The sequence below is a fragment of the Colossoma macropomum genome, unplaced genomic scaffold (genome assembly GCF_904425465.1).
Source record: "Colossoma macropomum unplaced genomic scaffold, Colossoma_macropomum, whole genome shotgun sequence".
Taxonomy (NCBI): domain Eukaryota; kingdom Metazoa; phylum Chordata; class Actinopteri; order Characiformes; family Serrasalmidae; genus Colossoma; species Colossoma macropomum.
The window spans coordinates 10,956,361-11,028,449 of record NW_023494798.1 but is presented as its reverse complement, the minus strand read 5'-3'; the positions used below and the strand labels follow the sequence as shown (position 1 = coordinate 11,028,449).

General features: G+C 38.7%; 2 protein-coding genes across 3 annotated transcripts; one reads left to right on the top strand and one right to left on the bottom strand.

Annotated features, from left to right (window-relative positions):
• Positions 1-46,340: 46,340 nt before the first annotated feature.
• On the top strand, positions 46,341-52,008 carry ttc36 (tetratricopeptide repeat domain 36). 2 transcript variants are annotated; one of them, XR_005008056.1, is made up of 4 exons: positions 46,341-46,563; positions 48,300-48,488; positions 50,895-51,217; positions 51,274-52,008. XR_005008056.1 is itself a non-coding variant. In XM_036584909.1 (3 exons), the coding sequence occupies exons 1-3, from the start codon at positions 46,458-46,460 to the stop codon at positions 51,161-51,163; spliced, it is 564 nt and encodes a 187-aa protein (XP_036440802.1). In that variant the 5' UTR covers positions 46,341-46,457; the 3' UTR covers positions 51,164-51,997. The 2 variants fall into 2 exon arrangements, 1 of the variants encoding a protein (XP_036440802.1); XM_036584909.1 differs by having other exon boundaries at positions 50,895-51,997.
• A 2,814-nt stretch (positions 52,009-54,822) lies between these two features.
• Positions 54,823-61,371, bottom strand: LOC118818552 (F-box only protein 40). The gene is made up of 4 exons (XM_036585798.1): positions 61,348-61,371; positions 60,442-60,467; positions 58,386-60,275; positions 54,823-55,041 (listed from the first exon to the last, which is right to left on the bottom strand). Exons 2-4 carry the CDS (start codon positions 60,442-60,444, stop codon positions 54,823-54,825), a joined length of 2,112 nt encoding a protein of 703 aa, XP_036441691.1. The 5' UTR covers positions 60,445-60,467; positions 61,348-61,371.
• Positions 61,372-72,089: the final 10,718 nt, after the last annotated feature.

Here is a 72,089-nt window from a genome sequence, read left to right as displayed (position 1 = left end):
CCTTAAATCTGCAACAAGGAACCAAATGTCTGTTTTTGCTGTTTTTCCTGGTTACTGTTGGTAAACTGACCTATCCAAATCAATCATTTAAACAAAGTAATTCAGAGTGGTTTAATATGAAAATGGCAGCAGAACATGCCAACTCTGATTTCTTTACAATGGTGGTGATGGGAACCAGAGGTCGCAATATCTGCAATGCAAATATAGCCAATTTTATGTGCTGTTCAAAATGATCAATGAAACTACATGTGTTTTCTGAGTTTTTACACAATACTTTGAACATAATCCATGCTGCTTATCCTCCTGGGTTGCGGGGGGTGTTGAAGCCCATCCCAGTGGTCATCAGGCAGTAGGAAAAACTCTGGACAGCTCACAAGACACAGTACTTTGCAAAGGTCATTTATTTAATTTTCATTCAAAATGACTTAAGTACAAAAGTGAATGGAAAATCTAAGAAAAAATAGAAGTTTCCAAAACTGGAGTTCAAAGAACTTTTAAAAGACGTAGAGAAAATGGGATCCTAACAGCTGTGCAAGACCTGGTAGACAACCAAAGCTGTCCTTATCAGATAAAACAGCATTTAAAGCTTTCATCTTTGGTAGAAAACCAAGCTCCAATCTCGCACTTCTCAGATCTGAAAAAAATCCACAGACGTTTACGTCCATCTTTCCACTGTGAGAAGATAACCCAGTGCTGTAGTTCTGAAAGGATGTGTAGCTGTCAAGAAGCCTTTACTGAGAAAAGAAAATATACCACGAAAGCCGCTGGGGTTCTCAGAACAACAGACTGGCCACCCCAGTGTCCAGATTTCAACATCATTGGCCTCATTCCATTTGTTATTTTTACCTCTACCTCTGGTTTTTGAGTATCACCTTGCCTCTTGGAACTGAGTTACAATGGGTAATAGTTGAAATCTTCCCCTACAAAATGACACAACCCTTCAAGAACCTGACACATCTTCAGTAGTCGTCGATGGCTTTTATGTAAACAAGACATGAAGAGTTTTGCCAGACAGTTCCACAGTGCCAGTAGGCATTCTTTGGAGGTTTTCTGCAGCAAATCGGACAAATGTTGAGAATGTTAGTGTCTGGGAATGCTAGTGGATTGGTTCGTGGTACGTAAGGCAGACTGCAAAAGCCTAGCTACACAACATGGTAGCTAGCGTGTATATTGTTAGTGACACTGGATTTTGTTTGATGAACTTGTTTGTGATACGTAATGTGTTTATTGATTTGTGAGTTGATTTCTCATAAGCCTCTGTTTAGTTGGCCATATAGCCCAAACACTTTGCCCTGACCCTCTATCCTAACAAGAATCAGAACACACTAGCCCTAGGTGTGAATGCACAAAACGGAGAGGTAGAGCTAATTGGGCAAGGAGTGTAGTGGTATTGGGCCATTAAATGTGTTTGGGATTACTTGTATTGTGAGAAGCAGAAAATGCAACCAACTTCTTAGAACTGTGGAGGTGTGGAATAATATCCCTGCAGATCTTTGAAAACTTGAAAGCAAGTCCCCTGAAAAGGATAGAAATGGAAGGAAAAGGGTGGACACACTAAATGCTGAAAATATACACATTATATCTAGTTGTTGATGCTTCTGTGTAATTTTTTGTTTTATTGCTTTTTCCTGAAAACATTTTCTTTGGGGACTATTTTGCCATGCAGTGCATGTACCTCTCTGCCATGATTGGATTAAAAAATACATTTTTGGCTAGAATTATTAGAAAGCAATGTCTCGTGCATCAGGCAGAGTACTAATAAACATTTACTGTAATAGCTTTCTGTGAGGCAGCTTGACCCTTTGGATGTCTGGTTCCTATCACTGCCACTTTGAACAATTCTGACATAGCAAGTTTCTCTACAATGGAGTCTTGTGTATTAAAGCACTCAGACTGACTTTGTTTACCTCTTTTATTATGGAGAAATCAATGGAATGTGTATGTGGGTGGATCATTGATATGCCGATTGATCCATTTGTGTGATTTACTGAACAGCAAATCATTACATCTAACTTGTAGGTGTAGAAGGCATGAAAAACACACAATACCCATTCCTCAAGGAGTGCAAGTCAAGAATTTCTGCAGTAGAATACCTCTCAGTGTTATAGACAATATGCCAGTTGTGTACTGCTGCACTGGTGGAGTAGACTGCTATACAAAGTGAGCTATCACACACTCAACCGTACTTAATAATGCTACTTTTATTCTGAAATCAATATCTCACACAGAGTGCTTAGAGCATTGTTTGATTCAATTGAAAATCTTTGTGCTCATGCAGCAGGAAAGGAGAGGCTATAAAATGTCAAAACGCTGTAAAACCTAAATAATCAATTGTGTAAATGTGGAATTAAAGTCCCGCTGTCTTGCAGCAACAGCCTGGTACATGGTATTTGGGTATTTGCTGGGGAGAACAGATTGGAGTAGTGATGCAGATCATGCAAAGCCTATTCCTTTGGGATCCAGTGCAGTGCTGTCACTTTCTTTGTGCTGAAAGAATGGCCTGAATTCCCTTGTTTCCTTGGTATTATAAGTAATTCTTGGGTAATACAGCATTATTACAGGATACAGGGTTAATATCATATGATACCTTTTTTTATACCATTTGAAAATGCCACCTGTCCTTGGCCTTTGTGTGAACACTGACAATAGAAATAGTCCATAACTAGGAGAAAGAGCTCATTACACTGATGTCTGTTACAGTTAAAGTTATGGTTTTATGTGAAATGGAGTATTGGAGAGAAACGTTTCTACTCAGAATTCTTTATAATGTTCATCAATATGGTAATATAGTTGTAAATGTGTTGCTCTATTTTGCCTTACAATGCCATGCATGTACCTCTACATGGATTAATGGATTTTAGAAGTACATTATAGGCCACAACCGTATCTCAAAACTATGGTAAATCAATGCCTCAGACATTGGACAACATATTCATTCATTTTATCTATTAACTTTCTGTGATTTGGTTTTTAGAGGAATTAAACTTTTCAGATGTCTGGTTCCTATCACCACCACTGTAAAATAATCTGCTTCTATAATCCTCTTTATCTACTTTATTAGGTCCATTTACCACATAGGAGCATTTTGTAGTTCTACAATCACAGATTGTAGTCCATCTGTTTCTCTGCATTATTTTTAGCCCCTCTTTACCCTGCTTTTCAATGGTCAGGACCCCCACAGAGCTGGTATAATTTGGGTGGTGGATCATTCTCAGCACTACAGTGACACTGATGTGGATGGTGACAGTGTGATGTGCTGGTGCGAGATTTTAAACACTGTGTGTTTAAACACTTACTCTCCACTCTATAAGGCACAGATGTAAGGTCAGAGACGATAGCTCATCTGCTGCTGCACAGTTTGTGTTGGTCATCCTCTAGTCCTTCATCAGTGGTCACAGGACGCTGCCCACAGGATGCCGTTGGCTGGATAAATTTGGTTGGTGGACTATTCTCAGTCCAGCAGTGACACTGAGGTGTTTAAAAACTCCAGCAGCACTGCTGTGTCTGATCCACTCGCACCAGCGCAACACACACTAACACACCACCACCACCACATCAGTGTTACTGCAGTGCTGAGAATGATCCACCACCCAAATAGTACCTGCTCTGTGGTGCTCCTGTGGGGGCCCTGACCATTGAAGAACAGGATAAAAGGGAGCTAACAGATGCTGCAGAGAAATAAAAAAACAAAATACTCTTTGTAATTGCAAAACTACAAAGAGCACCTATATGGTTAGTGGAGCTGATAATGGACAATGGGTGCAGATACAGTGTAGGTGTACCTAATGAAGTGGTAGATGTATATATTATGTGTAGTAACCATTTCTTATACAGATTCTTTTTAATAAATCCACAAATTCCCCTTTAAAATCACCATTTCATTTGCTTGATTTAGCTTTTACAGCCCTTAGAATATATTCACAACAGTATATTTCACTCTCATATGCAGCACACGATGGGCAAACAGTGCATAGTGAGACAGAAATCTAGAGATGCTTTAGGAGAAGTAGACTCTTAAATAACCTCTTGACTGCACATGGTGGAGGTGGGGAAATGTGAAGCATGCGGCGCGAGTAATAAAGGTCAAGGTCATTAAGACAAGAGTTATGGTCTAGTGCTTAAACTCTGTCAAAGAGCAAAGACAACACCTACTTTTCCATATCATAGGCAAATGACTCACACAATTGCGCTGGTGGGCGAGAAATGGGCTCTATTATTATGGGTCAGAGGAGGCGAGGAGAAAAAAACACTCTTGTTTAGGCTAAAAAATTGCCTCAAACTCTGAGAGCTTTTCCATTTCCAGAATATGATGTCAAGGTAACTATATCTGCCTAAGTCCTGCCCACCTCCAGTGGCTAAATGATCCCATGGCTGAGTAAATAGCAAAATTCACAGTGCGTTCACCAAGGTGGTCGCTAGGCAATGGCTGAGGTGGAGCGTGTTGGATGATTTAGGATTCTCTGCATTGCCACCTCTGTATTTCAATCAGTAATGGAGTAATTTTTGGGATTTCATAATTACCCTCCAGGCCTATAAAACTGGCAAGGAGAAGAAATAAATTCCCCATTTCCATCATTTCCATTCTCATACAGGCCCACTCTTGCAGAATTTATGTTTGATAAGGAGAAATTTATAGCCTGAAAAAGGTCAAGGAACATGGTGAATATAGCTAAGCTAAGCAGGTAAAAAGCTTTTATTTTGGGGATGCACTAAGCTGTGGAATGAAGTCCTTCAAACTGCTAACAATTGGCACAAATGGAAAGCCTGTATTACAACTGTACCCATATATGTTTTTGCACCTTGTTTAGAATTCCTGTCCCGACCATTCCCCTGGCTCCCAGCCAGTAATGTGAATCAGGCAGCTGCGCGGCCATCGTGCCAATATGTGGATTAGACTAGACTCTTAGCGAAGCAGCTCTCCGCCAGAATGCTATGACATGCCAATAATTGTGGAGTGGACCATAACCTGATCTCCACAATTAGCCTCTTCAGATTTCAACAGAGAGCCGGGGGCTGGAGTGCAAAGTTGAAGGGTGTCATTCGGAGTCCTTGTGTTTTAAATGGGCCACCGCACGAAAGCCTTTGTTAGGGTTATACTGGCTCAGTACCAATGGCAGCATATGTAGTGCCATATGAATTGCCACAATTGCCTGTGAGTGTTACTCTGGGACTGTTCAGCTTTGCATTAAAATTCTTCATGTAGTGAAGTCGCACTGGTACAGCAGTTGAGATTTCAAACATCTATAACCCCGGATCTCAACGAGGGCCACAGTATCTGCAGCTTTTTTTTTCTGACCCCGCACATCAGCTGAGTTCATAAAAAAGTTGTGACACAACAAAGTTTCAGAAACAAGTGAACCTGGTAAAAGCTGTCTTGTGGTCTTGAGACATAACTGAATACAAAGACGTCACTCAGAAATAACATTTAACGCGATCCTTGGAGTCGATGGAGGTTTGTTCAATACCCTTAGTCAAAATCACTCAATTCAAAGCTTCTTCAAGGAACTGAAAGTGTTGCCTCTGAACATTTTCCTCTGTGGGAAGCAACTTGTAAGGAGGTAGTTAGTAAGTATTTAAACTCATGATGCAAAACAGAAAATCTGCTCATATGTATCGGTCACCTGCTCAGTACTTTTCTTTGCTGATCGCCAACATAATCCTGTAGTTCCTGACTGACTGTCCTAATAAGACCTAGCACAACTTTATTAATCTCAAATATAATCCCAGAGTTCAATATTAACTATCCTGCTAAGAAAATCCGAACATGGCTTTATTGATATCCAAAATAATCCCATAGTTCTATTCCAACTGTTTTACCAGACCTAAGCACAGCCTTATTAATGACCAAAATAATCCCACAGTTCAAGACCAACTGTCCTGATAACCAGACCTAAACACAACTTTATTAATCTTCCAAATAAGCCCATAATTCTATACCAACTGAACTGCTAATAGAGTTTTATTCACCTCCAAAATTATTCCATAATTTGACACTAATTGTTCTGCTAACCAGACCCAAACACAACCCTAATAATCTCCCTAAATGCTATATAGTTCTATACCAGCTGTCATGCTATTCAGACCTTATACAGCTTTATTAAACTCTAAAATAATCCCATAGTTCAATACAACTGTCCTGCTAACAAAACCTAAACGTAGCGTCATTATAATTCCAAGAAATCCCATAATTGTATACTAAATGTTCTGCTAACCAGACCCAGAACAGTTTAATTAATCTTAGTTCTATATGACCTGGGCTGTGAACCAGACCTAACAGTTTTTCAATCACCAAAATAATCCCATAGTTTTAATAATCTCAGAATAAACCCCATATTTCTATAACTTTACTGCCAACCAGACCTAAACACAGAGTTTTAAGCATGAAAATCAATGTAAACTCACGTTATCAACTGGATTAAGTAGGAGAAATTTACAGTGTCAAATTCATACGTTACATGTACAAAGTTAGCTAAGTGCTAGCTTAATATACTTGAGTGAGCCACTTGCTGAAAGAAATATGATTTCATTCTCAGATTTATTGATGGTTTACATGATTTTTAATTTAACATTTCCTCATTAAAACGTATCATCATCAGAGCTGCTGCTTTATATGGCGGGACATGCGCTGCATGTACCTCTCAGCACACAGGAAAGTAAAAATGTACCTGGAGGCAGATCATGCCCACCTCTGGCTCAAATTTGAACAGAGATATTTTGAGCACTAAACAAATACAAATAAAGATGGTAGTCTTGCGTTATACCCCTTCACTACAGTTCACTACACATCACCTCGAACAGAAGTTTCCAATCAAGTCCCCCGGGACCACCAGTCAGTCTAAATTTTTTATCTATTGCAGTTTCCAATAAGGCTTTGCCAGGTAATCAACATGCTGTGGCTCTTGATTACCTGGCTCAGGTGTGCTGGAGGCTGAGACAGAACGAAAATACTCACTGGCTAGACGTCCTTAAGGACTGACTTGGAAAGTTCTCGCCTAGAACATCTGAGGTAGATGATAATTAATAGTCTGATAAAATGGTCTTTTCATGGCACCGTATTACAGAAATATGAACAAGGTCTTTGCTTATATTGCTGTCTTTAGTGCCATCTGGATAATAGCGAATCTGTCACCCAGACATTACACAGTGAGTATGATGGTGTTGATTTAGCCTTGCTAATTTACTAATGCTATTTCCATGCACAAGTACATGAGTCAATATTTTGCATGCAAGCAGACGAATGAATAAGCATGCGACTGTTAATGAAAAATAACCGGAAAATATGTACAGCGGTAGTTGAGGACAAATATTTGTATATCTGAGCCTCTTTGATGACTGATGGAGCTGCTGATGCATTGGAATAATTTCTGGGTGAGATAAATTACTAAGCAATATAACACCTCGGTGATCTGCAACTCTGCATGGAAAATGTTGTTGGAAGTATGGTTTGCCCAAAAAAATGAAAACCCAAGGAAAAAAAAACATGGTTTTGTATTCTTCCCATCTGCAAACAGCAAAATTAGCATTAAAGTATTTGCTTTCACGTGAACCATGGATTTAGCTCAATAATTCAGCATCTTGAACAGAGGGAGTGGTAAACCCAAGACAAGCGAGGATGTCTCAATAGTGCTGTGCAACTCCCCAAAGCATAAACGCTGCCAGCAGCCTTCAGCGAACTGCTGATTCCGCCATCACCAAGACATCCTCTGGAAAGCGCCTGACAAGGCAGAGCCCAGGCAAATAAATGGCACCTGACACGCTGTTTAAAGACTTTTAAAAACTAACTGTTGTCTGACAAGGGAGGCGCTGGCCCCCACTTTCTCCGACAGCCCATTTAATCAAGCCCCAATCCCTCAGAGACATAATAAATGGTCCTGCCAAGTTTCATAAATGGAGGATCAATTGTAATTGATTTTATAGTCTGATACATTTATTAAAGTGACACCCATTTATACATTTGCTTACTTGTTTTTTGTAATCAGTCGGTTGTAGTGCTCCAGAGACAGAGGCCCACTGCTGACTAACCACGCGCCGGCTTAGCCGAATCAGCCCCAGAATTTCATTACAATAAAATAATTGCGCAGAACTGACAAGGCAGCGTTGACGTGCGCGGCACTGGCAGTTCATTTTTCATGTCGGCCCAGCGCGGAGACGTGCCTGCATAATTTGCTAACTGCATGATGTGTGTTATTGTGTGTTCAACAGACAGTTAAGAAATGGAATTTCCTTTAAGAGAAGAATAAATTAGTTCCGGCTTGTCAGCGTGTGTCACACACACTGATCCCCCTCGCAGATGAGGCCTGTCACTCATGGAGCGACGGGGGAAACCTGCGGTGATTATTCCATCTTAGCGCCCATGTCTTCTGTCTGTCCCCTCAAAACATGGCCCCTCGCAGCAGGACGGAGGGAGGGAACAAAACGCTTGAAATGGGATTTAGTTTGTTCCCCGTTTTGTGCTTTGACTAGACAAAGGTGGGTGGCCAACTAAACATGAGTAAAGGAATTTGGTAATGCTTTGTTTCAAAGCGTGTTGGGTATTTGGAGACCTCTCTGGTGGAAATATGTAACTGCGCAGAGGAACATTTGGTACCGTAGGTTGTGAGAATTCAGAAGAGACTTGGTGACGGATGTAAGTGAATTATGTACTGTTGTCCTCATTTTCATCAGTATAATGTTGATTTTGCATTTGAGACCTAAACATCAAGAAAATCCGAAAATCTCCCGTGAAATCCGACCAAATGCCTCTGACTTAAATTAAGCAGATACTATTTACAAATAGAGAGTGTAAAAAAACTTTGTGTTATAAAAATATAAACAGAATAATGTTAAAATATACATTGTGTAAAAAGCTTGATTTTACTTTTTACACTTACATAATTACTTTATACAATTTCTGATTCAGCACTATTAGTCTTTCTTACAGCAATTCTTCTTTTTTCCAAGCTGTACATGAGGCCATTCTTACCACCAACTCTACCTCTCTCTCTCTCTCTCTCTCTCTCTCTCTCTTTCTCTCTCTCTGTTGTGAGGTGGTCCACATTTGATTTGTTCTAAGTTGTTATTGCTATTGCTCACATTTGCGCTTGCTTGCATTTGTATATGTACATTTGAAAAAAAATATGTCTGCACAACTATTAGAAGTAATTTTTCATATTAATTGCAACAACCTATGCTGATCTGAAGAAGTAGCTAAATGTTTTGTTTTTATTTACTACAATAATAATGGGCACACTGTAAAAAGTGGCTCATCAGATCTACTTAAAAAATTATTTCATATGGTAACAAGTAAATTAACTAGTTTTATTTGACCTAAATAAATACTTTGAATGAATAATTCTTTCGACCAATGTAGTTTGTTAAGTTGAATAAAGCTAGTTAAGTTACTTGTTACCACACGAAGTTTGTTTTTAAGTAGATCTGATGAGCCACTTTTTACAGCGCAGTTCATATTCATTTTTCAGTGTATGAAAACTCTTCCATACAAGTGTTCAATTGATCTGCATTGGATAAAATAGGTACAAACTAATTTGAATACAATGAGCTTGCATGATCTCTATTTAAAATGCGGAATGCAATTAACTTACTGAAAATTTTGTGCCACTGATTAATCATGAAAACAACTCCACTTTAGAATATGGAACACATCTTGCAGTATTAGTGACATATTAAACTCTTTTTAGCCCTAAAGCAATAAACTCCGGAAGTCACATGATACTATCTAGAACCTATAGGAATTAGTCGCCAATCAAACTGCGTATGATGTGAATCTAGGTGATAGTTCATGCTAAATAATTTGCACTGCAGTTTCTAAATTATAAGTGGTTTTCACTTACGTCCTTAAAATCCCAGACTGTTTACATACGAAGGCTTATTATACAGTAACAACACAGACTTCAGTGCAAACAATGCAAATGTGTAATAAAACTGTGGGCCCTGGCCATGTAAGTGGTTCACAGATCTCTTAGTATGTATTAATACAGGTCATAATGAATAAAGCTTAACACATAATAAATAGCCTATTTATAAGTGTCTAGTTTGAGCTTTACTGAACAAAAAACAAGACCTTCATAAAACCACAGTAACTTAAAATAAAGTGTTAGCAAGGATTCCTACTTCAGTTCATTAATGCGCTCTTGAAAATAAAGGGCTCCTTGTATTGATGCCAAAGAACAGTGTTTTTCAAACTGTTGGTTGCAGTGTGGGGATAAGTGGATCATGAAGAAGCTGGATCAGAGTATAATGTTTGTTTTTGCACGAGACCAGAGCTATATAAAGTACAAACTGGCAGCTATTCTGTTTCTACACCACTGCTGTCTCCAAAGCATGTTATCAGTAGCCAGGTTTCCATCCAGGTGTTGACTCAAATTCAACACCTGGATGGAAAAAGTTGCTAAGTGAATACGCCTGACTTTCTATCAGCTCTTTGCATCATGTTCGTGAAAACATTTCTGAAAAATATGGAGCGAGTCTACAGAGAAATCTTTAATGTTGAGCAGCTTCTCGCTGCTGATTTAAAAAAATTCATCATTATGCTTTACATCATATGATTGTGGAGACAGAACACACTGGCAAACATAACAGCTTTGTAAATGTCCATTAATCTGTGGCAGGTACTGTAAAATGTTTGCTGTCTAATACCAGCTTTTTTTTCTTTGATAAGTAAAGGGTATGTTTGATTTATTCATAAGTTCACTGGAACTTGCTGCCTTCTGTCATGTTTTGTAGTTACTGGCAGGCAAAAATGGAAAAAATATGACCAGTCATATGACTTTTGTTTTAAATATGCACTTACATTATTCAGCAAATGTATTTCCATCATAAATTATCATGTTTCATTTATAACAACAAAAAATGCATGCGCCTCTTTTTCAGTCTGTTGTATATGTTAAAATATGCATAAAAATACATGGATGGAAACCTAGCAAATGTGGTCTTTTATACCTCCTGCACCAAGCATTGTTATGTGAGCACAAAGTTCAGTTATCGAGTGCTGAGTGAACAGTAACAGAAAGGATGGGCAGTTGCCATGTTTAAAGCTTCGAGTCTATTTTTTGCTGCTTGCCATAAGCTACATGCCATGCACACAACACTCACAACCGGACATTTCCCAGTGAAGCACTAGTATTCATTAAGCTGAAAGTAACTTAATCAGAGCCTCTGGCGTGCTCAAGCCCTGTCCCATTTTGTCCCAAAATTCATAATGCCTTTTTTGATAGGCTCTGAGTGCTTAATATGCCACTGTGCAAAACCAGTGTAAAACCCCTGGAGGGCAGGCATAGTATAGTAGCATCCATAAATTTACCAAAGGGCTTTAAAAACACAAGCCTGATCACACAGTGCAGCTGTTTCTGATGTCTGAACTGCTTTTTGCCTGAAGCTTTCATTTTATGTCATGCAAGAGCTTCAAAATACTCATTAGCTCAAATTTCACTGCATGCGAGACTGTACAGTACGTCACTATTATTTGTTATGAATGGCAATAAAGAGTTATCATTACAAAATTATTAAGGCAGTAGAGTATGCAGGCCTGTGTGCAGAAATTTTAGGGGCAGGGGCTGAAGGGGAAAAAAGGGCAGTATGGCTCCACAGAGGGTGTAGAATATTAACCCTGCCATACAAGAAGCTCTGTTTCCATTGATGGTTCTTAAAAGACTCATTTGTGTATGTGTGATTTTGTATAAGCAATTCTACATGCATACTACTGAAAATCTGTTCATGATTGGTAGCACATCTACAAAAATAATACTGACAGATTGAAGGTTTCTACATGTGTACAATTGAAATCTGTTCAAGCTTAATACCACATAATGTGAAATAATATAAACAATATGACATTTATATTTTACTGAGGGTCTGTTGTAGGCCTTGAAATACTTGTCTCCAGACCATAATCGAGCCAAAGACAAGGTTTGTATTATGGAAACTAATGGTACTCGTATATTTATGGTACGCTAACACTCTACAGATACTCTCATTGCTAGTGAACAGATGCACTGTTAGCAGCTTTCTAAGTATGTCTCAAGGGGGACCATCAAAATAAAGGTTTGCCATATTTTTAAAGTATAGAACCTCTGCATAATTGAAAGGTTATACCTTATGCACCAATTAAAGGTTTTTCAGGTTTTTCCTAGAACAATTAATCAAAGCAAAGATCCATTGAAGAACCACTATTTTTATGCGTAAATTAAATCAAAATAACAACTTCTTTCCAAATTTCACAGCAGAAATTTAAACAGGTTCTATTGAAGTAAATAGAGTTTTTGATTGACAAAATAACAGTTTAAATGAACAAAGCGAATATTTTTCAACATTCCAAATCTCAAAAACACTTCAAATCAACATCTGCTCTATTCCTTTTTTTTAAATAGAGATTTTAGGCTCGATTCTTCTCTTTTTAGGATCCTTTTGCTCTAAAATAAAATGTTAACACTCCAATTAAAGAGGTGTGAGTAACAGCAAAGCAATTGAGGTCCTGAACCAACAAAACAGAATAAATTACACCCCCAAAAAAAGCATTAGGAGCTAAATATGAAAGACTAAAATGCGACTGAGGAAAAACAGATTAGCACATAAGTGAATGTGATATCTTTGGAAAACATTCAGGCAATTACAAATCTATCGAAATTTTACTTCCATCTATGTAAGTACATGAGTTAAACGTAACTAATTAATGACTAGCGGCGTTAATGACTTGGATGTGGACACTGTGGCACTCACGTTAAGGTGGTTGAAGCTCATAAGGATAAAAGGAGAACTTTACCTCTTCAAGATCGTCAACAGCAATCGTTATTGGATTTCTCTCACTGAAGGTCTACAGACATTCAAGTCCTGAAGGCACCATATTTGCCCCGGGGAAGAGAACTTACGGCTGTCAGTTGAGAAGCAGATTGTTTTCCAGCTTTTCTGTACATCTGTAGGCTTATCTCAAGAACCTTTTGACCAGGGACGAATTCAATACTCTAAAAAATTCATTAAATAGCCCAGTTGAAGTTCAGATATTTCATCCTCCTCAGATACACTGTGGTTGAAATGAACATTTAGCTTTTAATGGTAACAACAGAGTCATCTGGGGATTTTCTATCTGCCTAAAATTATGCATACAGTGTAGAAATGGCACGTTTTATAGTTCAGGTTTGATTGCTCATGTATACACATGACAAAAGCAAAAGGCGGGTGATAAGCAACCAATCAGTGCTAAGTATTAGCATTAGCATGCATTAGCATTCATGCATAATAGCAGCACGTTTGAATATATGAATATACTGGCATATGTTTTACCACACCAAATCTATTCTGGCGCAACATTCACCCCGAATAATAGCCGGTCATTACAGCCTCAAGGGCTGCTTATGTGTGCCCTGCTCTATTTTTAGCTAGAAAAGACCCCACAGCCTTAACATATTTGATTTCCTGTGTGTGGAGATTGCTGGGGCCAATCAGAAGACATTGGAACGATGCAAACAAGAAGAGCCAATCATCATCTGAATGGAGGTGGAAAAACGGAGCTGTTTGAAATTACGCCGTGGAAGAAAGCGCCTTTAAAAACCAACTCCCACTTCAAGCCTGCGTAATTAATGAACTCCTCATCGTTGTAAGATTAATGGGGGCAAAGCTTCAGCGCGTTCTTGTGATTAATTGCTACTGTGATGAGGTCACTCCTCCCAACCTTTGGTTCGGAACGGCGCTCGTAATAAACAACTGTATTTACAAATTGAGTATCAATGGAGGGCGAGAGACCTAGAGGGACAGAGGGAGAGAGAGAGACGAAGACGCTAACGAGTCTACCGCACCTCCAGAGCCAGCCTGAGCTCGTGGAAATCTATTAGTGTGTTGATTTGGTGATAATGCTGCAAATGATCTGTGCTGTGTGATAACCCTGAATTCAGTCTCTTCTTATCTGCATCTGCTGCTATAACGCTGGTGGGGCAGCAGGTGCTAATGCATGTAAATCTGACAGAGCTGAGACGCTAACAGGTTTGAAAATCTGCTTTACTCCATGGCGGCTCGGGCTGAGGAGATAAAACACGTGTAATCTAAAGCAATCCAGGAATTGTAAATGCTCAGGTAATCTAAGCTCCTACTGATAATGCTGAAGTTTAGATTCAGGTTAAAGCCAGTCAATAGGCCGTAGAATTAGCATATAAACTGACTGTAGATATATGAAATGAGAATAGAGTGACTGCAGTTTAAATGAAGAGTCACTTATGAATGTATTCTCAATGCGTTCTCGGAGATCAAGGCCGCCTGTTATTATTAGTATTCGTCAGAACATTCCAGGTATATGTGCCTCAGAGGAAATGAGATTTACCCATCAAATACTGCCTTGTTTTTTGGTGCGATTTGGGAAAAGCATGTGATTTTTGCTTATAAAATGCTCTCACTTGAGACCTGCAGTGCTACATGTACAATATCTGTGATTTCTTCCTCTTATCTTTGGGCACCCTCACTTGGCGCATATGCATAATTGCACCAGTGAGCCAAAACAGCTGACTTTAATGCATGGGTGGTATTTGATCATTGTGATTATATGTGTGAACATAGTTGCATATCGGTTTGGTTTGATCTCCAATTCAGGTGGGGGACAAAGAAAACAAAGACTTTTCTGATCACCGGTCAGAAAGAAGGAATTCAGACGTGGAGCATTTCTATGCATACATTTGGTTAGATTTTCCCTTCGAACGGTCTTCCAGATCCCTCTTTGTGAAAAAAGGAATGACAGAAGTGGTCAAGTATGAAAACGCCCACACGGATGCAGCAGGACTGGGTGTTAAGAAGAGAGAGAGGCAGGTTATGGGCTGCTTGGATATGCATCTCTTTTGAATAACAAGCTTCCTACCATTGACGAAAGGGATGCAATGCCCGCAAATACCTCCGCATCTGCCTCCTTATGAAATGCTGTAGAGCGCGTCGGGCGAGATTGACATTTGAGGCCTAAACTAGAGCTGTGTGCTACTGGCCGATTAGCGCCCCTTCTTTCACTCCGAGGAACTTTACATTTTCCAAACGAGTTCTCCCGCCTGCACAGAATGATCTAGCTGCATGACATCAAGTGTTAAATAAGCTCTGGGCCCAGAGTTATTCATTCTACTTTGCGGCTTCAATGTACTGCCTGCTCCACCATGAAAATCTTATTTTCTACCCAGAGCAGGTAGAAAGGATAGCCTCTTTTGCATGTTTAACTTTCTAATACCTAGCTCCGAAGACATGCAGATCTTTTTCCGCAGTGTCCAGATCGACTTCCTCAAGGGAATCCTTGCATGCAGGCATTTCATTCTTTCTTTCTTTTTATTTCCTTGCAATGAATAGGTGATGATGAGGCGTGGGCTTTGTCTGGGCACAAACAGGTACGACGCAGCATATATTCTCCCACAGTGTTCCTGTGGAGTCTGCCTCATCAAACCTATAATCAGCAGTAACGAGGTGATCAGCTGTAAAGATGTGGCTTTAATTTTACTTAGCATGAGAGCAACTGACATGAAGCAATTCTATTCCTAATAGAAACAAAAGTAAAATAAGTACATCAGTCCGATACACTAAAAATCCTGTATGTCATTAAATATGGCATGTTTGAATATATCAGCATATCATTGCCATCAGAATAAAACCCCCAAAATGGCATCTTTACAGGAGGAGGAAAAACATTCTTAACTTGTAATGGAAGTTTATTGTAATGACTTGTAATATTGGACCATTCTATTGGTCCATTTATCATAAAACAGAAACACAAGGCTAAATGTACCTGGACTTTTTAAATTGTGCCAAAAAGAAGAAGGATACAAGGTTTTTGCATGACAGTGACAGTATGCATATTTATTTTTGGATTTTTAACCCATTTTACCCAATTTAGTCATTGACAATTCCTACCATGCTAGCTAGGACTACTGTAGAGGCCCAAAACTGTACTCGTGTATAAATATTCTTACTCAATTAAACATAAAAATAGGGATGTAAATAGTTAAGATTGATAATAATAAGGAAGTACTTACTGAAAAAAATATTGAAGTAGCGAGTTACTTTTAGGACCCATTTCACAGAAACACATGTAAGCATGGACAGTCATTCCTGAAATGAAATTCAAAGGTAAAGCAATCAAATCTTAACAATTTAATTGACCACTAAGCCGTAAATATCAACGTAATGTACGAACTAGCACACCCATACCAACAGCAGCATGAAATGAGCCAGTTACGCTTTAATCGAACCCTGCTACATAACATAGACATATCTATGCCAAAAACATGTCATAGCAGATGTCATATACTGTCATGATAGATTTAGTTCAGTAATAAAGCGATGCCATGTTACCATCAGCAGTAATTATCATGACAGATGCTGTAAGGTAAAGCTGGAAGGTTGGATTTAATGGGAATTTTTTTCATTACATCAAAACCTTTTTTCTGCACAATGTGTGTAATTACACATTTTGGCCAGAGGGGTCTCCAAATCCCCAAAACTAATATAGCTTATATAGACCAGTAAATGGTCTCCCCATTACACAGTGCTACCAAGCTGGGAGGGTGAAAGCTAGCTAATGCTGAGTCACGTTAAGCACCGCTATATGCTTTAAAACCTCTGCTATCACAGCTTCATTGGACAGCTCGATCCATTTGGAGAAGATCTGGACTCCAGGCCCTGGATGGCTGTGGCATCACTGAGTTTTGGGGCCAACATTTTGACAGTTGCGGTACTCAGGAGCCAGCACATTAATATTAAACAGTTTTTGCGGGTCATGCATTTTCTATATCGAGGAAGAGCTGTTGGCAGAGAGTCAGGGACATGCGATAAGGTCAAAAAATACGAGTCGATACATCTAGTTGCTGCATGGCGGAGGAGTGAGGAATTAATTATATTTGAGTGTGCTACAGGAAATGAGAGAAAGCTCATGCTAGGAATTGGATTTAAAGTGCGAAGGAAAGTTTTATCTCGTAATTGTAGTTTTGACAGGGCCTTAATCCTAATGCAGTTTGCACATCAAATAAACATTTGGCAAGCTGTCTGATAGGTGGGCAAAAGATGGGAGAATTATCCAACTACTGTAAAGCTGCCAATGACTCTTCCCTGAGCCAGAGATGAATATCAGTTTAATCGCATTCATCTAATCTTGTCAATATATGTTTTCCAAATAGCTTTGAAAAATGGTGTGGGTATGGGAGGGGCGTTTGTACAATGTCCAGTGTTCAACAAAAGCTGCTAGGTAAGGACACCTTGAATCTGCACACTGTAAAAATGACTTGTTACTGTTTTAATATTTATTTATCTAAACTTTGTTTATGGTAATGACATTGTACTGCATTGTTAAATGCAGTATAAAACTGTAATTTCTTTTACGAGACTACATATTTACAGCAGTTTAGCACTGTAATCAACAATATCCTCTTTTCTGAATATTATATAAACCATATGTCCAAAGGTTTGTGGACACCCCTTTGTATTAGTGAATTCAGCTGCATTAAGGTGCACCCATTGCTGACCCACTGTTACATACACAAAGTATTGACAATAGAATGGAATACTCTGGAGCAGCTGTCACCATGCCCAATGCCAAGTGTAGGCTAGAAGGGTGTAAAGCCCCTCAACATTGGCCTATGGAGTCTGGGATAATGCTCTTGTGGCTGAATGCAATCAAATCCTCACATCTAGTGTAAAGCCTTCCCAGAAGGAAACATGACACTATAAATGCTATAGAGACTGAATTCCATAGCTAGCTGAAATTGGGGGCAGTCGTGGGCTGGAGGTTACTGAACCAGCCTTGTGACAGGAAGGTCTCCGGTTTGATTCCCTGACCTGACAGTATATGACTGAGGTGCCCTTGAGCAAGACACCTAACCCCCAAATAGTCCCTGGGTGCTGTGGATGTGGCTGCCCACCGCTACAGGCAAGTGTGCTCAAGGCCCCCTGGTGTGTGTGTTCACTGCATGGATGGGTTAAATGTGGAGGTGAAATTTCCCCAAGTGGTCAACACAGGTTGCTGGGTAAAACTGTAAAACACATTTAAACTACCATACTGGTGTGAACACAGTTTGTTATGGTAGAAATTATAGAAATAATTTACTCTATAAAAATGCGGCTATTTCAAATTTAACCCTTAAAGTCACCTTTATAGCCAGTGGTAGCGAAAGCTTTACATAAGGTGGAGAAATTCTACTGAAGTGTGGAATTGTATAATGTTTGGGACTGTAAGTAGATGAGTCTATTGATTATTGATGATTGATATGATGATTTGAATTCAATGACATTGTGCATATTGTCTTGCAAAGTGAAAATCATTGTTTACATGTTTGCCATGTGTTTGTCATTTATTGACATCAAAACACCAATCAATACAGGATATAAACTGAATGTAAATGTGACTCCTTATGTATAACTACACTATAATTAGTCATACAACTGTTTAATTACATTGGAACAGTACAAAAAATGAAAATAATGAAATGTGTGACAGTTCTAAGGGTTAAAACCACTAAATATAGATTGCTCTTATGGATTCTGCTTTACTATAAGTGATTCCTTGAAAGTGTACTAATGATAAAGTGGGCTAGCCAACCCACGAATTGTGGAGGCTCAGCCTTCTATTCATTCACAAGCTTTCATTCAGTAAATCACTCACACACTATAGAAATCAATCATGCTTAGGAGGAGTGAGTATAAGACATGCTCAGAGGTGGTTTAATTTGGAAATGCCCTTTGCTGCCACCCGACCTTGAAAAATAGCTTTTTTGTATGATACGCCGCGAAGATGAAATGAGTTCCAGGATGTCTCTGAACTCATACACCTACCTTATTTTACTGTGCGTCTAATATGCAGAGGAAGGAACGGAGGAGGTATTTTATTGGACAGATATGCTGAATAGCTGCTGCTAAAACATACTTTTCTTCTTTTCAGAATCTGCAGAAGTCACTGCGGGTTTGTGAATTCTTAAGAAAGCCAAAGAAAGAATCTCTGGACTCTACAAAGTTTGAAGTTAATAGTAATAAAGCTGTCATTGTTATTTGATTAAACTAAATGAACCATAAGGATTTGTTAGCAATTTGAATAATAATGCATAACTTAAATTCTCTTTCTGGTCTACAATGAGAAGAAACACCTGATAGACATTACAATATCTTAGATATAGATGACATATTAGTTTATATACAGTAATGTGTAAAAGTCACACTTAATTTATTTGTTATCCATTCAAAATGGCCATTAAGTACAAGTTTGGGTTTCATGAGATATAATCGTTTCACCCTTATTATTATAACTGTGCTGTGTTGTGTGACTCATACTGGCTGCTAAATTTCCTTCGGGATCAATAAAGTATCTATCTACCTATCTATGCATGTATGTATCTATGTATGTATGTTTGTATGTATGAATGTATGTATGTACCTATCTATCTATCTATCTATGTATATAAGTATCTATCTATGTATGTATGTATGTATGTATGTATATATGTGTCTTTCTGTCTGTCTATCTATCTTTCTGTCTATCTATCTATCTATCTATGTATATATGTATCTATCTACCTACGTATGTATGTATGTACCTATCTATCTATCTATCTATCTATCTATGTATATAAGTATCTATGTATGTATGTATGTATGTATGTGTCTTTCTGTCTGTCTGTCTATCTTTCTATCTATCTATCTATCTATCTTCTATCTATCTATCTATCTATCTATCTATCTATCTATCTATCTGATGTTTATCACACGTACAAACACAGACACACACATAATCCAAGCCACTTATCCTCCTGGGTTGCAGGGGGTGTTGGAGCCTATCCCAGCAGTCACTGATAATCCACTTGCATAAGAAAAATGGAAACTTAAAGGGAAAAAGTGTAAAAAAAACAGGATTTTCCAAAACTGGAATTTAATTAAAAAAATTAAATAGCTACAGAGAAAGTGTGGCTCCTAACAACCAGCCACAAGACCTGGTAGAGCAACAAAACTGCCCCCAGCACTCAAAGCTTTCTTCTTTGAGAGAGAGGAGAAAATCAAGCTGCTTCAGATCTGAAAACATCCACAGGTATTTCTGTCCATCCTTCCACTGTGAGAAGACGACTCAGCGCTATGGGTCTGAAAGGATGTGCAGCTGTCAAGAAGAACCTCACTGAGAAAAGCAGACGGACACATCAAACAAAGAAGCTGAACAATGGACTGACCACCTGAATGCGTTTGGTTTACTTGGATCGTGAGAAGCAGAAAATGCCAACTTAATACCAAAAAAATACCAACTTCTAAGATTAAACTTTGGAGGTGTGGAATCTTATCCCTGTGGATTTCTTTGAAAAATAGAAAGCAAGTCTCCAGAAATGAATGGAGGCTGTAGGGAAGGCAAAGGTTGGACAATGAAAGGTTGGACAGAAAATATTATCTGTAGTTGTTGAGGCTTCTGTGTAAATGCTTTGCTTTTCAGCCAATTCAGTCGATCTCCTTTCTGCGATTTCAGTCATAAAGCCAAATCTGCTGGTGATGTCCTTAACACCAAGCCACAGTGATTCTCTTTTCTTTCATTTAAGAATGTCCTGTTGAACCTGCAGGTGACCGGTCATCCTCTTGATCTCAAGGTCTTCACACTGAATCTGATGCAGCCTTATACACAGCCTGAACTTCTGTTTTTCTCCTGATGCAACACCACGTCCTCACACTCTGCAGGATGATCCATTACAGCTGAGGGTCATTTGCATAAATGGATTATTTGAACATATAATATAAGTTTGAATAATAAGTGTATTATTTCAACTAAAGCAAATTTAACCATGACAAATGGTGCTTCACCAGGTATTATTATCGGCCTTTGAATTCCCAATTCCCTTATTTAACTTGTGCTCTGTAGGGGATGTGCTTAGTTACTCTTTCTCCGCATCTATCTGTCTTCTTCTTTCTGTGCTTTCTGCTGTGGTAACTCCTCTTTAAGAATCGGGACATTGTTCCATAGGTGTTTTGCCAACATTGTGGTCACTTTATCTGTCTATCTATTTCCAATGCTGTTCAAAAGTCAGAGACCACCTTTCATATATTTTATTCCCAGGAAAAGTACAAGTTAGTCAGGCAAAAAGCAGAAAACATATTTAAGAGTAAATTACAAAGAAGCCTTGACAACTACATATAATACGTTTGTCAGTAGTGGTGTTTGGTAGATGCAGTATTTTTCAGTAAGGCTGGTCCGTTCCTTTCTTTTCAGGAGACTTGGTTTCAGTTTCTCACAGAAATCTGCAGGGATATTTTTCCAACCTTCAAAAGTTCATTCTTAGAAGTTGGTAGCATTTTCTACTTCTTATGATCCAGCTTGACATGAAGACCCTGAAGCCTGTGCACAGATCTCAGCTTTTACCAAAAAGGAGCTAACAACTTGGAGGATGGACAAGCATGTGGGCAGTCTTTGCCTTATACCAGCAGTTCCCAGCCCGGGTCCTGGAGTATCTCCTGTTCAGCACATTGTAGAGTTTTCCTGCTATAACGTATCCACCCCAAGAAGGGCTTGTTAATGAGCTGAGTTTTGTTTCCTGAAAGCATCTTAACATGTAAATGCATCTTAAATGGTAGAGCGAGCATCACACTGCACACTCTCTCTACTAGTTAAGATGATCTCAACACAAAGATGCTTTTGGGAAAGTGAGCCCTGATTATTTGGAACAGGAAACATCTAAACATGCAGGGCTGGAATACTCCAGGAACAGTTCTGGCAGTCACTGAATTATACATCTGACAGTCTGCTGTCTTTATTAAGTATTTCAGTTGTTACTTTAGTTAGTATTTTTTAAATTAATGCTTATTAATAGTTTTACCACCTATACAATATATAAACTAGTCTATGTATCTGTTGAAACATTTCTTCTTGAAGTAAAGGTTACAAAAGATCATTACATGCCTTAAATTCTCTGAATATATCCTCTTTTCCAGAGGCCCTATATGAAGAGTATGTAAGGCACCAGATTATATGGTCTTAGGCTTAATTAAATGGGTAACAATAGAGATGCGGTACATTTTGCAAAGAATGAATGAGAAAGGAAATTTGATATGAGGTCAGTTATTCTGTTTTGTGAAATTCAGACAGCTGCTAAGCTTAGCAATAGCACACCGCACTTGAGCCACATTGTTGTGAGCAGTATGAGAATACAAATAAGGGTGAGTTAGTGCCCTCTAACTGGCTCAAAGCTATTGTCATCCTGTTACTACCCATAAACCGCTACACTATCTATAAAGTTCTAGCCATTACCATAAAAAAGAAAAAAGCAGAGAATCATCTTCATTCACAGCCTCAAGGCATGTACAGTGTGGTCAGTAAGTAAATGGACAATGACAGTTTTTGTTGTTTTGGCTCTGTACTCCAGCACACTGGATTTGAAATTATTCATGTTTCAAGCGCATATACATTTACAATACCATGCAAAAACAAGAAACCACACTTCATTTATTTCAAGTCAAAAGTACCATATATATATATATATATATATATATATATATATATATATATATTTAATATATAATATATATATATATATATATATATATATATATATATATATGTGTATATATATATATATATGTGTGTATATATATATATATATATATATAAAATGTCATCAGGCATATCATTATGACCACCTCTTTGTTTCTATATAGGTGCACTTTGTAGTTCTTTGTGGTCCATCTGTTTCTCTGCAGTAACACTGACATGGTGGTGGTGTGTTAGTGTTTGTTGTGCTGGTACAAGTGGATCAGACACAGCAGTGCTGCTGGAGTTTTTAAACACTGTGTCCACTCACTGTCCACTCTATTAGACACTCCTACCTTGTCAGTCTACCTTGTGGATGTAAAATCAGAAAGGATAGCTCATCTGCTGCAGCACAGTTTGTGCTGGTCATCCTGTAGTCCTTCAAGAACGTTTTCAGTATTTTTGCTTCCACCTTTTGCCTCTATTTCTTTCTTTTTGTAAGACTTGTGTTCTGATTTTTCACACCTCCAAAGTTCAGCCTTAAAACTTGGTTGCATTTTCTGTTTCTCACATCCAAGTGATCCCAAAAACATTCAATGATGTTATCGTCCAGGCTCTGGGGTGGCCAGTCTAGTTCCTTTTCTCAGTAACAGCTTCTTGACAGCTGCACATCCTTTCAGACTCATAGCGCTGAGTTGTCTTCTCACAGTAATGGACAGAAACACCTGTGGATATTGTCAGATTTGAATTTGGAGCTTGACTTTCCCCTGAAAGATGAAAAATGATGTATATCTGACAGTTTCGGTGGTCTACCAGGTCTCACATGGTTGTTAAGACACGATTCTATGAATTTTTAAATTAATTTATCTACTCCAGTTTTGGAAATTGCTTTTTTTTTGACTTTCCTCTTTTCTGAAGCGAGCAGATAATCTTTGTATCTAATCCTATCAAAAATATCCCCCGGCTAATGAATGACCTGTGCTTAGTGACTGTTTTGGTTGGAAATTAAATAAATGAGGGTTATTTCTGGAATCATGTACATCAGATTCATATCAGACTCACTGCACTTGATGTATGTCTTCCTCCTATTTCATTCAAGTAAAAGAATTGGGCTTTTGGATTATTAGTCATTCTTTGGACAACAGTGTATTGCTGCATTGTTACTTCATGAACACAAGGGTTCTAGGAATCGAGTTGATTCTAAATTTTGTTTTATCTAGGCACTTCCTGTTGTTTTTCAACATGAGGACCAAAGACATTTCATTAAGTAAATCAGACCATTATAAAGATGAAAAATCAGAATGAATCAATCGAATGCAGAGCAACATTTTGAGTCAATTGAACTATTTGGAGAAAAACATTGTTAAGAAGCAAAAGTGCACTTTTGAGATGAGCAATAGCAGCACATTAGACCTCAGGAGAACACTTCAGCAAAGGGAACATAACAGTCTCCAGAGTGCACCTTTTTATAGCGTTTCTGTGTATGGATGACCTTATGATCGCAAAACGGCCACTGAGCACTGAGAGAGTGAGGACGCAGGTGGCACACACACATACACACACCATCATAGACGCAAACATACACACACACACACACACACACACATTCTGTGGGAAAGAAAAGGCACTATATACACATTGGGCTTTTTTCATCATTTCTCAGAATTGGTGGAAATGGAACTCACAGAGAGCTTCTGGCTGAGAGATCCACCAGCACTTCTCCTCCGCATCTACAGTTTTCTACAGAGATTCAGAGCCTTAAATCATATTACGTTCCAGTGAATATGAAAAGACAACTCATAATGTACCCACACATGATTAATTCAGAGCCACGTCAGGAATGTGAACACAGGAAATACAGATGTAGATGCCCAAGGCTTTACTTAAAGGAACATTACAGCATGAAACTTGTGTTTAATATTGTCACTCTCCAAAGAAAAACATGTATCTTCGTTTTGTTTAATTCTTATTTTCCTGCATCGTGTAATACAGCTGCCCTGTACATTGTGCCAAAATTTCATGAAGAATGGACCAATAGAAATTCTCCAAAATGGCTTGGAAAGAAATCTCATTACACTGACTTTGTGAAATGTCATTAGATCATCCAATGATCATCCTACTATGATCAACTAAACATGAAAGAGATCTTCAAGGGTTCTTCAAGGGTTCTATTTACAGCAATGGTTCTATTTAGTAGCACAAGTTATATATGCAACTATTTGCATGCTAAATGTTTTCTTTGCATGGGTTTGCAATGGTTCTTCAGACTGATGGAGAATGCATTGCATATGGTTTTATGTAGAACGTTTTTGAAAATAGTTCTCTCTAGCACCAAAACGGGTTCTGCTATTGTTACAATTTCAAGTTTGTAACAATAGAAGAACCTTTTTTGGTGCTATAATTGTGAGTGCAGTGTTGACAGAGCAGTGAATTACATTCATTACTTTTTTCTGACGTTGTATTTATCGCTATTCATGAATGGATCCACAGAGGCAGATGTAACTAACTATAGGTCTAAATGCAGTAATAGCTAAGCTAGTTTTAGTGAAATTACAACCAAACCTGTTCAGTGTGCAGCATTCATGCTGCATCTGGGTTTCACTTAAATGGTTCCTTTTAAGAACGTAAGGATCAGTTAGAGCTGATTATATATGGATCATTTCACCGAATTCACTACAAACTGTAGTCCCACAGTTAAATAAATAAATAAAAAACAAATAAATAAATAAATACTTTCTATTAGGAGATGGCTTTCCCAAACCTCAACCCCTAAATTTCAACCTGTGCTAACAATGCTTCCATTTGTTATTGTTCTTTTTTCAAATGTTTTTCATTTCTTTTAAAGTGAAGTTCTTTTGAAGTTAAAGTGGTGGTTTAGTTTACCATGGCTTTAGTCATTACAGAGCTTTAGCCCATAGGCAGAGCCTTATTTTAGCCACGCCCCTGCATTTTAGAGCAGGAACTGACTCTGCATCCCTGTCCCTCATGGCCACATGGTGAGCAGTTAGATCCCGTTGTTTTAGTGTCCCAAAGTCTAAAAATCAGTTTGTAACCTTATAATTTGTCACTATCAAAACACACATTATCTGCAATTAAGCAAACTTTGTGTTATAATGAAAAACTTTCTAATGATTTTTTAAACAATGTTCAGTTGTTTGTTTTAATAGAATAAACATGATTAATGTATAGAGGCACTCAAAGCAAAAGGGTTTCGATCTAAAGTCCAAGTCAGTTAATCAAGTCCAAGCTGTGTTTTGAACTCTGACTTTAAGCCAATTTGGTAGAATGATCCATGTTATATTTGGAATCCAGGCACAGTCTAGTCATCAGATGTAAATATTTAGCTGTAGAAAAACAAACAAATAGTGTTTATTATTAATTATTTAGAATTAATAATAATTATTTAGAATAATTAATTAATTATTGACTTTAAGAGGCAAGTAAAAATGTTTACAACATTTATCATCTATTAAGAGTTTCTGTGCAGTTATCATTTTTCTTTAGTTGTTCTTGGTATTTTATCAAAAATCTCACCTTAGATATGCATGTTGTAAACCAGGGGTGCACAACTCCGGTCCTGGAGGGACAGTGTCCAGCACAGTTTTGAGGTTTCCCTACTCAAACACACCCTATTAAACCTGCCAATTAACAGATGAGTATAATCAAACTGTGCCAAGAACAACTAAAGAAAAATGATAACTGCACAGAAACTCTTAATAGACTCACTAGAAGCAGCACAGACAAGACCTCACATTGAACTGAGCGACCAGATGGGTTCTCTACATATACATGTCGTTAAGCAGAGCGAATGACGAGCTGGGAAACTCTATAAAAAGACTACATAAAGGAAAACCATTAAATACTTATTTCTTCTGTATTCCATTTAGATGCTTCCTGTAACAATGCTGTATTTCTCTCTGCATGAGAAAATCAGTGCTGAGCTGAGGCAGCTCAGAGATGATTCAGTAAGAGGCTTTCTGGATGAGTCTCAGAACTGCCCAAATGTAGTAGCAGCATATTTAAATGCCAAACCAACTCTAAGCTCTTTTAACTTTAAAACTGCATGTGAAGCACGAAAAGAAGTACCTTTCTCCTGTCCTTTTTCAACTATCTCTGCAGTGCCTGATCTAACATAAGTATGCTAGTGGTGGTCCGCAGCTATAAGGTCTTCTGATGATGCAATTAAGTTGTAACCCCATAGCCAGAGAATTAGAGAGAGCTCACAATAAGTTGGAGAAATTTTGAAAAGGTCAGAACATGAGAATATTATCAAATGGATTGTACAGAAAGCATTTTGTGTCTTTTGTATCTGAAGCAAGAAGTTTTCCTCAAAAGAGGAAGCTTTCTCATACAAACTGGCCATTTGAATGATTATTTGACTGCGATCTGTCTTTGTCCATGCCACTGCTAAATCAGACTCTAATTAACTGCCAGTCAATGTATAGATTTTTAACCTAGTGTGGTTCTCTGGAGATCATGTACTGGGTTACAGGAAGAAAGCAAGACCATCAAGACAAGGCCAGCTATAATTTCTCATTTATAACACTTGCTGTAAAACCCGCTGTGGTTGAAAATCAATAAAACATTCACAAAATGTTCTTCAAAATGCACTTAAAAGTGTAGAGAAGTGATTTATATCTGAACAGTATAATGTGCACTTACTTAAACACCACTCACTTACTTTTTTCCCACGCAGTTATGTGACGCCCACTGGCAAGTGTAGTACAGCTTATTGAAACTGCACAGTTGGCAAGTGTAGGCTTAGGTTCAAGAGTAAAATGAGATGGAGGTGTGCCTGCATAATGTGGTCGGCCCTCAGATCGCCTGCTGATTTTTTAATTATTGTGCTACATAAGAAGAATGGAATAATTATAATTAAACACCTCACTAGATGCCATAACCGTAAAAGTTAACTGCTCGGTTATTATGGTCCATTGGTATGCCCTTAACTTTGATGAAACATTTAAACTTGATATTTAAATGTGATGTTTAATAGTGACTGTTTTACCAATGAATATGTCAAATATCAAAGGGGAGTTTCCATTGTTCCAAATTCTGCATAATAAAACCATTAAGATAAATAGCCATGTGGAAATTAAGTCATTCAGAATGGTTTGATCTTTAATGCTTCATTCTATAGAAACTAATTAGAGCTGTTCACACTGGTGATGATAGAAACCAGACATCTGAAATGTTCAATGTCCACCTCACAGAAAGTGAACTGATAGTTTTGAGATGGTCTAAAATGTTTTTAGGTCATTTTAAATAATAAATAAAGTGTCTATATTTGTGTTTTAGGCATTGTGGCCCCTGGTTCCTATCACCACCACTGTAAAGAAATCTGAGTTGGTAAATTTCTTTACAGTGCACCAGTTCACATGAAACCACTCTGACTGACTCTGTTTACATGTCAACTACTGATTTATACAGACATTTAAAAAATGGTGGAAGTCCCTTATAATGCAGAGTTATCCGTTTTGAAACCAGTATGAAATTAGTCATGTGACGTTAGAAGCAAAGCTATGATCACATCACAATGTTTGGTATCTTGTTTAAGATAATTTGAAAAAAAAAAAAATAATAAAAAGAACAGAACTAGCTGTCTGTGCCTACTGCTTACATCCTGGTCCAACTTATACACTTAGGTTTACTTAATTCTACTGAATATTTATTGCATTATGCATAATACATGCAGTTGTATGCAAAAGTTTCCTTCAGGGAACAAAGCTAAATATGGCATTTTTCTCCACATTTTAATGCAGAGTTCGTGTAGGGCGTGTACTTATTTTCACTTCAAATCAATCAAATAAGCATTTAACCAAGGGTGCCCAAACTTTATCACACAATACAATAAATCCTACCTATGATGTTCAAGCTGGTAAAATCTCTAAATGAGGCATGTGGCAAAATGGGGGCACAGTGGGTAGTGCTATTGTCTCACAGCAAGAAGGGCATGGGTTCAATTCCCTGGCCGGGCAACCAGGGTCCTTTCTGTGTCTGTATATATCTGCATGTCTGCCCTGTGATGTACTGCGACCCTGTCCAGGGTGTTCTCTGCTTTCCACCCAATGACTGGTGGGATAGGCTCCAGCACCCCCCTGTGACCCAGAAGGATGAACAGCTTAGATAATGTGTGTGAGAGGTCTGTGTTTTTTAAACAGAATATTTTATTAAAAATCTGAAGTTATAGCTAAAACTTTTTTTGCAAAAACTAAATAAAAAGACTGAGATATGAATATTGCATAAGTACTCAGACCTTTTAAATCTGGCAAACATTAATTCATAATTCAAGTGCAAGTGCTCTGCTAGAGTGCCTGACAATAGTGAGGCTGTGTCTGTGAGGATCTTATGTTTTTTTGTTGATTTGAGTAGTTCCTGGCTCATAATATCAGACCTCAGTTGAAAATTGTCAAGTTGGCCAAGCCCGATGCATTTACCTTTTATTTGAATATCATCATATATAAATAAATCTTGGATAAATGAGTAAATAAATATAAGGAATAACTACGAAGACCATGGAACTTCAAAGGAAGTCAGTCAATGAAAACCACAGATCAGAAGGCAATGATTAGATGGATCAAGTGGAGTGGATTAGGGTTGCATGTAAAGTTTCCAAACTGCACTGCTGCATCAGAAGGAAACCAGTAAGGAATGTAACTTTGAGGCCAAGAATAGCTCTAAAAGACTGACAGCGGCTGAGGCAGGAGAAAAAATTCATTAGTAAACAATTTCTTTCAGTTTTCACTTCATTATTTACCATATGTTGTCTTTGTTTAGCACTAGGGGAAAAATACATTCTTTATTTATCAGCACCTTCAGCAATATTCTCCTAGAAGGATGACATTTGATGAGATGGGAGAGCATATAGCAAAGCATCTGAGATGATTCTTTATGTAGAACTTCTTGGTCCTCTCTGGACTCTTTATATCGCTGGGTTTTTTCTCCTACATTACTGGGAGATTCTGCAGAGGGACTAAAATGAAAGTCAAAAGTTTGAATCTGTGGATGGATTTTGTATGGATCTGGAGCAATGGTTTACATCGCTCTCCTCCTGTAGAGAGCCAGATTTCGCTCTGAAATGTCTTAACACTTGCTAGAGTTCTTGATCCCATGTATCAAGCTTCACCTAACAAAGTTCACAGGGCCTTTGGAACAAAACAGGCCCAAAGCATCTTAGAACTACTTTACAATAGGGTGCGTTCTGCATGGCCCAGATTGACTTAACATAGTAAACTATTTACAACTATTTGTAAACAATACCAAATTATGAATTTGGTCCTTTTTCTAAGAGCAACACTTATTTACAAAGATATTTGCAAACAAAAAGCTCTATTATGGCCTCATTGGGCAAATTTCAAACTTCAGGTGTGTGCTTACTTGTGTGGTTTTATGAGAACAGAGATATTATTCAAGCTGTTCGAATTTCATGTTACTATGGAGATACTGCATTGCAGACTTGGTGAGGCCAAAATGAAAAACTTTGAATAAGATCACACATTCAAAACTGTGAAAGTGGTACCAGTTGACACACATTGCTTGGCCAAAAACTCAAACTCTTGAACTCACATTGCAATCACCATCAATTCTGCAGCTTTGTTCCTGAGGGGTTTTTGCTGCCTTTTGAACAATCCTCCTCACTGTATGTGGGGCCAGAACACACATGTCCTTTTCCAGGCAGACTGATGTCTGAAATATTGAGTGGACCAACAGAAAAAAACAACATTACACTGATAAAAGTAATGGACTGAATGTTCTTGATTCAAATGTGCACATCATTTCGTCATGAGCAAAATATGGTCACTGTCCACTTGAGCCCAGTAGCTTCCCTTTACATCAAGTCAAAATTTCATGATGGAATAATACAAATGGTCCAAAATTACTTAAAATCTCATTACACTGACTTGCATTCATTTTTGCCTTCTACTGTAAAGTTACCATTTGGGAGAAACCTTGATTTATTCATTTATTTATTTATTTATTTATTTATTTATTGGACGGCAATGACATATTTCACCAACACAATTATTGCCCAAAAGTAAGTCATCTAAAAGATAGAATTCTGCTGATATATTTTATATATTTGTAAAAAACTGATGTGCTCATTGGAATCAGGTACATTCAAAGTCTCATGGGGCCAGGCATGATTACATAATGAGAACAACTGGGGACAACCTTAGACAAACTGAAAATGACATTTCTAAACCAATTCAATGCCTCATGAAGGTGGAGCTCAAAGTAGGGATGGAGATGCATGTGGCCTGTCACTAACATAAGCAGCATGGCTGAAAAGTCACTCCAAAAATACTCCAATTAAGCATCTATGTGTGTGTCACAGGTTAAGAGCAGCACGAGTAGCTGTTGATGAAGTGATGCTCTTTTTATTTGAGGGTCCCATTTCAGAGGGGAGATTTCAACCACTACCCTGTAACTCAGTTCCAAGGGGCAAAGAGACACTCGAAAACAGGGGGTAGTTATAAAGATAAGAAATAGGACTGGGCCTAAATTACCTGTAGACATCAGACCTCTGCTATCACCACCACTGTAAAGAAATCAGGCTTGGCAAGTTTCTTTGTTAAACTTCATATTAAGATTAAGTGACCCTTATTAGTCCCACAACGGGGAAATTTCACCTCTGCATTTTAACCCATCTGTGCAGTGAAACAACACATACACACTAGTGAACACACACACTAGGGGGCAGTGAGCACACTTGCCCAGAGCGGTGGGTAGCCCTATCCACAGCACCCAGGAAGCAGTTGGGGGTTAGGTGTCTTGCTCAAGGGCACTTTAATCAGGAACTGTCGGCTCAGGGGATCGAGCCAGCGACCTTCCGGTCACAAAACTGGTTCCCTAACCTCCAGCTCATGACTGCCCCTATTAAACCACTCGGAATGACTTTTCTTTACTCAACCACTGATCCATTATGCAGGAAATATTTAAAAACTCCTTTCCTGGAAAACATTCAAATTGAACATAATGTTCTTTACTAATGTATACATTCCTGTAACATACTGTATATGATTCCTCATTGAACATCTGCTACACTGAAGTATGTTTATTTACAGTTAACATGTTTATCCTCTTTCTCTCTGCTTTTCATGTTTTACAGGTTACATTAATGTAATGCTGCACAGCTTAAATCTTTCTCACAGTGCAGATATATGTGGGAATGAATAGGCAGGTTAAGAAAGGCTGAAGTGTGGAGAGACGTACACAGAGTGCACTGTTTATCAGCTCAACCTCTGGCCCCCTCGCTGTTTACGCGAGGTTGTGTGTGTGTGTATGCGTCTCGCTGCATCTCCACTGAGAGGATTACTTTGTTCTAATCCTGTTCCACGTCCCCCCGGCTGCCCCTCCGCACTACCCCACTGTGTTTAGCTCTGCAGCCCAGGTACCCACCCACTCCAGCTTGTGTCCACCTGCATGGGGCAGGGTGGGATTAGAAAGCTGAGTCTTTGATGTCGCATCCCTCAGCAACACATAACACACAACCACAGCCTGGCAGGATTATTATAATATCCACTACCCTATTTTACTATGTTGATACTATGTTGTTACATGAAAATAACATGGGAAGCACTTCTGTCGCAGCCTGAAACTGTTGCATAGCTCACTGTATTTCAACCTTATCTCTATCTAACACATTTGTATCATAGCACTGGATAGCATGAACAGTGATTTGGATGCTTTTCCATGTGTTTGATGTGAAATGGTGCAAAAGAACAGAAAACCTCTCAAACCCCACTTATAACACAAAAGCCACCTGGCAGTGGGCGGAGTGAGTGAAAACTCTACCTACACCACTATGTTGGTACACTATATAGCTAAAAGTATGTGGAGACCTGACCATCACTCCTACATGAGCTTATTGACATCCCTTTCTAAAACTATGGGCATTAATATAGACTTGACCCTCACCCTTTTGCAGCTATAACAGTTTCCAAGCCACTAGGACGGCTTTCCACAAGGTTTTGGAGTGTGTCTGTGGGAATTTGTGCCCATTCAGTCAAAAGATTTGTGAGGTCAGCCAGTGATTTTGGATGAGAGGGTCTGGCTCACAATCAATGTTCCAATTCATCCTGAAGGTATTCAGTGGGGTTGAGGTCAGGGCTCTGTGTAGGCCACTGAAGTTTCACCCCACCAAACACATGAAAAACATATATCATCACTGTCCAAACAAAAACAAGTATCTCCAAAATAGTAACTTCACAGGGGAAGACAGAAATGTTCTTAACTTGTAATGTAAGTTCATGTAAAGAGGTTTTATTGCAAGTGATTTTGAAGCATTTCTGTTGGTCCATTCATCATGAAATTTTCACACAATGTAAAGGACAGCCCCCATGTTCAGATGATGTTTAAAAATAAAAACTGACAAAAGTGGAGATACATTTTTTTGCTCAGCTTGATATAATCTAAAAAGTCTAAAATGTCATTGTTTGCTGTAGTAATAATAATACCCTTCAATAGAACCGAGCCCAAACCCTCAAAAACAGCCCCAGCTCATTATCCCTCCTCCACCAAACTACTGCTGGCACTGTGTGCTCCAGTAGGTAGCGTTCTCCTGGCATCCACCGAACCCAGATTAATTATCAGAATGCTAGACAGTGAAGTGTGATTCATCACTCCAGAGTTTCCACTGCTCCAGAGTCCAGGGGTGGCGCTTTACATCCTCCAGCCAACACTTGGCATTGCGCATAGTGATCTTAGACTTGCTTGACCTTGGAAGCCCATTTCATGAAGTTCTCAAGGTCTATACTTTGGGCCATATAGTGTATTTAAAGAATACTTTTACATTGTCTTTTAGAAGGAATAGGAAAGTGAAGTGATATTTTTCATGAATGACTGAAGAGCAGTGCTAATGCCTTTATTAAGAGGACTGATCCAGTATCAGCGGTCTTCTGTGCACTCTCAGTGAATCCATGTTTGTATATACTGCATAAATGACTTGTGTGTGCAAATGTCTTGAGGAAGGTGGAAAAGATGTATGAACTAGTAGCCTAATCACATTTACATAATTTACATCAAGAGGCCAATGAACATTTTCAGGAAATGGTAACAAGGGTGCTGCACAATTTTCAGGGGGTGTCTGTGCACTCCCTAGCATGCCCCTAGCAGTGTCCTGTGCATGTATGATCATAATCCATGGATGAATTTAAATGTTGCTTAGATTGAACTATAAAAAAAATATTGATATAAATATTACTATTTTCACTATTTGGATTTGGGTATATACAAGTACTATTCGACGTGTCCATTTCCCCTGCATTCAGAATGTATAAAAAAAAGAAGTGCACTGGACTTGATGTGAAGATTGCAGTGTGTTAAACATTGCAGCTGTTTTTAAATTAGTGGGATTTCATTTAATATGTAAAAACTCACAATGCCTAAATGTTAAACTAAAATTATTACAGAAAAATGACGCTTTTAATGGCACACACACACACAACTAAATAAAGCAAAACTAGGATTTGTTTCAGATCACAAATCAAAACTCTCATTCATAAAAAGAGGAAGAAAAACGATAGATGCTACCTCTTTTGTAGCCGTTATTGATAAGTGGTCCAATCCAGAACATTTGTAAATGCCTTAAATTAATCCCTTTAGTTTTTATGCATAGAATACTTATAGAAGAGAAAACATACAAGTGTAAAACCAACAATGCATGCTCCTTTTTTAATGAGTGAAATTTATACCTGTTATTATTAGTGACTAAAAAGGACAGAATGTAGTCTAAGTCCATGGTAGTGCCCTCCAGACTTGGCAAATAGCTGCCAAATTGCTCCTTTGACTTTATTCCCACAGTGCCGCAGTCAATGATGGCAAGTCTGGCTGCAACAATAATGGTGACACAATTAATGAGAAGCCCTCTCCACAGGTCTCCATATTCACCTCCACACCTCAAGTCGATGGTTTTTAAATGTCACCTGTGCAGGGACACTGTCAGCAGTAGGAGCAGGGTTGTTCACATGCTAACAATAGAAAACAATGAGAAATATATCGCACGGCTCGGGCTTGAATGAGCTCCCCGGCTAATACCTGTCTCCAAGGTCAACGCTCCGTTATTTCCTTTTAATTTCCCTCTTGCCCCGCAGTCATGTGCCACACACTGCAGCCTTGGCTTTATTATCTGTGAACAGCACAGATGTCAGCTGGTATTGACATAATCAGGTAGAGTGCTGCTGATGCACTGACATTTGCAGTAATAGCTTGCTGCTAATGCTCACATTCAGACTACACCGCAGGCAACAAACAGCGCACCCATATACACACTATGAGGCACACACACAAACGGATGTCGCCTTCAGTTCCAAGAAAGCTTGCAGCATTCATTGAGGTAAAATAGCATTTGCTCAACATTTATTATGAGAGCATTTACAAGGAAATTATAAGTGTCCTTGAGAACAGTTTCTTTTCAAAGTTTTAATCTTGCAATTTTTCAGCAATAAAGTGGCTCTTGCGTGTATTCAGCTCTACACACAACTATGGCCTACAGTTTTTTCTTGTCTCTAGACCAGTGCTGTAGCCGGAAATTCATTTAGGAGGGGGTTGATTACAACCTGAGGAGGCCTGCTTGAGGTAGCATTACACTGTAAAAAAATAGTCAGCTGAACTTAAAATGATATAGTAACTGATTACATGGTTTTTCTTGAGTTGACTCAACTTGAGGACACCAGAGTTCACACAACTCAAACTTCTTAGTTGAGTCTAAAATTCTCCCAGCTACTGTTTCTAGCTCTGCATCTTGGTTAGATAAACTAAACTGAATTTACTTTTTTTACTCAATTTCTCCACTAGCTGGCGCTCCTTCTATCACACAGTCCCATCTGGCATATTCTCCTCTTGGGCTTCTGGATATGGACAGCTGTGGTATTACTGGGATTCAAACTCACAACCTCCTGATGTTGGGATGAATTATTAGACAGATGCATCACAACAGACGACGCCCTGCTTTAAAGTTAAAATAAGAAATGTTTCCTCCAGTGTATTCAACATTTGTAGACACAAAATCTGAGCTGCTTCATGTGTTCCTGAGTGGTGCAGTGGACTGAGCCATCACCCCAGTTGTGAGTTTGAGCCCCAGAGATGCCACAGCCGTCCATAAGTCTGTAGTCAAGAGGAAAAATGTCTAGCAGGATTGTGTGATGGAGAGAGTTCTGGCTGGTGGGGAAACCGAGTATAAAATACAAGTTCATTCTGTTTACATAATTGAGATGCAGAACTAAAAACATTAAGAGAACTTTCGACTCAACTAAGAAACTTGAGTTGTGTGAAATCCTGTGTCCTCAAGTCGAGTCAACTCAGGAAAAGCCATGTAATCAGTTACTATATCATTTTGAGGTGAGCTGACCTCTCACTTATACAGTGTATGTCCCAGGATTTTTTTTGCCCCCCAGGCCTTACTCTAGCTACAGCCCTGCCTTAGACCAGAGATTCCCAATTACTGAGCTGCGGACCAGTTCCGAGCCATTGTTACATTCTGGCTCTCCCTCGGTTACGCCTACCGCTGCAGTCTGTCAACTCTCTGTTCTGTTTGGTCACCCATAACAGAATTAACTATCTGTCCCCCTTATCCTCCCCCCCCCTTTCCCTGAGCTGAGCGGCTGCCCATCCCAAAAGGGTCTGATGTGAACACCACTCAATCCCGTCCCGGGGGGGTCTGACGTGGCCGGCGCTCCGTCCTGTGTGGTGCTGTCGCTTCATCTGCCATGATTGGATGGGCTGAGCCTTGTGCTATGTGGATCCTTATGTGGTCTTCACTGTACAAAGGACTCTTAACTCCATACCTAACACTGTACAGATCTGTAAAACTGTATCCACTTATACTGTTTTGTGTCTGTGCTGTTATCTGGTGTCGACCAGAGGAGGATGGGTTCCCCTTTTGAGTCTGGATTCTTCCTCCTGTTGAGGGAGTTCTTCCTTGCCACTGTTGCCAAGGCTTGCTCACTGGAGGCGTGGACCCGGATTCTCTGTAAAGCTGCTTTGTGACATCTGTTGTAAAAGGCGCTATATATAAATTTGACTTGACTTGACTTGACATTGGTCGTTTGATACCAGGCTGCAACAATACAGCAGTAAGTATGGGAACTTAGTAGCTTAACTGCTGATATCCACCACTTTATTATTATCATTATTGTAATCAATATTATAAACACATATCATATTTAAGGCTTAATTCTTTACACTAAATGTTATGCAATTTTAAATGGCGTCATGCATGTGTGTAGGTTGCTGTTGGTTGTCACACTGACAGCAAGTCTCCAAATATCTACCACTTTAGGAAACGTCTGCTGATTTATCCACCCATAAAACACATCTCTACAATGCAGCCAGTACAAAGTTCTGCAAACCCTTCTATTATTATCTAGGCAGCCATTTCATCTCATTTCTTGCTACCTATCATAGAACCATGTACAGGTAGGGGGTATAGTGGAGCATGATTAGTTGGTGGGCTAATCATGTGTGTGTTGTGGCATCATCACCACATCATCATAATCATCATAATTTGTAACATAATTGTCATAATCGTAATTTAATCATGTAAATTTAAAGCAACTGTTAAGCATCCTATTTGTTTAGTGTTCAGGGTGGGGGGGTGGTGGGGGGGCTTGGCTGCAAGGTTCAGTCTAAAGTCCCTTTAACTCCCTCTGACAGGTAGACACCTGTTCATCCAAACTCTCTTCTTAAATCAAGGGGCTTAATACAGAGTTTGTCCCTGTTTTGCTGCAACAACAAGCTCTAATTTTCTGGGACGATTACACTAGATGTTGGAACATTGCTGTGAGGATTTAATTGCATTCAGTCACAAAAGCATTAGTGAGGTCAGGTACTGATGTTGGATGATTAGTTCTGGATCACAAACCCCAGTCCAATTCATCTAGAAGTGTTGGATGGAGCTCCATCATTCCAGAGAACGCAGTTCCACTGCTCCACATTCCAATGCTTGGGAATGCTTTACTATGGAGATTATACAAGCTGTGTGTGCAACTCAATACCTGTGTGAGCTTAAAGCCCTCAAGTCATGAATTCATTAATTTGAGATGTCTGGACACCACTGGACATGTAGAGTATGTATTGTGATGCTATTTGAATTACTATATTTGTTTTGTGCAGTTTAGAACAGACATTGTGGTGTCGACCAGAGGAGAATGGGTTCCCCTTTTGAGTCTTGGTTCCTCTCAGTGTTTCTTCCTCTTGCTTTTAGGGAGCTTTTCCTTGCCACTGTCTCCATTGGTGACGCTCATGGGGGCTCGGACCTGGATTTTTCTGTAAAGCTGCTTTGTGACAATACCTGTTGTAAAAAGCGCTATATAAATAAACTTTGACTTGACTTGACTTGACTTGACGTCACGTCACAATAGCTTTAGAGACATTCAGGTCCAGACTAAAGGGAAAGGGGCAGGATGAACTCCCAAAGAGCATGAGGATCATAAAAAAGAAGATCCCTCTTCCTCTGAGCTGCAATGGATAGTGCAATTATGACACAAATAACACAGGTTCACATAAGATTACATAAGACAGAGGCACTCAGATCCTACAGAGGAAATGCCCATGAGTTTAGCCAGAGATCAACGTTAAATGTCTGTCAAAGATTCACTATGCATTGTGTTCTGATGTAACAGTGTAGAAGAATGACGCTAGATGAGTTCACTGTTTTCTGAACGATGATGAGGTTCTCCGGAAATCAGCAGTGGCAGAGCCGCTCTATAATGCGTCTGTATAATGACTTTGGGGCTTGTATTTCCCCTGGCGGAGAGGATGTGCATATATTAGACAAGAGTAAAAGCGATCTGCTGTGAGTATTAAGTACTCATAATGATGCTGGGTGCACAACAGCTTTACAAATCCCTCAGTTTGTCTGTGGACACTGTATTGCTGTATGAGCAAATATCTATAGTCATATTATTGTATCTTTATTGTAATGTGGAATCAAAGATTCTGCTCACGTCTTTAAAACAGTAGTGTCGTTCTAAAAGGAGCCCAAAGGATTCCCTTTTAACCCATTAAAATCTGCCCCTCGGAGTAGTTGGGCCACACACATGTCGCTGCTTTTGGAACAAAACCGCGTATTTCCAAAATGGTAACTTCACAGGAGAAGGAAAAAACATACTTTACTTTTAATGTAGGTCAATGGAACCAGACTTCTTTCAAAGTCATTCTGGGTCGTTTCTTTGGTCCATTCATCAAGACATTTACATCACAATGAAAAAAAAATGAAAAACATCAAAAATGGAAATGAGGTTTACATACATACACACACACACACACACATACTTATGTGCATATATATATATATATATATATATATATATATATATATATATATATATATATATATATATATATATATATATATACATACATACATACATATTTGGGCTTATTTCTGCTTTGTTTAATCAATCACATTTAAAAATGTAACTGAAACACAGAGCATATTCTATGCATTTGTCTGATCATGCTTGTATTCATTTTGAAATCATTTTGAAAAAACACTGAAATCCTGAGAGTGGAGCCAATTGTAGAGCTAAAATAGCAGATCCTATTGAATAAAAAGTCTGCAAAAGCCCATAAAATTGACACAGCTTGAAGGTCAGTCTACCACTGCGATGGCAAACAATGTCTCACAACTTTGAAACCATTAAATGAGCTCAAAATTAGAATAAAGCACAGAAAGATGTATTTTTGTTTGATTTCTAAACTAACTGAGAAAAAAACGTAATAGTTTGTCTTTATGAATTATTTTGATAATGTTTAGTCTTGTTTTGCATGACAAAAAGCTTCTCATAGCAGTTCTGATGCTTGTTTTTCAGTTAAAAAAAAAACACTTTTCAGATAATGAATCTTGACAAAAAAGATTTTTGTCACTGGTGTTATAGAAACAAATTGTCATAAAAAAAAGGAAGGTGTTGTTGATTTACCTCTTGTAGGATATCTAAAATGGTGAAAGACTTTGAGAATCAACGGTTAGTGAAATCTCATTAAATTTTTGATGAATTTGGCTAAAACACTGACAGCCTTGTGTGTAAAAACACTGTGTCAGTGGTGTTACTAATGAAGCATTGTTATTTTTAAATTGAAATAAAAACGTGAATGCAATATTTGTAATTTTCTACATAAATTGTGATTAAACGTAAAGTGGCAGGGGACTACTTTTTTGGAAAGCTCAGATTGTACCAATTTTGTCAGTGGTGTTACAGTCAGTGGTGTTACAGCTGTACTGACATGTTCAATATGGCCGACCACAATTCACACTTTAATTACACATCAACATTCGTGTCCCATTCACCACTGCCATAGTAGAATGAATGTTGAGCTCCACTTTGAACATGTTTCCTTCACTATGATGAGGCTCCCTGGAAAACAGTAGTGGCAGATTAACTCTACTGTGTGTCTGTATAATGACTATGGGGGCTGCATCTAACCTGACAAAGAGGAATTTAAAATTGATCTGCTATGAGTATTAAGTACTAATAACAATGCATGGTACAGCATCTTTACAAATCCCTCAGTGTCTCGTACTATGGATTCCACCCACCTCTTTTAAAAAAAGCAGCCCCTTGAATTGACTACCAAAGTTTCCTTTTGCATTGTGATCTCACAGCCTGGACCGTAGGAGGATCAGATTTGCTTTGACCAGAGCTCCCTCACATGGTGAAATGGGCAAATGCTTCACTGGGCACTCTGTGAAAGTGACAGCACTCAGCATTTCAGAGAACTGCTGCATTTAGCATAGAATTTGCCAATTTGTCTAAAAAAGTATTACATTTCCTCATCTGAACTCAACTGCTGAAGGGAATAAGTTAATATTGGTTTATCTTCAGGTTGAGTTAATTATGAGAAAAGTGATGAAAGAGTTTTAAAGAGCCGTTGTTATCTATAATGGTTGATATTGAAGTGTTATTGCTCTGATTATGAGAGTTATTCACCTGGGTGGTAAAACTTTTAAGACTTATTGGACAGTGGCACTGTAGCATGCTAATTCTCTGTTCTTGAGGAGCAAAGATCCTTTATTTAATTGTATAATGCAACCATGATTTTTGCCTTGGCTGCATATTAAATGAAGCCTAATGCGTAACACTTTCCTGTTCATAAGGCTGCACGGCCAGTGTTGGGCAGAATATTTTGGCTGAATACTGACTACACGTCCTAAATGTATTCAATCACATATTCCATTAGACTTAGTTGCTCCCACTCCATGTGGAGTATTGGGCAGCTAAGAGTTTCCAATTTGCACTGTCTTGAGCAATGTCTTTTGCTTTATCCCAGTTTATGCTAAGCTTCTGCATTTCCCGTGGCACTGATCTTCTCCATGTGGAACAGGATTGATAAAATGTATTCAGAATACATTTAAAATACATTTAGAATACATAATGACAAAGCACATGGTAAAAACCTTTTTTATTTAAAAACTATTTTTATTGAATTCACTCTGTTTAATTTTGTTAGAATGTTTCATGAAAAATTCACTTATTTTATCAAAATTATAAAAAAATTCAACATAATTTTGGCTTTCATTGTGTACTTCAGTTCACTGATCCTCTGATAATCTCACTGCCGTCTCATTAACTAAACAAACAATCTTGCAAATTTGACTATATAGTGGGCAGCTATGTGATATTCAGTTTATGACATGTGACGTCACAAAATTCTTGCATGACTTCAGTACAACACCAGTACTAAGCTTACCACTCAGTAGTGAACATGTCCACTACTGTGTAGACTGTTCAATTTAATCATCCCTCAAAAGATTTTAGTAACGCTGAGATTAATAACTGATCACACTGATTTATCAGTCCATTCAGGCTTTAGCAGAGCTCAGTAACACAGATTAGTAACTGATCACATTGATTTATCAGTCTACTCAGGCTTTAGCAGAGCTCAGTAACAGATTAATAACTGATCACATTGATTTATCAGTCCACTCAGGCTTTAGCAGAGCTCAGTAACACTGAGATTAATAACTGATCACATTGATTTATCAGTCTACTCAGGCTTTAGCAGAGCTCAGTAACACTGAGATTAATAACTGATCACATTGATTTATCAGTCTACTCAGGCTTTAGCAGAGCTCAGTAACACAGATTAATAACTGATCACATTGATTTATCAGTCTACTCAGGCTTTAGCAGAGCTCAGTAACGCTGAGATTAATAACTGATCACATTGATTTATCAGTCCACTCAGGCTTTAGCAGAGCTCAGTAACGCTGAGATTAATAACTGATCACATTGATTTATCAGTCCACTCAGGCTTTAGCAGAGCTCAGTAACACTGAGATTAATAACTGATCACATTGATTTATCAGTCTACTCAGGCTTTAGCAGAGCTCAGTAACACTGAGATTAATAACTGATCACATTGATTTATCAGTCTACTCAGACTTTAGCAGAGCTCAGTAACACTGAGATTAATAACTGATCACATTGATTTATCAGTCTACTCAGGCTTTAGCAGAGCTCAGTAACACAGATTAATAACTGATTAACATTGATTTATCAGTCTACTCAGGCTTTAGCAGAGCTCAGTAACACAGATTAATAACTGATCATCACATTGATCTATCAGTCCACTCAGGCTTTAGCAGAGCTCAGTAACACAGATTAATAACTGATTATTACATTGATTTATCAGTCTACTCAGGCTTTAGCAGGAACTTCAGTGTTTATATAGAAGCCACTTTTAAAAGTTCTTCTTTAGAGTATGTCTTTACATGCTGTGGGCTGGTTTTAAAATGCACAATAAATAACCATTGATCGTGTTTCTTTTAAAGATGGTGTACATTTTAGAGTAAAGTTTCAGAGGCATTATTGTTGTATTTGTTGTGACAAAATGTTAAGTCATTCATTTTAAACAAAAAAAAAAATAAAGTATAAAAGTAGAGGATCACTAAAAGCAATAAGCCTAAATTCGAAATCATGTGTTTGAACTCTGACTTTGAACCAATTCAGTAGAACGATCCACACAGACATTTATGGAGGCTTTTTTCAACGTATCGTTTGTCGTGACACCTGCTGAGGAGAAATGATATCAAAATGGACAAAAACAACGTATGACAACTTTTTGTTGTCTTTTGTCTCGCAGCAGGTTTCTTGAATTCTGATGACTCATTAACTTTACAGATTTTATATTATTGGAAAGATGTTGTCATAGTCTGTCTTGATTAGCCATAATCGGACAGCATATTCTATATTATATACAGTTCTGAGATTCATAACCTTGCCAGTGCAGAGCACAACTTTGTAAAGTTTGTGCACAGTCTGCCATGGTAATGGAGAGAAACCGGCCTACTTTGAATAAGTGATTCAATTTAATAGGTGTTACCATGTAAATGTATGCTAATATATGCGTGGGTGGTATGCAGATGTTAGGCACATCAGTGTTGGAAGGGCAGAGGGAGGTGATTCCTGTTCTCTGTTCATTTGTCATCATCAGTGTATCACAAGCCGGCCAGGGAGTTATCCCTGCAACCCTGTGCTCTATGGGTGGAGCAGGGGATTATGGGTAAGACGTATGACGTGTTGGAGAATCAGTCAGGCTTAGTGTTGTAATTCCGTCTTGGTTGAATAATTGCAGTGTATGCCTAACAGTGAAAACAAGGGAAGGATATCTAATCACTAATTGTTTTAAGTCTGTTCCAAGGGTGATATGATTGTACCAGAGAATAATGCTGCATGGAAATGTCAAGGGACATGCTGCCATTGGTGATGTTATTTTCATAGTGAAAGTGTATTTACATGAATACTGGAACATTGTGCTGACTCATTCTTTTTAATTTCTGATTAGTTATCATCATTAGTCATGTGCAGCTAGTGCACGTACATGTAGGATGCAGAATATCAAAAAGCTTGTGTAATTACTGGAATATATCATGCTTTGTTCAGTGTTAGTACTGCTGTTTTAGTGTGTTAGTTTCCTTGCGCCTCTTCATAGCTCTTGTCTGTCCTTGCTTTTTTCTTTTTTATTCTTACCCAGCTTTCTCCCCAGTTTAGTCAGGGCCAGTTCCTACCTGCTAGCTGGGAGGGTGAAGGCTAGCACATGCTAATCTGTCCCACAGTCGTGGGGCAGTCGTGGGCTGGAGGTTAGGGAACCAGCCTTGTGACCTTGAGCAAGACACTTAACCCCCAACTGCTCCCCGGGCGATAGCCGTGGATACGGCTGTCCACCGCTCTGGGTAAGTGTGCTCACTGCCCCCTAGTGTGTGTGTTCACTAGTGTGTATGTGTTGTTTCACTGCACGGATGGGTTAATTGTGGAGGTCTAATTCTGATGTGTTCAGACACAGATCAGGGTTCAGGTTCAAAGATACAATACATATTAGCGATTCGAACTTTGGCGAATTCTTTTGATTCTTATGATTAATAACAGACCTTTAGCCATCAACAGGTCTTTAAGCCATCAACAATGCTACCGATCAAAATATCAATTTTAAAATGTACTGTTCTGGTTCTGTTATCTGATTGGCTGAACCACATTCAAACTCATTGCTAAAGATTTGATATATACACACATGAGCGCACACATCAACTGAATCCCGAATTAATGCACTGAGATATTAAAAGGTGTTCCTTGTATTGATCATGGAATATAGTACTGATAAGCATGTATATAGAGCAAATAATTGTATCAGACATACCGTACATCTTGTTTTACTTTGTTTTCAAATTCTAAAACTATTCAAATATAAATCACTCATTACTAGCCCAAATTTATACAACAGTTAGTTCCGGCCACGCAAGCTGATTGGTTGAAAAGCGTTCTAACCGTGATGTCATTTCGCCATAACATCACGTTTTTTTCACAAACACTGTATCACTCCGCTGAGACGCTGTTGCTAAGCAAGACTTTGACAGCTGTAGGAGACGCTCAAGCCATTTGAATGTTTTTTACTTCTTACTTTGCCACAAACAGAAAATGGACACTTTTAAGATCACATTTGACCGACAGCCGATTTGGTCAGACTCTGAAGATGAGACTACACTAAATTCCCAAACTGTCATCACCACTGAGCAGCTTTTCAGTCGGCAGCTGTGACTGAAGAACAGCTACACAACCTGGAATCAGCCAGAAATGAACCCAATACCATTTGCCAAACTAAATGGGCTGTAAGATGCTTTACAGACTGGCTGGAACAAAACAACATTAATACTGATCTGGCAAAAATGACAAAACTGAGCTAAACTTGATATTTTGGCAGTTTTATGGCTCAGACTGTACTTCAAAAGGCGAGGCTTACAGCAGACTGTGCAGTGAGTGGGCGGAGTTTGTTACTCTGACGTAGCAACAAGCTGCTTGTTAAGGAACTATAATTTGGTGAAGGAACTGCGAACATTAAAACAGTTTATTAATTTATTACTTTATTTATTTAACTGTTGTATAAAAGCAATAGAACACTCGAGGAGTGTGTTATCGCCAATAACATCACGGCTGTGATGATCTACGGTGACCAAATCACAGCCGTGATGTTATTTCGTGATAACACACAACCTTTCGTCTTCTATTGCTTAATAAAACAGACATTAATGCCAAGAGACTAGCTTTGGCTCAGTGTACCTAGCTCTTGGAAGCCATCACATTTTTAGCAGCGCTACCTAGCAAAATTAAAGCTATTGTGCCCTTAGTGTGTACAATTTCAAAAACTTAAGTTACTTAACTTGAATGATAAACTTGTTTGTTTGAGTAGGAACTGTTTATGGGAAATTAAGTACAATTAAGTAAAAGTTTTTTAACTATTAAACAGTTGATTATTTCTCAGTTAAGAGTTAATTGGTTAATCATGCACATGCCTAATATTGATCCCCTCACTCGTGGTCTTAATGAGTACTTGTGCGCCTCCAATACATTAAAAAAAAAATAAAAAGGTCAAGCAAAAGTACAAATAACAAGCACGGAGGACTTTGGGACAGGCTGAGCGAGGCCAGGTAAGTTCTCTTGAACTCTCAGCCATGGATGGCTGTGGATCTTATTTATTTCTAGCAATATAAAATATTTTCTTGTTGGGAAAGTCAAATATTAATCACATTTTCCCTCTCAGCTTTTTTTTGTTTTGTTTTGCTGTTCTTGTTCTCGTTCTCCTTGTCTTCTCTAGCTCTGCCCTTTTGCCACAACCTTCACCTGTGTATAGTTTGTAGGTGTTTCTAGTCTTGCCTTGTTTATAAGGAGCCCTTTGTTTCAGTCTTGCGTTGTCTGTGCGTCAACTATAATGTGGTTTGCTTTTATTTGTTTGTTTTGCTTCAAGTTTTTGTACTTTTGGAACAAACTTATTCTTGTGTTTTCATGCTGCTACCATTGCCTCCCACCTGGGACAGAATTCATTTTTTGTTTAAATGCCCATCTCTACTGGTTGACATTGAGAAATGAGTCTGTTGTGTGCCCTCTGCAGAGTGGCGTTCACTTGCCTTGCTCACTTTCGTAGGTAGAAGAGTCAATCGGAGAATGAAATCTCTTATTGCCAACACTTGTTCACCATGCTTGGCCAAAACAATGCTGTCAAATGCCATCTAGAACCAATGGTGTGGGACCCACCACAAAACTACAGCAACAGAGGCTCGACTGCCAATAGTTGGCTTGGTAGGTGATGAAAGTGAAACACATGCTTTAAATCTACCATCTCTCCACACCATTCACACTTGTATTCAGAAATAAATTAACTAAACAAAGCACATCAAACTTCAGTCTATAGACCTATTGTTTGTGGTTTACAGAAAAATGTAGTAAAATGTATAAATCTTTTGCACAGTTCACATACAGATTGAATATCCTATTTGCTGTAAGGCATATTGGCTTAGTTGGGTGAAAACTGCAGAAATTGTAGCCCAATGTGTCTGTAGTTTGTGGCTTTGAAGCACTAATCAAATACAGATGATCTCAAAGTCCTCCAGCTTCCACCCCCTGCTCTGATTGGTTACCGTGGAGTTCTGGAAGACATTAGGAAGAGAACACCCCTTTTCCTGCATATGGGACATCATACAGTACTTTTTAACACATGTTCATTTGAATAGGTAGCCCCTCAAAGTCCACTCAGCTCCAGCATGGCTTCAGCACATGATAAAGCAGTTCTACAGGCCATCTTCAACCCTACCACCCCTTTTGGAGATGTTCCTGGTTTGAACCAAGAGGAAGAGCTCACAGATGATGGTACGTTCAGTTTTTATATTAAAGGAATTCTGTATGATTTTAAACCTGATCTCTGTCCACCAAATCTGTAGCATATGGTTGATTTTCACTGACAATAATGTTGATGCAGAACAGGGAACAGAAAACTATGGTTCTAGACAGACTTATAATATCAATGGGCAGTTGCCAAAATTGTAAACTAGGAAATGTCAAAATTATTGGTCAAGGTAAGGACTGTATGCTACAGATGTGGGGATTATGGTAAACAGTGCTGGAGTTTTCTTTTAATAACCTCTTAAACTGCAGGGGCTAACACTTCAATATTTCACTGTAATAACTAAATAACTTACACATCAGTTTCATAGTAGAAACTGATTCATTCATAGCAGTTACTGCATGATCTTAGAGGTTCATATCTACATTTTTCTTGCATTTTTTTTTTACCAATTTTATTTACCAAAAATTAATTAAATAATTTTACATTTTTTTGGCCAATCTCTCTTTTCCCCTTAGAATTAAACAGGCTGTTACGGTACCTATAAAACTGATGCAAGTTACCTCTGCTCTGATTGGCTGCCTTGTATTCAGACAGGAGTCCAGACTGAAACTCTCCTTATAACTTCAACATGTATGGGCTGTAGGCTGAATAGGCAGGATACATGTAAATGTGTTTTTTTTTGTTTTTATAAAAATAATTCAAAATGGGCTGTTTTGTAGCTTAGTTTATATATATATATATATATATATATATATATATATATATATGTAAATAACAGTGGAAATAACAGTGTTTGAATTCTATCTATCTATATTCTATCTATTCTATCAAATTCTTTATTAAAAAATAAAGCAAACAAAATGAAATTTTCCATGATAGAAGCCTTTTAAGTGTTGAAATGTGGAAAACCACATTTCTAAACAGTACTGGCCACTGTCCAGTCCTATTAGTTCACAAACTGAAAAAATAAGATGCTAAAACAGCCCATTGGGAATTTCTGGGATATCATAGAATAAAGTGCATTTACATATATCCACCTATTCAGCCGACAGCAGCTTAGCTCAGCCCATTCAAGCTAAAGTTATAGGAGTGTTTCAGCCCACAAAGATATTATTTACATATATATACGATGATATTTACATATATCAGTCTTAAAGGCTCAGTAACGAAAAAGGCCTGTTTGGTTCAAAGTGATAAAGAGATGTCAGAACATGGTCGTGTAAAGAGGAATTACATAAAAACACACACACATTATAAGTGGAACACAAGAAAAAAGCTAAAATAAAGGACAAGTAGGAGTTAAACCCAGTCTTCTTCATTGCCGCATGTTGAGTCTGCCCTCGCATCGAAATATGTTCACCTATGAATTATTTAACAACATTTTGCTAAACTTATGTATGATACTTTATGCTTTATGAAGGTGAGATTTCATATATTCAGTTGTAGAGAAAGCTGACAGCATTCGTGTCAGGGTCTAGCACCAAAGAATGAAGTTAGATGAGCTCCACTGTGAATATTTTGACAGTTTCCTGAGATATGATGAGGTTCTGTGGAAAACAACAGCGGCAGAGCCGCTCTATAATGTGTCTGTATAATGACTGTGGGGGCCGCATCTCCCCTGACAGGATGTGCATGTATTAAATGAATTCAAAATAGATCCGCTATGAGTATTAAGTACTCATAACAATGCGAGGTACAACGGCTTTACAAATCCCTCAGTTTATCTGTCTGCGCCATGTTGCTCGCTCAATCTCTCCAGACAGTTCCTTCGACCCGGTTCTGCTGAAGCAGGTGAAGGATCTGGAGCTGAAGGGTGTTTCTGCCGCCGAGGCTGGAGACGTGAAGAGAGCACTGCATCATTTTAACCAGGCCATTCAGACACTGCCCTCGAGAGCTTCGGCCTACAACAACCGAGCTCAGGCCAAGCGCCTACAGGGAGACACTAAAGGTAGGCCGCTTAAGTAGTTGTCACCTGAATCTTCTCTCGTACAGGAGCAGTACGGGGGTGGGTTGGCACAGTTTTCGTACTCTGTCATATTTCCCCAGTGCACCATATGTTAGGACCCATTTCTGAGCAAATAAAAACTTAATCTCAGAAAAAAACACAAACACACTGAATGTCACAGTGTAGTTGCCAAAGGTAGGTCAGTGCAGATTGAACTCATACTGTGTACTTGTGCCAATGCAATTACAATTAAAAACAAAGCCAAAAACATTCAAAGGCATATCTGCCCACTTTTAAAAAGATCACTAAAAATATCATTTTTAAATACAACACTTATGATCACAATGAGTCACTTTGTCACCAGCTGTGAGCTGTAAATATTTTTTTTTAACATGCCTTTAAACAATAATGCTTTTTTGGCACATCTGGGGGTCCTAAGCTTGGCCCTAAGGCCAAAGGCCCTACTTTCCTACCCCTTCCCATCCCAAATAACCGAGCTCAGGCCAAACGCCTACTGTGCAGAAGCTACAGACCACCTTTCTTTTGTACCCAAAATGGATGTTAAGTATAAATTATTAATTTTTCATCATCAGGAAAAAGGCAGAAAACTTTCTGTTGCTGTCCAAAGAAAAACATGAGTCTCCATTTTTGTCACATTTTAGTTTCCTACAGATTCTACAGAATCACTTGGACTAAAACCTCTTTACATTGAACGTTAAGAACATTTTTGTCTTTTTTGGGGGAGGGGGGAGGTTTTCCTTTGGACAGTGATGGTGAAAATTGCACAGAAGCCTCAAAAACTAAATAACATTATTTTCAGCATTCAGTGTGTCCACACTTTGCCTTTATTACAGCTTCCATTCTTTAAAGAGACTCACTTTCAGTTTCTCAAAGAAATTTGCAGTGGCATTTAGAATTTGGTGGCATTTTCTGCATCTCATGATCAAAGTAATCTCAAAGGTATTCAATGCTGTTGAGGTCTGGACTCTGGGGCGGTCAGTCCATTGTTCTGAGAGCACCAGCAGCTTCTTTGTTTCATCTGCAAATTCTTCTTTTTTTGTCTGTTTCCTTTTCTCAGCAGCAGCTTTTTGACAGCTACACATCCTTTCAGACCCCCAGCACAGTTTGACCTCCAGTTTTGAAAAGTCTTGTTTTTACAGAAAATCTCCTGAAAAATGAATAGCTTGTTCTTAATGGCAGTTTCAACTAGAAATTAAACTTACACTGTGTAGGATTTGGGGATTTAGAGACCTCTCTGGTTGAAATCTGTAATTGCACACAAAGGGTAGAAACACATTTTGTAATGTAGGTTGTGCTTCAAGACTCCTTCCCCGAGTGGATGAATCAGATTTTTGTGAGCACATTGAAAGATGATTCAAGAAGAACTTTAGAAGGATGATTCAAGAAGAACTCAAGAAGGATGTGTCCTTTGAGAATATGAGTCAATCATCTGCCAGTGTCATCATGTATTCATTAGTATAATATTGATTTTTTACTTCAGACGTAAACATCGAGTCAGGCCTTCTTTTCGAGCCTGTGTGTGTGACAGTGATACATAAAGAGGTATGGCATGGTCTGAAAAACTGTATTTTCATACATCTACTGTATTTACTCTCACACTGAGTAAATATAGTAGGTGAGTATTATTCCTCCATGTAATAAACCTGATGAAATGAATTACTTGCTGTGGTGGCCACACTAAGCTAAATAAATAAATAAATAAATAAAAAAAAAGAGAATGTCCCAATAAATGTTTAGTGTTCTTAAAAAGACTTTAGTATGAAATATTACATCAACGTTATAAATATTGTATACATGCAACAGTGAACATGTGGGATAATGTTTGACACTTTATTTGAAGGTTCTCACAGACATCATTAAACATTCGAAACACAAAAGTATTGCTCATACATCCTGCTTTATCTGCATGCATTACAACTTTGAGAAACTTTAAGTGATGGATTAGTGAAAAAAAAGTCAGAAATAGGGACAAAACTGAGGAAAAAAGTTTTCATTTGGCTGCTGTTGCTGTTTATAGCTATGTAACACACTTTTGTCCAATTTCAAAGAGAACAGTATGTCATACAGTGTTATAAACAACATATGCAAGTTTATTAGCATTTACATTTTTAAATGCACAACACAAGCTGAAACAAGAAATGTGAAATTGCTAACATTTGGCTATAAGCTTCTAGTACTTGTTAGCTGCATTTGCATTTAGTGCAAATTTCAGACACCAAATCTGTCTCGGCTGATTCCGTTTGAGTTGAAAACTGCTTTGACCTATTGTTAGTAGTGCTAAGTCATAAAGTTACATTCATATAAATTAGCAGACACAAGCGAAGGGAGTCTACAGCACTCTTAAGCACAGCTCAGGCTTGATTTTTTTTTTCTTGTGGTCTGCCTCAGGTGCGATCGAAGATTTGGAGCAGGCCATCTCCCTGAGCAAGGACAAAGGACGCTCAGCCTGCCAGGCACATGTCCAGCGCGGCCTTCTGCTCAGGCTGGCACGCAGAGACGAGGAGGCCAGGGCTGACTTCGAGCGAGCCGCTGCGCTGGGCAGTGAGTTCGCCCGACAACAGGCTATTATTCTGAACCCTTACGCTGCACTGTGCAACCGCATGCTCTCCGAAGTCATCGGCAAACTACGCAACCCAGAAGTGCCGGAGATGCAGTAGAGACAGAGCAACACACTGTGCACTGTATTACATACATTTATACATGCTGTATACATAAACATGCATTTAAATGGATAGACAAATAAAATATATTTGCTATCTTTTACACTACAAGGGCCTGTGATGAGCTTACCCTTCCTTATTTGCATCATTACATAATTTACATATTAATTTACTGAACAATTCATCTAAGGATTACTATCTAGATCATAAGCAGTTTAAGTGGTTAGCCACTGTGCATTCACAGTGATACATATATAAATTAAATCTATGGTGGTCCTATATGAGCAGTTCACCCTGAATTTATTAAAAGGTTGTGTGTATCTAAGAACAAAGTACATGGGGTAAGACCATTGAAAATATTCCTATTCCTAAATATTCTACATTTGGTTGCATTACTGTTTATCCGGCATGACTCAGTGAATTTGACAGTTGTACTGCTTGTGTTAGCCACTAGAGGTCACCAAAACAGTGCATTTTTGCAGTAGCCTGGAAACTACACTCACTATCTACTATAGAACACCCAGAAACTCTGACCTTGTACTGCCACCCAGTGGCCACTTTATGAAGTCCCTCTCAGGCAGTGCATTCATGTTTTAGGTAGGCCTGCCATATTTAGAGGGGTACAATTGGTGTACAGTTACAGACTGACCCCAGGACTATTGTTGACCAGATATTATCTGAACCATTCTCAGCACAGCTGTGACACTGACATGGTAGTAGGTGTCACACTCAGGGTCGGAATGGGAGGTTAGAACAGTTCAACTAGTTTGTCTGTCTGTATTGACTGCAGTGTATGAAAGCTGTTATATAAACTTGCCTTGCCTGGCCGTCTGTCTGTCTAATTATCTGTCTATTGCATGCAATTTCTTGGATTACTGAAGGATTCTTAAGTGAAATGCTATATTTATTACATAAAAATTACAGACTAGTATTAGAGACAGTTCCAACAGCAGTGTATACTGCATTCTGTTACCACTCCAGTGGACCCCACTGTGTAAATGTTCAGCTGTTTATCCTGGTTATGATGTGTAAATAGAATCAGTCTTTGGATTTAAATCAACATACTGCCAAAAACATAAATTGGGCCTTCATAAATTGCATGAAAAAAAGGAGAACATCAAAAATGGGGAAGACACTCAGGTTTTAGAGGTAAATGTGGGTTATCAAGATATTTTGGATCTGTTAAAGAAAAATTCCCACTGCATCATTCAGTGGGCGAGATGTCGCTAAACAAAATCATTTAGAGTGCTTTGTTATGAACTGGTTCACTGTAGACTTGTATTTACAGTGGTGGTGATAGCAACCAGGGGTCACAGTGTCTACAACACAAATAAAGCCATTTTATTTACTATCCAAAACCATCAGTAACTCTACCCGAGCCTTATGAGTGTTTTATTCATTACCATCAACATTAAATATAGTGGTAAATCTAGAAATATTAGTTTTCTTTGGAGACTATTTTGCCTCATAACACCCTGAATGTATCTCCACACCAGGAATGAGCTTACAAAAATACATTTTAGGCAAAAAGCTTATCTGAAAACTATTATAAAACAGTGTCTCAGGACATCAGGCAGTGAATTTGTGACCATTTAAAGGAATAACTTTCTGTGAGGGAGCTTTTAGAGGTGGACGTCTGGTTCCCATCACCACCACTGTGAACAATTCGGACACTCAAGTTTCCCTAGAATGGAGTGTTTCACACCAAACCACTCTGAACGACTCGGTTTACATCCTAACCATTTTTTTTACATTTCTAGAATTCTCTTTAAATCAAAAGGAAGCATAAGCTATTGTAGCTGCAGTAATCATATGGAAATGATGCAACTATTTTGTCTGAAAAAAACCCAATGTCCTACTGCAACTGTTTACAATAGTGCAGCATGCCATCTGTTTCTGTATTAAGATATCACGTCTTCTTGACCACTGATATTAACAGGTAGAGTAGAAAGTGGTCCAGTCTCCAGTATGTATGGTAAGGACACTCAGTGGCCTCTTTAGTCTTTAGGTCTGTGTGCAAATTGAATTATCTGTAGCTGCTTAGACGATTATATTTGTGGAGATTTTAGTGGCTTGTGAATAATATATTTGTCCTATTCTAGTTAAAAACAGTTAGTTATAGTTTTGTTTCAATAGCCAATATGCGGTGTTTTAGAGAAGCAACAAGCATTACAGTTTAGACCAGTTGCACACAGTATAGTGATATGCATTCATGTTGCTTATATTCATACTCACAATTTGTTACATGGTAGAAATGACAGCATTGTGTAAGATGGAATTGTCAAGCTACAGCAGAAGAGGGTGATTATGAAAGTTTTTAATGTTTTAATACTGTAATAGGTTTTGCTAAGGAGGTGAGGTGAGCCAATGGGCCTGTGCATGAATTTTTTAGTGGGGACCCAAATTACTACTAGCACTCCTGTCCTCTACCTTTAAAGAGGATATATGCAGTGACCGTACCTTTAACTCAGCCTTCGTTATGTTCAACGTTGTTCAGATTTTGTTAAAATGAAGGAAAATGGCTACCCATGGCTTGGTTTGAGCATTTTGTAGGGCAACCTGTCTGCAGCTTTGCTAACTGTAGGAGAGATAACTACAGTAGCTATATAAGCTAACTTTAGCAGACATAGTTCCAGCGCCTTCCAAAGTCCAGTACTAGGACAAGTCATCCACATTCCAAAAATATACAGACAAGAGCAATTCTGTGGTCAGAAGAAGGCCAATGCTGGGGTGCTGAAATCAAGTCCAGCACACTTTGGTAATATTGCAGTGCAAACACTCCAGATTTAACTTCACAATTACATACAAGGTTTACTTGCAGGGAAGTCACTGAGTTGTGCTGGAATTTGGCCTTCAGTTCTTCAGCCCTGGACTAGGTATGATTTATGCAAACAGTGTGGCAACAAATGGGCTATAGTCTCTAACTGTACACCAGCAAGGTAAACCTAGAGGATAAAGGTTTCCAATAAAGTGGCCAATGTTTGTCTATTGCTTCAGAACCAAAGCAGTAAAAAGCAGTTATTATAGCACATCAGATACACCAATCGGGCATAACATATTTGTTTCTATGCTCATTGTCCATTTTATCAGCTCCACTTACTATATAGGTGCACTTTGTAGTTCTACAGTTACAGACTGTAGTCCATCTGTTTCTCTGCAGACCCTCACAGAGCAGGTACTATTTGGGTGGTGGGTCAGTCTCAGCACTGCAGAAACACTGACGTGGTGGTGTGTTAGTGTGTGTTGTGCTGGTCTGAGTGGATCAGACACAGCAGTGCTGCTGGAGTTTTAAACACTGTGTCCACTCACTGTCCACTCTATTAGACACTCCTACCTTGTCAGTCCACCTTGTAGATGTAAAGTCAGAGATGATAGCTCATCTGCTGCTGCACACCCAAATAGTACCTGCTCTGTGAGGGTCCATGGGGGTCCTGACCACTGAAGAACAGGGTAAAAGCAGAGAAACAGATGGACTACACTCGGAGGTGGTCATAATGTTATGCCTAATCCGTGTATGTACTCAAATCATAATTACAAAAAAAAAAGTATTTTCAAATAGAAGACTTCTAAAACATTCATTAATACTTACTCACCAAATACTCATGTTTACCAAATATGTTGGTGACGTTCCATAAAACAGCATCCATTCGCTGCAATCAGTTTCCATGTCCTTTACCAGTGTTAAGGAACTGGCTGACCAGGCTGTGGGATTGCTCTGGTCTTTCTGTGACCTCACTTATGCTGGCTAAAGCCACAGGCTCACTCCTGCTCTCAGTCTGGTAATAAGGGCAGACCTTCAGGTGTTCAGCCATAGAGGGCACGTCATCAAAGATCCATTTGTCCACTGGGGAGAACAGGCTGCTGAACTCCCACACCTGCAGGACAAGGTGGCAGGACAAGGCAGCGGTCACTATCAAGAGATTCCACTGGCATGTTACTAGGAACTCTTGCAAGGATGGCTATGGCAACTCATAAATAAAACTTTTCTAATTTTTTTGTGTACACAAGCTGGGCTTGTTGCCTCCAGCCACCATGGCTGCCATGGTCTACTACGACAAATACACCAGTCTGAAAATGTGAGTTTTAGGTGGTTTAATTTCATGTTTTAATTGAATGTTGTAATGCTCTGTTATGCAATATTCTAGAGTGCAGGATTATATCACTAAGCCTTATTGGTTTAACAGTATTCAAAATGTTTCAGTCATCAGTGTTCCTTCACTACAATACCCAGCATGCATTATGCAAATACATCATACAACTACTGGGAATCCCTGTGGTGTCATCCAGTCATTACTACTAGCCTAGCCACTGTCCTATACGCTAATAAATGCAGCTAATCTGGCATTAGTGTAATAAATTGTAAAGAAAACCGTGATCCTGTCTCTAGTAGATGTTACAGATACATTTAACCCTTTCCTGCCCGAAAAACAAGTCAAACTGAGGTAAAATATCTAAAATGTCATTTACCCTGCTACCTACTTTAGCTTTTAGCATGTTGTCCTCCTCATCTGATGAGTTATTTTGGACATTTCAGTAATCCACTCTCTCCATTGTAATGATCTGAAGACAGCTATAGTTATATGGCTGCAATAAAAATATTCAAAAACATCAGCTATATGCCTTCTTTCTGCATTTGCCAGCTTAAAAAAATAAATAAATAAAAAAATTGCCCACTCTGAAGCAGCTTTAATTCTTCAAAAAATTCAAGATGCATCTCTAAATATGGATTTGCCTAGAACTTAAACCAGAAAATCCTATTCTAGAGATTACTGTCGCACCTCTACAACACACATGCATCCTCACAACAGATGTAGCGATGTTGACCTATTTCATTTTGGCCCAGGTGTCCTTTTAATAAACACTAGATTATGATATTCTTTCAAATACTAAGCTTATTTTTTAGACACTGGCTATTAATTCTCATTTTTCTATTTTTCTTGATTTCTCTTATAATGCTTACCTATTTCTAGTCATCCCTAAGAGTCAATGCTTAAAGTTCCTACCATCACACGACGTTTTAATGTTTCTATTCTTCTGTCCCTCGGATAATCATGCGGAAGCCAAATCTACCATGGCATTATTTAGCTGTATTTATTTTCAGTAAAGCCATGGGCATATTCTCTGGAGTGATATCACTGACCAACACTCTGGCCCAGGCTCAATCACAGGACAATAAAAGCAATCCTCTGCCATGTACTGGAATCGATCTGTTTTGAGTATTTGTTTAAACAACGAGATCGCTGACTGGCCTCTAATCAGGGAATTTGAGAGAGACAAGCTGAAGATACAGTGTGTGGCTATCTGGTGCAGTCCTGAATGACCAACGCAATATGCCCTCTCTATGGTACTCTGACCTAGATAGCTCTGAGATCAGACAGCAGAACCCAGTCATTTTTAGAATGCTTATCATAAACAAAACACAGCAATAGACATTGCTGAGGCTAAAAATAAGACAAGACAGAGCTGGAAACTATGGAATGCATGTACGTACATTGCTTTAGCAGATCACATGATGTAACTTGGCTCAAAGTTTGGTACAGTTTAAAACAAACAAACAAAAAAAAACAAGTTGTGTATTTGCCTGAATATGGATTTTTCTCAAGGTATTGTTGAAGTAAATCACATTGTTTAATGATGATTATTAGCCAACTTTCTGACTTGGTCATTATTTTGACTCAGTAAGTCAAATTCTTGTGAAAATACGTAAATATTTTGGTCTAATGAGTGAACCTGACAGTTTTTTCTCCCTGGCAGAAATGGGCTTTAATGCAAAAAAGCATGTGAGCCAAACAAGTTGATGTTGCATTGGTCATATGTCATTTAATAAATGTTAATTACAAAGTTGACTGTCCATTTGAATAGACATTCTTTGTAGGTAACCTGCTAAAGTGGCCACCCCCCACCAGTGTGAAGTGTCAGTAGAACTACTGCCACTAATTTGCAATTCTATTAGTAAATCTGCCCACAGGGGGTACCATGAGTGGTGAGCCTTGTACTTTAATGCTACAGTGTCTACGGTCCAGATGCACAGATTTAGTTTTGTGGGTTAACCCTCTCAGGTCGATGATGTTGTATGCAACATCAAAGGCTGTCATAGCCAAAAGAATAAATCTCGTGAACTGCATGCTTAAGACATACTTTCATTTTGTCCAGAATAGTAGTGTTGTTTTAGCGATTAGTCAGGAACACAGGCTCCGATTGGTCAACAGACTCGACCCAGGGCATCAGTGGATGGCTAACAGCCCTGCTAACAACAATAACTCTTTAACCTGGAGAAACATAATTATACAACAGTTAGTTCCGGCCACGCAAGCTGATTGGTTGAGACGTGTTCTAACTGTGCTGTTATTTCGCCACATCATGGGTTTTTCACAAACACTGTATCACTCCGCTGAGACGCCGTTGCTAAGCAACGAATCTGATAGCTGTAGGAGACGCTCAGCCATTTGAACGTTTTTACTTTTACTTTTTTTACTTACTTTGCCGCAAACAGAAAATGGACACTTTTAAGATCACATTTGACCGACAGCCGATTTGGTCAGACTCTGAAGATGAGACGGCACTAAATTCCCAAATTGTCATCACCACTGAGCAGTGACAGTTTGGGAATTTAGTGTAAGGAGCTGGAGAACGAACTGCCGGCTGTGCAGTGAGTGAACGGAGTTTGTTACTCTGATGTATCATCAAGCTGCTTCTTGAGGAACTATAATTTGGTGAAGGAACTGCTAACATTAAAACATTAAATGCCATGTTAACTGGCTAAATTTATTAATTTCTTACTTTGTTTATTTAACTGTTGTATAAAAGCAATAGAACACTCAAGGTCGTGCGTTATCGCGTATAACATCACGGCTGTTATTTTGTGATAACACACTCCCTCTCATGTTCTACTGCTTAAATAATCACAGAATACATTCTTGGTTGGATTAGTCATTATGGATTTATTTCCCTATTTGCCTCCAAAAAGAAAGTACAGTTCAAGGCTGGATTACAAACCTGCTGAAAGCCCTCTTTGAAATGGCAAAAACACCTTGGCCTTCCATGAAAAAAATCCTTTGCTGTTGCAAACAACATGGTTGACCTGAGAGGGTTAAAGCATTTACTCCCATGTTATTCCAGCGGTGCAGCACCCTTCCAATACTTCCCTTTCAGCGTTCTGTTGGATATAAATCATACTGTTGCAGTTGGACCAGACAGGGCGTACAAATTGAGATCTCACCTTTTTCCTTGCCTTCCAGCAGGACCCACCATGCGAGTAAGTCTTCTTCTCCCACTTGAGAGACACCATTCCTTTCTGTTGTAGTAAAGTACCACATACTTCCCTCATCAACGTTGAGACCTGGGACAGTTGGCATATGGACATACTATCCAAGAACCCTGCAATGTGCTGGAGTATCTCAAAAGGTAGTCGACTGAGTGAATCCAAGTTCCTTGCCCGCTTTCGCTCACTGTTTTCAGTCTTTATGCCCTTGTATAGCGATGCTGCCACCTTTGGCTGGAGGGCAAAAGTTCCAAGATCCTGGTCATAGCTCACCGTGGCCCGGTGCTTGGAAGGACGAAAATGGTTTTGGCTGTAGGTACAGCCCAGGTAAGCCAGTGGGCATCGCTGGATGAACCAGCCTGTAAGACAGGACTGGATGTCTGCGTGCACATTTCGGAAGTGCCAGGGGAACTCGTCTCGCCTGAAGGAGTGGCAGCAGAGGTAAGTAAATGCTGAGCTGGATTTGTTATGTCTCCTTGTGACACATTCTGTCTGAATCTGCACACTGAGGTTTGGGGATTTGTGCTCAGCAATGTCTGCCAGCGTTGTGTCAGGTTTGAATGGAGCCGAGGGGAAGTCATAGGTCTGGGTGCCCAGGTCCACATAGAGGCCATCTGTTCCAACTGTCTCACATATCTGGTGGCCTTTCAGTTCTTTCTCCAGACAGCACAGTAAAGTGGTCTGGACTTCATCTGATTTCGGAAGCTCTTCTACAGACACTCCCAAATCGGACGTGTCTACATTCTGGTGAGCCTTCTTGGCTCCATGTGAGGGATCTTTCAGATGGGTGCGTTTGGCTGTGAAGCTTTTAGGAACATTAAAAGCATGGATCGTCTGCACCTCAATTGGCTCTAGGTTCCCATAAACAAAGTCTTTTTCTTTTGGTGTGCAAGCTGCCAGCTGGCCAAAATTGATTAGCATGCAGCCGTTATGTACCAGGTACATGTTATACTCGGCCACATTGACCTCTCTGCGAAGCCTGTCTAGAACACCATCTTGCCAGGGAGCAAACCCAGTCTTGCTGAGATCTACTGGCGCAACATTATTGGACTCTTGGACATCTTGAGGGCCCTGTATTGCATGTTTGTCAGCAGATGGAGATTGGCCCTCTTTCTTCTTGCTCTGGTCACTTTTGTCCCCCAGGTTTTTCGCTGTTTGTCTGCATCCTTCCATCTCCTTTTTGAACATTCCTTCCCACATGGTGTAGTTCTCCAAACAGGCCACGTCCTTGCTCTTAGCCAGGGCCAGACGCTCTTCCTCTGTCAGTTCCTGCACCTCTTGACCGTCAAGGCCACCTGCAGTTTCATCTATGTGTAATCCTCCAGCCTCCAATCCATCAGAACCTATACCCCCAACTGCTCCAAATGGCTCCTGAATGGTAGGTTCTGTGATCGTTTCAGTCAGCTCAGGAAATAGTGTGTCCATCTTGATAGAGTTGAACAGGAGCTTCTGATCTCTTAGAGCCATCGCTAGATCTAGCTGGTCCAGGCAGTTGGGTTCCTGCATAGCATTCCTGTAGAAGGTGGTGTCTGTCTCAAGGATGGGCCATCGGTTCCACTCCAAGGAACAGCACACCACACTGGCTGGGCACACCTCTAGATGCTGGGCAAGACGGTGCCTGGGCATGGACATAGGGCATCCATAATGGGCATTGAGACAGGGTACCATTGCCTTGGGACAAAGCAGATGGTGCTCATCTTCTTTACATAGGTGGAAGGTGGCCCCGCAGTGCAGACGACATGAAATGACCTCACAGGAAGTGAAGATCTCCACAGGGACTTTACAATGCTGGTTGAAACATTTCTCACAGTGCTTGTGTAGACCTGTACTGGATGTTCCGTTTCTGCCCTGGAGAGTGAAATAAACCATGTAAGCTTACAAGGGCTTTTATAGATATTTATGTTTTTAATATTGTTATATTGTTTTCCCAAAGTTTGAAGACTTGGAGCCTCACAGAGTCTTAGTTTATTGAACGAGTGCTTAGAACAACACAGTGAGGAGGCAAAACTCTTACCATTGCTGTTCCTGTTTCTTGAAGTTCTGATACAAAAAGAAAAACAAAGTCATTACTGAGTTAAAAGTTGTTAAGACATTTTGACTTTGAGTAGACTGTAATACAGTAGCATCAACTAACACAATATATACTGAAATATTCAAAATAGGCTAACATCTCAGTATAGAGGAACATTATAATGCCCTTAAGCTTTATTAAATCTGGTAATTAACTGTTCATTACTACATTATTACAAAAACTATGCCAAAATAAGCATTTTCAGAGCACTTTTAGGTGTCTGTTATACATGACAATCTTTTGCATGTTTATTAATGTTAAGACATCCAGCACTCTGATAATCAACACCATCAAACACCAGATCTTAGTAGATGTCAAGCAGAAATTGTCACTTTAGATTAGGGGGTCAATTTGCCTTTATTTATAGCTAATTGGTGATTTATTAAGCACATTATTCACTCAATACTTAAAGGTTGTGCACAACATTATGTTGAATAAGCCACAAATAAAAGTGTTCTAAAATTGCTTTATACTTAAAAAGGTAATAAGCAGACATTCATTTAGCAGCTACTGGCTTGATGAAGCTTAATAAGTGTATAAAAAAAGCATTATAAAATATCCTCCTATACTGAAGTCTTGACCTGTTCTAAAGATTATTACTCAAATACACTTAGTGAACTTTCTTGACAAGTTTGTTCTACATTAAAATAATAAAAATAAATTCAGTATATATACACACAATCTGTGTCATGCAAACATTGTGTTAAAAGAAAAATGACCACCTTCCTATAAAACAATGTATTACTGGGATGCACATAAAAATGTTACATACATATTCTGCTTAGTACCCAATGCCAAAAACATTTCCCAGAATTCAATTATTAGCTTAATGGTCCAGTTCATACTCACCCTTTGCTGCCCTGCTGGTGTGAGTGTGAGGCTCTGTTGGTATAAATGAGTAATTGTGTGGGTGAGTGCGTATAGCCCCCTGTCCTCTATTTGGCTGTTATAAATAGACAGAGGGCCAGCAGGGCACTGTGTGACTCAGCCTTTGAGAGGTAAGGTCACATTACACGAGCCATAATCATTGTCATTTGTATACTGGGCTAATTGGGGGTCAAGTGTGACCAATATCTGTGGAAGATCTCCTTTACAACAGGGAACAATACACGTTTATCATATTTTCATATTTATAAACATAAGCAAAACAAACATGCATGACATTATGTGGGACGTTATGATAAGCAAAGCATTTAAGGAGATTCTTTTCAAATGTAGGTTCCAGTGTAAAAGGGTCATTCTGCCATCATGGCGGCAAACGGGGTACAAATGTTGACATGTAATTTAAGAATAAAACATGGTCTATTATATTGAACACCACTGACCATCTGTCAAAACTAATAACAGAGCTTTTCTGAAACAGTCCACTGCAAATTTTGTTAACATGACATTGTATGTAGAAAATGAAAAAGTGCATTGATGTTATTTTATTTAAAATTTAAAATCATGTAATGCTTCATGAGTAAGACCACCGAAACAATCTTTGTGAAACATGAAGCTGCCAAATTGATCAGAAGTATAAAGAAGTTTCATTAACCATGGACGAAAGAAGCGTTAGTCTTTCTTGCATTTTCATTTATGTCATTTGTCAGACGGTCTTATCCAGAGTGACTTACAGTTTGATCATACACAGGTAGGTGAAGGCAGTGTTAGGAGTCTTGCCTAAGGACTTTTATTGGTATAGTGTAGGGTGCTTACCCAGGCAGGGGATTGAACCCCAGTCTGCATAAAAGGTAAATCCTACATAAACTATTCAAAAATTTATTTATTTGCTTGTTTGTGGATACATTTCTGTAACATTACCAAGATAATATTTATTAACAAAAAAATATATTTAGATATTTTAAACAATGTGTACATTAGACAGGCAATCATTTCAATGGAAATTAACAAATTAAACTGAACATCTTTAGATAGAGTAGAATTTAAATTGTTATTTCATGTAAAAGAAAATCATCTGTAAAGTCACTGGTGTGACCTGCTGTTCTCTGCACAACTTGGATAATACACACTAAATTAAGAATTCAATAAGAAGAATTATCATATTTTTTGTTGGTTCATTTAAGAATGAATGAAGAAACCCAGACATTGACTTTGTGATTTATACTTATTTTGAGCTCATTTTCGTGCCTTTGAAGTTGTGGGACACCATTTGTCACCACAATGCTGGAATGACCCAAAAAAATCAGCATCTCAAGATTATTTTTATATAACCATCAATACAGCTTGATCTTTAAAGCTTGCTTTTACATAAGTCTGCCACCAGGTGTCATTAGAAGCCTTTGAGTGAGAGCTCCCAGAATGCCAGAATGTGCTGGCGTCAAAAGAGTTGATGAAGCTGTGCTTGTGAAGTGATTATGCGTATGAGGTGATGCCAGTACAAGTTGGGGGATTAGTAATCACTTTATGGAACGCGCTCCGCTTTCTTTCACTCTAAAAATGTTTCACAAAGTCTTACAGCTTCACAATTTTATCTTGGAACAGAAAAAAAACACACAAACTGTGAAATTTGCTGGCTGAGAATTTGCCTATTCTTTATTTATTTATTTTTTACATAACTCTCATTATCTGTTATTTGCTTTGTGCTTTAAGAGTGATTAATATTCATGTAGTTCGGGCTACAAAGGAGAAAGATGCCGACGCGCACTCTGTAAGCAAGATTAAACAATAACCTTGTTTACGCAGCGTTTAAAATGCGACAAACAAAATACAGTAGATAAAATAGACTTCCGTCACCCATTGATGTCAGCTAATAAACGGGGAACTGCTGATGCCTGAAAGTTCCTGTCACTGAGTTACTCCTCATTAAACCTGAGCAGCATGAACATCATAAAAAAAAAATTGCACATGCACGCAGATGTTTATGATCATATAAATTTAGCTCCTCAACAACCTTTCTTGCACCCAATCTCCTGCTTTTAATCTCAAAAAGTAATTAAAACCACCTTCTAATGATGTCGGTGCTGCTATTACTGCTTAATTAGGATGGGGATTTTATAGGATCCCTCCAGGGTACGGAACTTTGTCTAATTTTGAGACATTAACGGAGGGACCAGTGAAGCAGGACAAGATGTGGGAAATTGGACCGTGCAGCTGTTTTTACGGTAGATTTTTTCCTACTGGCTTGGAGGACACTGTGATCCCACCACAGGGGGCATGTCGACACACCGGCACACCAAACTGTGCATCAGAGTGAAGAGACACACCTGCGAAACACTCTCTACGTGCAAATGACACCTGCAACATCTCTCTCTCTCTCTCTCTCTCCAAACGACACCTGCCAAATGCACTCTAAAAAGGACAGGTTTTAAGTGCATTGCACCTTCAGATGCCATCCATCTACAGAATGCTCTGTGCTTGAAGGAGTCACCTGCACGATGCAACAGACCTGCAAACGACAACTTGAAAATGAATTCCTATGTGCACAAAAGAGCTGTGAAACATTCTATACCTGTGAATCACACATGCAAGAGATGCCAGCGATGACTATGACTGATTAATTAGGTCGGAAAGCAGCAACAGCACAGTTCCTATGGAAGTCCCCCTGGCCCAGAAACATTCCAATAGCATTACAATCTTCCAGCCATCAGAGTGTGTGTCTTTGAGCTTTTCAATAGCTGTATTGGATCAAAGACGACTAGGTAAAAAATCCTGTTTAAAAGATGCAAATATCTTGGTGATTTTGAAATGAAACAGTTCGATTAAACAATAAATACACAGTAAACATTATTAAAGTTCCAAATCATACCACATGGTCATGTATGAAAATTTAGCTGCAAAAACATTCACCAACCATTCACAAAGATTCTGACATTCACCAGTGTTTTCTTTTTTGGGATTTGTTCTTAGGTAATGTAACAGTGCATAATAGTTGTATTAATGTTGTGGTGAAATTCCTGCTAAATAGGTTTGGCCATACTTGCTGGTCGGTCAGCGCATTACAACTCATATAGGTGATTCGGTGCAGCCCTGGCAGTAGTGTGTTTGCATGCTGCCGTGGCAAGTACAGCTCCGTATGTTCAGCTCAGTAAAACTGCAAATAACTCTGTAAAGTGTTCTAATATTTGACTTTTTTCCCTACCGTCTTGAAATACATGTAACAGAGACCAGTAAACCCAGTTGGGCCTTTTCAAGACACATTAAAGAGTTATTTATTCGAAGCTAAACCTGAACTGTACCAACATTAGCCTGTTTCTTATGTTGTCCGCTGGCCGAAGCATGAACAGAGACTTAAACTGTGGTTGCCATCTTCATTACACGCATGTTTCATTCATGTTTAATGCGTATTAAAAACAGCATTAATGAGCACAGCAATGCTTGCTGGTTTAACTAGCGTATTCATAGCTGCACCATGTGGTCTGGATGCCATATTTTGTGTTCGTCCCCAGATGCATAATTTCGTATTTTACTTTTAGTTGATGTTCAACTATTTAAAAAAAGGATGATGTAGCTATAAAATCTAATTCATATTGATACTGTAACAACTGACCCTGATGGAAATGTAAGATGTAGATGTGTAAAAATCTAAAAACTGAACATATGAAAACAAGCACTTCACCACTATATGATCATAGAAATTTGTAAAGGGAATTGTATTATTTTTATGAATTCATATCTCTGTCATTGGATATATATTTAGACCAATGTATTCTTTTGGGCAGTAGAGTGTTTGCATGCTGCCATGTTGTATGCTGGCCGAAGTACATACAAAGACTCACACTGTGGTTGCCATACTCATTACAGGAGGTGAATAAAACCACATTATCCCAGTTTTGTGTCCATCATTGACCAGTGTGGACGAACACCTGATAGAAGGGTTACAGTAAGATCAAAATCTACACACAAGAGCACAAAGGTGAGAACAACTCTGCAGTTTCAGAACATGCCATGAATGTGACCTAGACTTTTTCTGAACAAAAAAAAATTGAGAAAAAAAAACTTTAAATGAGGCCCATTGCTTTTGTGATGTCACGACAACCAGCAGATGTAAATATATGCACCTATCAGCTTATAGCAGTTAAGCCCCGCTGTTATGACCCTTAGGGTGCAAATGCTTGCTTTTTGCTGCTCTGCCCTCTTGTCTCTCTTTTTCTTGTCCCACCTATCCTTATAGGACCAGAACTGGACACTTCTGATTGGCTACAGCAGGGGGCGCTCCAGCTATAAAGGGGCCTGGGAAAGCAAGATGATGGCGGCTTCTTTGGTTGTTGCATCTGTGCTACTTGCCCTCCTACCAACCAGATCAGACCCAGCTTTAGGTTAGCTTGTCTCAATCAGCCCTTAATGTTATGTCTTATAATGAGTCATGTAACTAAATGAATGAATGAGTGCCCCGTTTCGTTTGCTACTGTTTTCTCCTGGTAGCTGTATTTTTCTTTTCTTTAGAGGTAAATTAGTTGATATGGTTTCTAGCTGGTTTTGGGCATTAGCTCTCCACTGAAGCTGTTTATCTTTTATTATATGTTACTACATTGCATCTTGTAGATGGCTAACAAACAACGCTCTTTCTTCTCTGCTATCTTAATATATGGCCTTTGAAGAAGTCAAGTCTGATTAATAAAAGGAATAAATTTTGCTATTTTATCAGGTTAATGGTCTGGGCATGTTTACCACTGTGTTTCATCACCTCTTCTTTTAACAAACTCTGTGAACGTTTGGGAACTGAGGAGATACTGCTGTAGTTCTGAAAGTGAAATATTGTCCCATTCTTGCTTAACATAGGATTTCAAATGCCCAACAGTTCGGGGTCTCCTTTGTTGTATTTTCCATTTCATAATGTGTCAAATGTAATCAGTGAGTGACAGTTCTGGACTGCAGGCAGGTCAATTTAGCACCCAGACTCATTTCATACAGAGCAATGCTGCTGTATTACATGCAGAATGTGGTTTGACATTGTCTTGCAGAAATAATCAAAGCCTTCCCTGAAAAAGACATCATCTGGATGGCAGCATATGTTGCCAAAACAAGTATATATCATTCAGCATTAATGGTGCCTTCACAGATGTGCACATTACCCATACCATGTGCACTAATCCACCCCTACACTGTTAGAAATAAAGGTTCTGTGCAGGTACATTTGTCATTCATCAAGGTACCAACAATGTAAATGTTCCCTCAGAGGGTACAGCAGTGGTTTTAAGGTCTGATTGTGAACCTTAAATAAGTTTTTCCCAGGTGAAAATATGTATTTGTGCCTTTTCATAAGCTAATGTTTCAAAACAGAACAGTAAAAAAAAAGACAAGACAGGGTGTGTGGAGTCAGTACAACTTAGAAAATATTTCAGTGGATTATGGTACAGTTATGTTCCCTGACTAAAGGTACTAAGATGTACCCTTGAGGGTTCCACCCCAGTGACAAGAGAGGCACTGACCCAGAGACAGTTTAGTGCCTTTATTTCTGAGAGTGTATACCAACATGAATATTGGCTTTTGAACTGTGCACTGATAACAAGCTGAGTGGTCTTTAGCCTGGAGGACACAGCGTCCATGATTTCCAAAAAGAATTTTAAAAGTTAATTTTTCAGACCACAGGTCACTTTTCCACTTTGCCTCTGTCCATTTTAAATGAGCTCGGGCCCAGAGAAGGTGGCAGTGTTTCTGGATCCTGTTTATAAAAGGTTTCCTCTTTGCATTTTTGAGTTTTAATTTGCATTTGTGGATGCACTGATGAACTGTTTTCATAGACAGTGTTTTTCAGAAGTGTTTCTGAGCCCATGCAGTGATTTCCACTATAGAATCATGTCTGTTTTCAATGCAGTGCTGCCTGTGGGCCCAAAGATCACGGCCAGCAAATACCTGTTTTTTTCCTTGTCCCTTACATACAGAGATTTCTCCAGATTCTCTGAATCTTTTAATGATATTATGTGCTGTAGATGATGAAAAGCAAAGGTTCTTTTCTATTTTACGTTGAGAAACATTATTCTTGAATTGTTGCACTATTTGATCATGCAGTCTTTCACAAAGCAGTGAACCCCTCCTCATCTTCTAAAAGACTCAGCTTCTCTGAGATGCTCTTTCATACCCAATCATGTTACTGACCTGTTGCCAATTAACCACCTGGTGTTTTTTTTTTTTTAGCAGTACACAACTTTACCAGCCTTTTGTTGCTCCCGTCCCAACTTTTTTGGAATGTGGTATTGGCATCAAATTCGAAATGGTGTATTTTTTAAAAAAAACGATCAAATTTCTCAGTTTTAACATTTGATATGTTGTCTTTATACTATTTTCTATGATATATAGGGTTTAAATGGGTTGCTCATCATTGCATTGGTTTTTTTCTTTTTGCTTGTTTTTTACATTTTGCACAGCGTTCCAACTTTTTTTGGAAATGGGGTAGTTTTTGGACAATTTATCTTTTTTTAGCCCTCTTTTCTTTTCTTGAATGACACTAAGTACCGTACTGGTCACCCCTCTACAAAGGTGTGACAAAGGGCTGTTATTTGCCACAGCCTTAAGTAGAGGAGTCCACAAGTGTGCCAGATTGGCCCTTATCAGCTCGAGGGCTTCTGGGAATTGGAGTTCCCTGAACTGGTGGCTCCTCACTGCCATCGCCCTCTGCTGGCGCCACAGGCTGGACCCTTACAAGATTATCAAAAGATGCTGAGAAATGTGACTCCAACAACCATGCAAGACCTGGTAGACCATCAAAACCCTCACCATCAGTTAAACAGCACTTAAAGCTTTCATCTTTGAGAGAGAGAGGAGAAAATCAAGCTGCTTCAGATCTGAAAACATCCACAGGTGTTTCTGTCCATCCTTCCATTGTGAGAATGCGAGGGGTCTGTGTACGCGTCAAGAGGCTGTTACTGAGAAAAAGAAATGGAAAAAAAAGAAGAATTTAAACAATGAGGCTGATAATGTTCTCAGAACAATGGACTGATCACCCCAGAGTCCAGACCTCAACATCACTTATTGTGCAACATCATTGAAAATGCAACCAACTTCTGAGACTGAGCTTTGGAGGTGTGGAAAAAGCTGGACACACTCAATACTGAAGAATCTGATATTATATTTCTGCTTTTTTTCCTTGAGGCTGGAAAATGAATAACTTGTACTTGATGAGCCATTTTGACTTTTACAAAGCATTTCAGCCTAGACTGCTATTTGAATGAGTCACAACAAAGGAGAGCCAATCAGGACAGAAATTATTTACATGAGTTTAAAAGGCACAGTCTGTTTAATGTAAAAATGATTTATGCCTGTTTTTGCACATAATCTACCCAAATATCATAAGTGGACCTAAATAAAATAGAAGAAACATGTATATTTGTATATCTTGGCCTATTAAAAATAAAGAAAAATGGAGTATATCGCTGCTGTCGGAAGAAAACCTTATATCTCCATTTTTGATGTTTTTCCATTTTTGACGGTTTTTAGTTTTTTTAATATTTTTTACATTTTTTACAGTTTGAAAATACATGTTATACTTTACATTGTATGTACAATGTATGTGTGTATGTATATGTGGTTGGTATAGCGTAGTGGGTAGCATCTCTGCCTTCCACTCTGCAGACTGGGGTTCAATCCCCGCCTGGGTACACCCTACGCTTTACCAATAAGAGTCCTTGGGCAAGACTCCTAACATGACCTTCGCCTACCTGTGTAAAAATGATCAAATTGTAAGTTGCTCTGGATAAGAGTGTCTGCCAAATGCCATAAAAATGTTAATGTAAAAAAAAAATGTACACTTCATGATGAATGGACTAAAGGAAATGATTTGGAAGTTACCATTTTGGAGATTTTCTTCCGACAACAGCGATTTGTTTCAATTAAAAATAAAATACAAGAACAATGTAGGATAAAAGCCCTAAAAATGTGAATACAAAGTTCAGCTGTAGACCTACACAATTTGGACAGACATTTTTTTCCAAGGAAAAGTGTTAGTGTCAAGCTCCCATCATGCCTTGCTTCTGCTTCTAGTAGTGCTACAAGATACAGACTTTTATCAAAGATGGACAAAGAGGCAACAAAATGTCACGCAGGCAAACACTGATGAAGATAATTTCGGTGCTGGGGGTGGTGCAGGAAGGTGTTTGTGTGTGTGTGAGTGAGAGAGCGAGCAGGGAAAGAGATAGAGCGAGAAATAGAGTGTGTATGTGTGTCTGTCTGCACGCTGTTATGGAGCCGAGAGATAAGAGCCTGGTTTCTGATAAGGGAACTGAGCAGACTCCTGGGAGATGGCTCATGTGGTTCACCTTGGCCCGCTGATAGAAACATGGTTTATTTAGCACTTCCTATTTATCCTTACTCCACATTTCTCTGCCTTTTTTGAGCATAACGCATCCCTGGCAGGGCAACGTGGTAATCTCTCTTGTTTGAATGGATCATTGCGCCAGCGTGTTTTGAAAAACGCAGGAGGAGGCCTCCCTTCCATCCCTCTATTTCTGGGCAATTCTCTCCATAGATTTCATGTGACCAAATCCAATGCCTCTGTAATGAATGCTGACAGCGATTCCAATACACAGCCTATTTGTGTGTGTGTGTGTGTGTGTGTCAGTGTTTACTCTTAAGCATGTGTACACATTCTTCAAGCCTCAAAGAATCAAAAACTCAATTATACTCCAGCAATTATAATCAGGCCCTCAATACGGGCATGAAATCAAAGTAGGCATGTAATTTCTTAACGTGGGGCCAATTAAAAAGACTCAACCTACCAGGGATTCCTTGTTGAATTGATAGCAAGGCATGGGCTATAATGGAGATTCAAAGGCTGAATGCCAGCCTTCTGCACTTGTGTTAGATGGTAAGGCCTGACTGTTGTCAAGTGCTAATAGTTTCAGGCTTTCAGACTTTAATCTTGACTCTCAGGTGAAATAGTGGAATGAAGCCTTTGAGAAATGATATGTGTGAAGAGGTGCAGGAGATGAAGTGCGGCCTTTGTACTGAGGAATACATTTGAGCTCTACAAGTGTGAGAGAACCCTTTTTTATTCCAACGTACAGGCAGCACAGTCATGTATATATGATATATGTGTATAGCTGCTATCGGAACAAAACCTCGTATCTCCATTTCTGTCATTTTTCAGTTTTTAACATAATTTGAAGTACCTGTTGTCCTTTACATTGTGTGTACGTCTGGTTCCATTGACTTACAGTAAAAGTAAAGTAGGTTTTTTCCTTCTCCTTTAAAAGTTACAATTTTGGAGATATGAGGTTTTGTTCTAACAGCAGTGATAGATAGATAGATAGATAGATAGATAGATAGATAGATAGATAGATAGATAGATAGATAGATAGATAGATAGATAGAACACTTTACTTTTTAAATCCATTTATTGTATACCCAGTTCTAACAACTTGCATATAACAATAATTTTGAATAAGCATATAAGCTGAAGTACAATTGAGAGCTTGAGTCTATTCTATGACAATTGAGTCTATGTGGTAAATGGGAACTTTTGCTCTCATATCCCTTTTATCAAACAGCAAGTGCTCAAACTAAAAAAGAGAAACGAATATATATATATATATATATATATATATATATATATAAATAATATATAAATAATTATACATACATACGTACATACATACATACATACATACACACATACACACTATATATATATATATATATATATATATATATATATATATATATATATATATATATATAAAATCATTTCTCTGTGTCATGAATGATTATACATATATAAAAAATTATTCATGACACAGGCTTTTACCATTCTAAAATCAGGTAAAATACACAAATATAACCAGTAGTAGGCACTGTTGTCCAAACATGACCAACTAATGGACAAACATCCAGAAAGTAGGAGAATCAATAGAGCACTTAAAATTGTCCACCTCATTAACACACGGGGTGCAAATAAATAATTGAATATCTCATCTCATCTTTATCATCTCAAAAGCATCATAACAGTTTCCCTAGGAAGAAAATGGCCAAGCATGTCTTAGTAATTCATCAAACGAAGATCAATCTGTCTGATTTACAATGACCAAAGAAATATTGCTTTCTCATGTTGCTACCATCCTTTTAGTGGCTCATAATGCATAAAGCCAATATTGATATGGGTAAAGGGTGGGTTTGAATGGGTGATTCATATTTACTTTGAAAGCTATGTTTTCATGTAGTTGGTGTTTTGGCCCAAAGCAACTTTCAGTCCCCCTGAAGCAAGCTGCGTTAGGAGCCTTCTGAAGAGCGCAGTAGCCAGTGGCGTTCCCACTGGCAGTGTGGGAGGAGTAACTGCAATGAGACCTGTAATGATTTCCTTTTTTATATTCCTCTAATGTCTTTACTGAACGCCTTAAAAACCCCACTTACAAAATTTTGCACCTGTGACTTGGAAATGGGTAGCTAGGATAATGTTATACCTCTACCATTAGCCTACATTAGAACACCGGCTTGGTTGAGACAAAGCAATGGCAAGTAGTAAGAAATTTACACTGAGTGCGTTTACATGCACTCAATAATCCAATCATAATCGGATTTCTGCAGGTATTATTCAAATGGTTATATAAAACACCATATTCTGATCTAGAACTCTGATTACGAAATCCGATAAAGAGACTGGATTTTAGCTTAGTAATCAGATTTCTCAGTGCATGTAAACTCTTACTCTGATTTCTATC

Coding starts and splice junctions, on each gene's coding strand:
- ttc36 (XM_036584909.1), top strand. CDS start 46,458: ATGGCTTCAGCACATGATAAAGCAGTTCTACAGGCCATCTTCAACCCT. Junction 46,564..48,299: donor GGAAGAGCTCACAGATGATG/GTACGTTCAGTT, acceptor CAATCTCTCCAG/ACAGTTCCTTCGACCCGGTT. Junction 48,489..50,894: donor CCTACAGGGAGACACTAAAG/GTAGGCCGCTTA, acceptor GGTCTGCCTCAG/GTGCGATCGAAGATTTGGAG.
- LOC118818552 (XM_036585798.1), bottom strand. Junction 55,042..58,385: donor GCTGGAAGGCAAGGAAAAAG/GTGAGATCTCAA, acceptor CTTGTCCTGCAG/GTGTGGGAGTTCAGCAGCCT.